A 72,089-nucleotide genomic window follows, 5' to 3' on the forward strand; every position below is an offset into this window, starting at 1 on the left:
AGATGCTTGGAAAGTATCCTCACCATGGAATACCAGTTTGGCATCAAATTCAAACTTTTTATAATGGTATTACTCCATTCTATCGCTCCATTATTGATGCAGTTGCATGTGGCACAATCATGAGAAAAACACCAAAGGAAGCTTATGATCTAGTGGAAGAAATGGTATCGAACAATTACCAGTGGAGTAATGATCGAACTTATCAAAGGGGAGTACACCACATCGATTCCCTTGTAGCCATATCTGCCCAACTTGCCAGTCTGAATAAAAAAATTGATACTTTTAATATTGCAGCAATGAATACATCATCTAGCATCCCATGTGATTTCTATGGTCAAATAGGACATACTAATTCTGACTATCCATTAGGTAATCCTTTTGCTTCACATGAGCATGCTAATTTTATCTCTCATACTGGCAGGCCGAATTTCAACCCCTATCCAAACACATACAACCCAGGGTGGAGGAATCATCGAAACTTTTCATGGAACAACAACCAACAAAAAGCACCCATGGGATTCCAACAACAGCCGCCCCCATAAGAAAAGAAGAATAATTTGGAAGAAATGATTTCTAAGTTCAACAATGCTACTAAAGCAAAACTCCAAGAACATGAAAAGAGATTCTTAAATCAAGAAGCAGCTATAAAGAACTTAAAAGTTCAAGTGGGGCGGATTGTGAGCATGCTGTCAGAAAGAAGAGAGGGACGACTGCCTAGCAATATAGAGAAGAACCCCAAGGGAGCAAGTGAATGCCATTGCCTTAAGAAGTGGAAAGACTATTGGCAAGATCAAGGATGACGATCAAAAAGTTGAGGTAGCCGATTCTCAAATAGAGATCGAAGGGAGTACACCTAAACTGAATTTAGATGCTATTAAACTTCCTCTCCCCTACCCTAAAAGAGTTTTGAAAGCTAACTTGGATGAGGAGGTTTTGAACTGTTTGGAGGCCGATCAAAAAAGGTTCAAGCCAAGACAAGGTAATGCTCATTATATTATGTTGCCGATTTCTAATAAGAGACCGTTACCCTCTATTTTGCAGGCCCCTATTCCGGATTTGAACCCGCCTATGATGGATGGAAGGGGAGCACACCAAAAGCTGAAACCATGAGAGTTAGAGGATCCGATTCATGATTATTACAAATAGGGAAGTTTGTTTTTCCTTTTTCTTTTTGATTTTACATTTCTAGTTTATTTTTCTGCCATTTCTTTGCATTTAACCTCACATTGGGGACAATGTAAGTTTTAAGTGTGGGGGAGGGGATTTAGGATTTAGGTTAGAATTTAGGTTGTATTTTAAAATTTGATTTTGGTCATTTTTTTTCATAAAAAAAAGACTCAACTCTTTTGGAATCAATTGAAACAATAGTCCTAAATTCAAGTTTAAGTAAATAGGGTGAATATTTTTGGTAGGATGGAGCATAAAATGCACCTACCAGTCAAGTAATTCAATAGTAGAATGGAGCATAAAATGCACACACTAGCCAGCAATTCAAATAGTAGGATGGAGCATAAAATGCACTCACTTCCGCCAAAGAAAAAAAAAAAGAGAGAGGAAAAAAAAGAAAAAGAGAAAAAAAAAAGAGAGAGAGAGGAGATAAAAATGTTTTCCTTAGTTTACTACCTGGTTTGTAGTAGCAAGAATTAGATTGACTGATGAATGAGTCATGTATGAATTGGTTATGTTGATTTAATAGTTTGCAATAGTTAATCTAGAATATTTGTGGAGAAAGATAAAGGAGAGTTGAGTTTAAAAAATCAGTAGATAGTCAGTTTGTTCCTGTTTTATCTTGCCCGAGGACGGGCAAAGTTTAAGTGTGGGGGGATTTGATGCGAATAAAAGTTATTGTAATCTTGTCTATGAATATTCAGTCTTTCCACACCTAATTTACTTTTAATTGGACTCATTACTCTGGTATTTTGATTCAGGGCAAGGAATGAAGTCGCAAGAAGGAAAACAAGGCTAGTCGGATGGTTTTTCACAGTTTCGGAACCGTTCAGTAATCTAGGCCTAACTCTCATATCCGAGCTCTGATTGGACTGATTCAAAATGCACTGTAAAGATAAGAGAGAGATATACAAGTTTCATGTTTTGGGTTTTGACAGATTCTGCCTGCACCAAAGTCAAAATCAGGCTCAAAGTCAAAGCGGATCCATAGTAAAGCCCAACCCACAGCTGAAGCCCAGTTCGCAGAAACGCCTTGTAGCAGCCCAAATTATTAAAGAAGCCCAATACGAATTCGAGAACATGTAAAAAATCTGAATCAAAGGTCAAAAACCATATAATATTCAAATTAAATAGCCAATCAAAATCCAAAGTCCATCAAATATTTAAATCAAATAAAACATGTAAAAAATCAAATATTTTCAAAAATCAAAACCCATAAAAATTCAAATCAAAAGTAAAAAACCATCAAATATTCAAATCAAATAGCTAATAAAAAGCCAAAGACCATTAAATATTTAAATCAAATAAAACTCTTAAAAATCAAATATTTTCAAAAATCAAAACCCATAATAATTCAAAAACCATAATATATTCAAATCAAATTTCAAAATCAAGAGCCAAAGTCCATCATATATTTAAATCAAATAAAACCCATAAAAATAAAATATTTTAAAAAATCAAAACCCATAAAAATTCAAATCAAAAGTAAAAAACCATCAAATATTCAAATCAAATAGCTAATAAAAAGCCAAAGACCATTAAATATTTAAATCAAACAAAACTCTTAAAAATCAAATATTTTCAAAAATCAAAACCCATAATAATTCAAAAACCATAATATATTCAAATCAAATTTCAAAATCAAGAGCCAAAGTCCATCATATATTTAAATCAAATAAAACCCATAAAAATAAAATATTTTAAAAAATCAAAACCCATAAAAATTCAAATCAAAAGTCAAAAACCATCAAATAGCTAATCAAAAGTCAAAGCCATCAAATATTTAAATCAAATAAAACCTATAAAATTCAAAAATCATAAAATATTCAAATCAAACAACAAATTTCAAAAATCAAAATCGAGAGTCAAAGTCCACTAAATATTTAAATTAAATGAAACCCACAAAAATGGAATATTTTCAATAAATCAAAACTCGTGAAAATTCAAAAACCTCCTGCTACCCCCCTTTTGCTCGGTCCCTTCACCTACCTCCTGCTACCCCCCTTTTGCACTCCAAAAACTGGAAACATAACCAGATCAACTTGAGACTTCCCAAGCCCGAAAAAACCCTCATTTGACACAATCCCCGGGATAAACAAGAACCTTGATCAAACATCATCCCCAAACCTGAAAAACTATAACTTAGTTACACATAAATTTTCATCACTAAACTCTAAAGATCCACCGTTCATCACGTCAACTTCCTTTCTAATGGCCTAGATCTATGCAACTCCTCCAAAATCAAATTCAACATATCAATCACCACAAGATCACTAAAAAATAATCAACTAGCAAATCCCACCATGAATCTTCAACAACCGACCATAAAAACATCAAGATCCCATTCAGATGGCCCTGAATGATTATCAAGTTCAACCATATATTTCTTATATCAGAATCATCCACTTGACTTCTCACCCTAATCCATGCCGACCTACCAAATTATAGCTCAAAATTCCCTCATTTAACCCTCTATTAAGCCTAAATCCTATTCCAACAAATTTCATTGATTAGAACTTATCATCCATCATCCCAACTTCACATGAAAAATCAGACCTAACCACTGTGTTCAAAGACCTAGAAAACCCTAACATGTGAAATCTCACGATGAAACACCTCCATTTGGTCATTAAAAGAGTAAGATTTCATTTCGAACCCTCTCGTTGATTGGAAAACCATAAGCTAAGACCATGATCTGAACTAAATAAATCAATCTACACCTCTGATCAAAGATCCATCACTTCCATTATATTTAGCATGATCAAAAGTGCCAACCTACCAAGTTTCATTCCAAAATTTCCCTGTTTGACCATTCATCAAATAAAGGTTCTGTTTCAGTAAATCTCATTGATCCGAACTTGTCAGCCATAGATCTCAATCATCCCAACCCCATTTGGCTGATTAGACCTCACCACTATGTTCAAAGATCCAAAAAACCCCAAGATACCAAACTTAATGACCAGACTCATTCATTTGACTGTTAAACAAGAAAGATACCATTTTAATGCACTATGTTAAATTGCCACATCATCTGGCCCAACCTAAAACCTTAAAAGGGTGATGGCTGATGTCAAACCCATTCTTGACTCATTAAAACACCTGGACCAATCAAACAAAGTCTAATAGAACCAAAAATCTCAAAATACCAAACAAACCCCTACTTAAGACCAAGAAAAGACAAAATAGTTTTAAAAAGTTTATCAAATTTATATTTTCTGCCACTATCAGCCCCAAATACGGGGCTGCAACATCTGGCACGCCCCAAGCTCCCATTAGATGAACAAAACCCATGAAAACCACCCCAAATCGAAAAAAGAGCTTCACCAAACAGGAAAGATTGACTAGGCATCCTTTTCTTTGAAGAATCTTTGCCTATTTGTTTATAGAACCTCTGTTAAATCCTAGGCACTGTAGCTGAATGAATTCAGACATGACCCCCCTCCCTTTCTCTATAAATATTGACCTATTTTGAGCTCCAAAGTGGTGCTAAAGAGAGGAAAACACAAGGGGGGACCAAGGGAAAAAAGATAAAGAGAGAGGAAGTAAACCCAAGAGAGGCTCCTAGAGAGAAAGAGAAAGAGAAGAGAGCTTTCTCCCTGACCATATGTTGCCTTTTGTTCACCCAAAATCTAGAGGTGCTTTGAACATCAGATTCTAGATTCATCTCCTCCACCTTCAAGTGGAGATTAGTGCAACTAGAAACACTTCCAAGTTCAAGAACCCATCCAAACTTCATTTTATCGCATCCCTACCTATTGGAAAACTTCCGTCAAGGAACATACAAAAGGTAAGTCTTCTTTAGTTTTTCTAGGTTGCTTGAGGTTCTAAAATATCGAAGAACAATCATTTTCAATTTCTTCTTGACTGAAAGTAGAGGCAGAGAGTCGAGGGTCTTAGGGAAATCAATACCTAAGACCCGATAACATCACCTCAAAATCGGCCTTAGGAGGAGTTGAAAGCATGTTCCTCTAGATTTAAGAAATTCTTTCTACCATATCTATTTTTCTTTGAAAGAAATTGAGCCTGAATAACTCTCATATCGAGCTACTAAAGCAGCTTGGAGAGAGGGGTGCCTAATACCTTTCCTCTCCTAATCCTTAGAACCTGAAATCTCTTGGTTGTGTGCCTTTCCCATGGAAAATGGAATCACTATTAAAAAGTTAAATTGAGTTTTTCAAACTTGAAAATGAGGGCCTATTTCCTCTAAAAAATGGGTGGTGACTCCAACTCCTTTGAGCCGGCCATGAGCTTCCCGGAACTCACATCAGGCAGTTGTCACACTTCTGGACAAGCTCGAGTGCATCCTTGCCTTAGCACTTTTTGGGCAAGCGCCCTACCCTCCCAGGTGTCCCCCACAAAGACCTTCATGGATCTCGTGTAGCACCCAACTTGCTTCTAAAGGTCGTAAACAACGTAGGTAGAGGAGCGTAAAGGACCTCCTATACAATCGCCCATCGATGAGAACATAGCAGGCTGACTGATGCTCTACCCTCCAAGCTACGTTACGCTCTGCTGGTAGGGTACCATGGAGCAGATAATTGATGAGCGGGTCAATCCAGCTCAGTTATGCTTGCAACATGGGATCGACCTCTTCTACCGCCCTGATGATGCTAGGTCGAGGCAGGTCTTCAATGTACATCATCCTCATTGTATTGTCACTAGTGCTGGCCAACTTTGAGAGTGCGTCGGCCTCAACATTCTTTGATCTTAGTACTTGCTGGATGAACCAAGAGTGGAAGCCGGGTGGGAGTTCCCTCACTTTGGCAAAGTAAGCCATCATGGCAGGTTCTCGAGCCACGTACTCACCATTCTTGACCCATTAGAACACTTGGACCAATCAAACAAAGCCTAATAGACCCAAAAATATCAAAATACCAAACAAACCCTTACTTAAGACCAAGAAAAGACAAAATAGCTTTTAAAAGTTCATCAAATTTACATTTTCTGCCACTAATAACCCAAAATACGAGACTGCAATGTCTGACACGCCCCAAGCTCCCATTGGACTATGAAAACCACCCCCAAATCGAAGAAAATGTTTCACCAAACAAGAAAGCTTGACTGAACACCTATTTCTTTGAAGAATCTTTGCTTATTTCAGTGAAAGAACTCTGCCCAGTCACAGACACTGTAGCTGAGCAAATTTCAGACCCATCTCTTTCCATTTTCTCTATAAATAAAGGCTCAGCTTGAGCTTGGAGAGGAGACCTGAGAGGCAACCTGAGGAAGGGACAGAAGAGAGAAAACCAGAGGGAGTTCCCTAGAGAGAGAAAGAGAGAGAGAAGGGAGCTTTCTCCCAACCCATACTACCTCTTGTTCACCTGAAACTCGTAAGTAATCTAAACCCCATATTCCAAATTCACCTCATCCATTTTCAAGCGGAAGTTGCTCGAACCGAAAGCACTCCCTAGCTCAAGAACCCATTCAAACTTCATTCTACCTCATTTTGAGCTGTTGGAAAATTTCCATCAAGGTATATACAGAAGGTAAGTCTTTTTAATTTTTTTGGGTTGCTTGAGGTTCTAAAATGTTAGAGAACCATTGTTTTCAATTTCTTCTTGACTAAGAGTAGAGGAAGAGAGGCGAGGGTCTAAGAGAGTACCTAAAACCTGATAACATCACCTCAAAATTGGTCTTAGGAGGAGTTGAAAGCATATTCCTCTAGATTTAAAAAATTCTTGTTAAATAGTTTTGTATGCCCTTAGATCCAATCAGTTTTAATGTACTTTTGACATTTAGTGTAAATGAATAAAGTGCATGTTTGATTCATGTTGTATGGTATGTTTTTGAGAAAGACCCTTAAACTGGACACTTAATGAGATGTGTTAGTTTAGAATGTTCACAGCCGTTGGATAAGATTGGGGAGATTTATCCTGTCAAGGCTAACAATGGTGTGCTGCCAAATGTTGGGGTGGCCTTTCTTAGCCGCCAGGGTGAGACCCAAGCTACATGCAGTGTAGGATTACTTGAATCTTTGAACTGGACCAGACTTCCAGTATTGCCCAGGACCTTGCAGATTGATGGGCAAAACTGAAAAGTTACACCTGACCCCTAGACTCGATTATGATACTTCACTAGGTGTAGGATTAGACTATCATTGCTATGCCAATCAGTGAGATTCTTAGCGGGGGTCAAAACCTGGGTATGTTGGGACAGTTTGAGAATTCATCTGAGTGGGTGATCATAGTGACAGGATCGGCCCCTTTATCGGACAAAGGTAATGATCAGGGATGCACTTTCTTTGATGGAAACCAAACTGCTGGCAGTTGATTTCAATCGTTGGAATTTTGTTTTGCAAAATTTATAAATAAGATATATAGATATGTATGGTTTCAAAATATTTGCAAATGGTTTTAAATCCCAGGATCCATATTAGCAAAGAGTGCAACACTGTTCCTTGCAGCCGAGGGAGAGGTCATCTCTTGTCGGGCAGTATTTGATCATTATGGGCTGAGAGGTTGAGTGTAAGGCCATTTAGGGTTAAACCTGATGGGCTAATTTTGCATCTGCTCACAGTCCCTGGGTTTTTATAAGATGGCTTGGCCCAGGGACCACTTAGTGTAATTGTTGGGCCCATAGAGTCCATGTGATGGGCTTAGGGGGTTCATTGGCCCTCTAGTGAATTTGGCTGGGCCTTGTAACAAAGGCTGGGCCAAACCCATGTGGCCGATGTATATCAATGCTTGGGTCCCATGCCATACAAAGAAGCCCAATTGGGCAGCAATTTGGAAGCCTATTGAGCACTTAATACATATTGGGCCTAAAGCCCATTTCGAACTGGCTGATTTAATTACCCACTTAAAGGGGTGGATCTGAGATTAGGGCAAGCCAAAGGATTGGGTCTTGATCCTATCCACTCTTGGAAACCAAATTCAAATAAAGATTTGAATCTAGTAACCTCCTAATAAGATCAAGAGTGGGCTGACCTAATCTGTAGATAGGATTAAGATAATTCCCTATCCAAATACAAATTTGGATTGGGATGACTCCTAATAAGATTATGAGGTTTCTTAATCACTAAGAAAGAGGAGAAACCCTTTGTCTTGCATTACTAGAATTCGAACCAAGGGTTTAGAGCATAAAATTTCTCCTGCGTTCTGAGATAGGATCTCAGAGTTCTCCTCCAACTACCGCCACCATTCACTGCCTAGTTCGATCTCTCTGAGAGGGAAAGATCAAGAAGGTATTCTTGATATCAGTCTTTGCTGAAGGGCTGATTGAATACGGTGCTCTTTGCTTCCATCGAATTCTTGTGAGGAATTTGGTTTGTAGGACGAACACTGCTGGTTCTGCTTCAGCATCACTGCATCATCTTTAGTGGGAGCAGATCTTGGGAGTATTCTTTGGGCCTGAACACCGACGTTGGGAGATACTGACTCTCCTTATCAGGTATAACCCTTCCCTTTCTTTTGGTTCAGATCTGGTTTGGTTTTGGTTCGATTAGATCCTTGAATATTGTATTCTAAAATTGGGAAATATGATTCCCAGTTGAAAGGGAGGAGAGAAGTTTTTGAAATTCGCCCACCCTATTCTGCTGCATTCTTGGGTCCATACGATGGATCTCTCCCTTCTTTCAGTGGTATCAAAGCCATAGGTTTGAATCTTGAACCAAGAAAATCATATTTGAACCTACGCAAATGGGCAGAAGCTGTTCTACCTGGATTTGTGCAGATTGTTGTTTTTATTCCAAGAAATTGTTTCTGGATGTGGGCGATTGATCTGAAATGAATTTTGTTAAATCTGAAATTTATTTGGAAAGTTCTTAATTTATTTCTTGATTTAAATGGGTTGTTCATACATGGAGATCGAAGTGCAGATTTGGCGTAGATAGTCTGCGCAATCTTTTTGCAGTTTCTATTCTATTCGGTCTGTAAAATAATTTTTTTTTTATTTTTCTAGACTGAATGTATATGATTCAATCAATAACGTAATTAATTAATAGAAGTTAGGATTCTGTAATTTTTTATTTTCTTGATTTGAGATGGTGGTGACGCTGGAGATTTGCAGATCGTGATATCGCATTTTGTGTTTTGCAGTTTATGAAACTGCAGCCCTTGATTACTAACCTTTGTTTTGTAGGTGGTACGAACAGTCCATATCTTATTTGTGATTGTCTAAAATTAGAAATATTAATTTCAGATCTTTCTTGAATTGTTTCTTGAATTAAAAATTAGTTTTGGACCGTTTCAGACCAGATTGGACCAAAGCTGTTTGGAAAGAATATAGGGTTCGAACGGGGCTATTCTCAGCCCTGATTTTTTCCACTTTCAGGTCTGAAACTAATCTTTAATTGGAAGAACCAATTCGGCTCAACCTATAAAGCCCAGTTTTAAAGAGTTAAAACTGCAAAAGCTCATTTTTGTGTAAAAGCTATATGGGCTGAACTGCTAACTGCTATTTAGCCCATATACCTAGATAATGTTAATTATTAATTATATGGATTATAAATGGACTTATTAATGGGCTTTACAGCAAGTAATTGATTGGATCAATTCTTCCATTACATGCGATGTGTGGGTGTTTGATGTGCTACGATCATGGGCCACAAGCACTTGGCCCATGATGATACGATAGTGGCTCTTGCGCACACCATGGCTGAATGCACATCATTGCCATGGTGTCCCTTACAGTCATTGGATGACTCCTTCCTTTCATGGTGGGCCCCATAATCCTAAAAAGGGTGTGGAAACCCTAGCCAAATTGGACCACCAGAAATCTGACTTTATGAAAGTCAGTGGGAGCCACTTTGGTTTGACCTAAATTAACTAGGGCGTAATCACTTGTTCCCTCCATTAATATGAGTGCATGTGATAGGGAGATCCATATGATGGACTCTCTAAAGGCCTTCTGTCATTAGCACGATGATGGGTCCTTTAGTAATGAGGAAACACACCATAAAATTGGGCTATCCAATTGCTATTGGGTTTGTTAGAGTGTTTCATAAGAAGATAGGGGTGTCATAGACCGATGTGGGAGGGGCTTCACCAGAAAATGGAAACTCTCTCACGGTACCTTAGCGTAACCTGAATATGATGGATGAGCATTCACTGGGCAGAAAGGTTTACCCTAAAATGGCTATGAACCTTGTCTGACAGAGGCCAAAGGGAAACTCATACGATGAGTGGATATGATCCATCATAGAAAGGTGGTGGGGTTATGCAATTGAACAGTTGGCTCCACGCACCCTATGTGATTTCCCCCATTCCCAGAGACATTTCATCATCTCCGTCACTAAGATAGGAGGGAAATCTCAGAGATGAACAAATGGAAATGGAACATAGATTAAAAGCCATATCTATGTAGGTAACATGAATCAAACTAAGGTTGTGGTCTAACGTTTTGCTTTTTTACCATAAAATGGAAAATGATCAATTTGCTAAGTTGCTTAATGACAACAAACTTAAGGGCCCAAACTATGCCGACTGGTACAGAAACCTTATGCTAGTCCTGACTTCAGAAAAGTTAGATAAAGTGGCAAAGAATCCTGCACCGGATCATCTGGGAGACAGGGCTTTAGAAGCCCGCAGGAAAGAATACCAAGAATGGGAGGACAAAAACTCCCTATCCCGCTGCTATATCATAGCCTCTTTAGATAATCCGATCTAGAGGCAGTTTGATAAGATCGAACTCGCCAAAAACATATTGGGTAGTCTAAAAACTATGTACGAAGAGCAGAACCGTTCTACATAACAAAAGGTCCTGAAGCAGTTCATGACCGCACAGATGACCAAAGGGCAGCAAGTTCATGACCATTATCTCTGGATGATGGGTTACATAAATGAGCTAGAGGCCCTTTGGTCCGGGCTAGATCTGGTCACATAGATAGACGCCATTCTTAACTCCTTGTCTTTTTCCTTCAATCGATTCATTATGAACTATAATTTGAACAAGCTGAATGTCAGCATTCAAGAGCTCAGCAATATATTGCAACGAGCTGAGGAACTGATTAGGAAGGATGAGCCGATAGCCATGCTTGTTGAAGCTGGAAAATCTGGAAAGAAGAGGAGGGCAAAGAGGAAACCCCAGAAAAAGGCCACTAAATCAAAGAAACAAAAGAAAGACAAGGCATCTGATGCCTGTCACTTATGCAAGCAAGTCGACCACTAGAAGATGAACTGTCCTGCCTACCTATAATCTAAGAAAGGTATTTTTGAAACTTGTGTCATGGAAACTAATTTGTTAGTTGCTTCTATGTCCTGGTGTGTTGACTCTGGGGCTTCAACTCATACGTGTAATTCATTGCAGGGGTTCAAAGTAAACAGAAGGCTGAGTGAAGGAGAAGTGACATTTTACTTGGAGAATTCTGCAAGTGTTGCAGCTACGGCGATAGGAACCGTAGAATTAGTCTTTAGAGAAGGAATACTTGTACTTAAGGATTGTCTTTATGTACAAAACTTAAGAAGAAATATGATTTTGTTTCTAAACTGTGTGCTGATGGATATACTATGTGTTTTAGTAATATGATTACTATTAAAAGGAACAATAAATTCATCGCAAGCGGGGAACTGGAGAATTGTCTCTATGTTCTACATCCTTCTCTAGAAACTAACTTAACCAAAACTACGTCGGTCGAAATCCCCAAGAAAAGGACTCGTGATATAGTTAGTCCCGCGTGCCTATGGCATTACCGATTTTGCCATATCGGCGTTGACCGAATCACAAGGCTGGTAAAGGATGGTCCTTTGGATTTTCTAACCATAGAAGATATTCCCACTTGTGAGCATTGCCTCTGAGGCAAGATGACAAAATGACCATTTAACGGTAAGCCTGAAAGATGTATAGGCACGCTTGACCTTATACATATTGATGTATGTAGTCCCCTGAGTGTTAGGACTCGTAACCAACACATGTATTTTATCACCTTCACCGATGATTACTCACGATATGGTTACATGTACATAATGAGACAGAAGTTTGAATCCTTTGAAAAGTTCAAGAAGTTCAGACAAGAAGTCGAGAAACCATTAGGAAGAGAAATTAAGGCCTTTCGATCAGATCGATGCAACGAGTATTTCTCTGATGAATCCAGGGACTGTTTGAAGGCCAACGGGATAATATCACAGTTAGCTCATCCTGTAACACCATAGCTTAACGGTGTTTTAGAGAGGAGGAATAGGACATTGTTAGACATGGTCTGGTCACTTCTCACATGCTCGGAATTACCTACATCTTTTTGGGGATATACATTAGAGACTGCACTCTACGTACTGAATCAGGTTCCAACCAAATCGGTTCCAAAAACTCCAGATGAACTTTGGACTGGAAAGAAACCAAGTGTCAGACACTTGAAGATTTGGGGTTGTCCTACACACATTAAAAGAACGAGTGCGGACAAGTTGGAGTCCAAGACTAGCCGTTGCCTATTTGTAGGCTACCCAAAGGATTCAATAGGTTATCTATTCTATGACCCAAGTGAGTAGAAAGTGTTCTGCAGTCGAAATGCTTAGTTCTTAGAGACCGATTATATCCTGGACACCCATCGTCAGGAAATAGTTCTTGATGAGGAGAGCTCAGGAGCAGTGGGAGATGTCCCACAAGTTCCAGGTAGTGACCAACCTAGAAGATCCACTCGGGTATCCAGGCCACCAGTCCGTTATGGTTATAACCAGAATAGTTACCTGGTGGAAGCCTTGACTAGTGAGGAGGATCTCGTGACTTACGTGGAAGCTATGTTGGACATAGATTCCCAGAAATGGGTGGAGACCATGAGAGTCGAGATGGATTCAATGAAGGCCAACGGAATCTAGACTAGTAGATCCGCCCTCCGGGGTAAAAGCAATCGGTTGCAAATGGATCTATAAGAGGAAGAAGGGCCTCGATGGCAAGGTTGAGACCTTCAAAGCTTGTTTGGTGGTGAAAGGGTATACTCAGAAAGAAGGCATCGACTATGAGGAAACATTTTTGCCCGTGGCCATGCTTAAATCCATTAGGATCTTGCTAGTTGTAGTAGCATACCATGACTATGAGATTTGGTAGATGGATCTCAAAACTGCGTTCCTGAATGGAGACATGGTATGTAAACTTAATAGATCCATATATGGACTTAAGCAATCTTCTAGGAGTTGGAACATCCATTTTGACTCTACAGTCAAATCTTTTGACTTTGAGTAGAATCTAGATGAGCCCTATGTTTATAGGAAGTCTAGTGGGGATAAGGCCACCTTGTTGGTGTTGTATGTAGATGATATCCTACTCATTGGGAATGATGTAGGAATGTTGACTTTGGTCAAGGTGTGGCTTTCGCAGCAATTCTTCATGAAAGATCTTGAAGAAGCTTCCTATATACTAGGTCTTCGACTCTACAGAGATAGATCGAAGTGGATAATTGGATTATCCTAGACTGCTTACACTGACAAAATTGTCAAAAGGTACAGCATGGAGAACTCCAAGAAAGGAAATGTTCCTTTCGGGCATGGAGTCACTCTCTCTAAGAAGATGTCTCCCAAGACTTCTGAGGAGATTGAGGGCATGAAAGACGTTCCCTATGCCTCAGCCGTAGGAAGCATCATGTATGCCATGCTGTGCACTTGCCCTGACATTGCTTAGGTGGTGAGTATCGTAAGCAGGTTCCAGGCCAACCCAGGGCAGGAGCATTGGACTACTATGAAGAACATACTCAAATACCTTCGAAGGACAAAAGAGTTTTGTTTGGTATTCGATGGTAATTCACTACAAATTCTGGGGTATATTGATGCCAATTTCTAGTCAGATCTAGATGATAGAAAGTCTACCTCTAGGTATGATTTCACTATAGGATCATGTGCTATTTGATAGAAAAGTAGCAAACAGGGGTCCACGGCAGATTCCACGACCGATGCCGAGTTCATTGCTGCAAGTGAAGCTGCCAAAGAAGTCGTGTGGATGAAAATTTTCATTCACAAATTAGAAGTGGTTCTGTCCAGCACATCACCCATCCCATTGTTGTGTGACAACAATGGAGCGACCACTCAAGCTAAGGAGCCTCGAGCCCACTCGAAGTCAAAGCGCATCGAGAGGAAGTACCATGTACTGCGGGAGATTGTTGGTAGAGGGGACGTCCTGATTCAGAGGGTAGCATCAGCGGATAATGTGGTATACCAATTGACTAAGCCACTCACACAGAAAGTGAGAGCTTTTAGATCAGTGGAAAGCATGGGACTCTGGCTTGTACTAGATTGGACCTAAGTGCAAGTGGGAGCTTTTAGACAGTTTTGTATGCCCTTAGCTCCAATCAGTTTTGATGTACTTTTGACATTTAGTATGAATGAATAAAGTGCATGTTTGATTCATGTTGTGTGGTATGTTTTTGTGAAAGACCCTTAAACTGGACACTTAATGAGACTTGTGTTAGTTTAGAATGTTCACAGCCGTTGGATAAGTTTGGGGAGATTTATCCTACCAAGGCTAACACTGGTGTGCTGCCAAATGTTGGGGTGGCCTGTCTCAGCCGCCAGGGTGAGACCCAAGCTACATGCAGTGTAGGATTACTTGAATCTTTGAACTGGACCAGACTTCCAGTATTGCCCACAACCTTGGAGATTGATGGGAAAAACTGTAAAGTTACACCTGACCCCTAGACTCGATTATGATACTTCACTAGGTGTAGGATAAGACTATCATTGCTATGCCAATCAAAACCTGGGTATGTTGGGACAGTTTGAGAATTCATCTGAGTGGGTGATCATAGTGACAGGATCAACTCCTTTGTCGGACAAAGGTAATGGTTGGGGATGCACTCTCTCTGATGGAAACCAAACTGCCAGTAGTTGATTTCAATCGTTGGAATTTTGTTTTGTAAAATTTATATATACGATATATAGATATGTATGGTTTCAAAATGTTTGCAAATGGTTTTAAATCCCGAGATCCATATGAGCAAAGAGTGCAACACTATTCCTTGCAGCCGAGGAAGAGGTCCTCTCTTGTTGTGCCATGTTTGATCATTATGGGCTGAGAAATTGAGTGTAACTCCATTTAGGGTTACACCTGATGGGCTAATCTTGCATCTGCCCACAGTCCCTGGGTTTTTATAAGATGGCTTGGCCCAGGGACCACTTAGTGTAATTGTTGGGCCCATAGAGTCCATGTGATGGACTCAAGGGGTTCACTAGGCTCTCTAGTGAATTTGGCTAGGCCTTGTAACAAAGGCTGGGCCGAACCCATGTGGCTGATATGTAGATCAATGTTTGGGTCCCACGCCATACAAAGAAGCCCAAATGGGCAGCAATTTGGAAGCCTGTTGAGCACTTAATACATATTGTGCCTAAAGCCCATTTCGAACTGGCTGATTTAATTACCCACTTAAAGGGGTGGATCTGAGATTAGGGCAAGCCAAAGGATTGGGTCTTGACCCTATCCACTCTCAGAGACCAAATTCAAATAAAGATTTGCATCTGTTAACCTCCTAATAAGATCAGGAGTGGGCTGACCTAATCTGCAAATAGGATTAAGATAATTCTCTATCCAAATACAAATTTGGATTGGGATAACTCCTAATAGGATTAGGAGGTTTTTTAATCACTAAGAAAGAGGAGAAACCTTTTGTCTTGCATTACCAGAATTCAAATCAAGGGTTTAGAGCAGAAAAATTCTCTTGCGTTCTGAGACAGGATCTCGGAGTTCTCCTCCAGCCACTGCCGCCATTCACTGCCTAGTTCGATCTCTCTGAGAGGGAAAGATCAAGAAGGTGTTCTTGATATCAATCTTTGCTGAAAGGCTGATTGTATATGGTGCTCTTCGCTTCCATCGAATTCTTGTGAAGAATTTGGTTCGTAGGATGAACACTGCTGGTTCTGCTTCAGCATCACTGCGTCATCTTCAGTGGGAGCAGATCTTGGGAGTATTCTTTGGGTGTGAACACTGACGTTGGGAGATACTGACTCTCCTTATCAGGTATAACCCTTCCCTTTTTTTTGGTTCAGATCTGGTTCAGTTTTGGTTCGATTAGATCCTTGAATATTGTATTCTAAAATTAGGGAATATGATTCCTAGTTGGAAGGGAGGAGAGAAATTTTTGAAATTCGCCCACCCTATTCCGTTGCTTTCTTGGTGTCCATATGATGGATCTCTCCCTCCTTTCAATTCTTGCAACCATTTCTATTTCTCTCCATAAGAAACTAATGCTGAATAACTCCCATGTCAGGTTGCTAAAGTAGCTTGGAGAGAGGGATGCCTAATACCTTTCCTCTTCCAATCCTTAGGACCTAAAATCTCTTGGTTGTGTGCCTTTCCATGGAAAATGGAGTCACTATCAAAGACTTAAATCATGCTTTTCAAACATAAAAAGGAGGGCCCATTTCCTCTAAAAAATGGGTGCGACTCCAACTCTTTTGAGCCAGCCATGAGCTTCCCAGAGCTCACAGCTAGGGACTCCACTAGGGTGATTGGAACCTTTACTAGGTGTTGTTCAGATTTGGTTCTTTTTTTCCCTTTTGTTTTGTGTTTGTAAATTCAAGACTTGCTGGTTTGCAATTCAAAATCACACTTCAAGAAGTTTGAGCATGATAGACCTTTCCAGCGTAATCACCCAAAGCCATTCCCTTTCCATAATCGCATTTGAAGCTTAACCCAAAACCTTACCTCTATCAAGATCACAACCTCTTACAACTCCATAGCAGCCCAGAACTTCAAAATCACAACTTCTTGCAACATCATCGCAACCCAAAACTTCATCACAACCCAGAGCTTCAATGAAATCCAACTTCATCGCAACATGACTTCATTACAACACAGAACCTCATTGCAACCCAGAACCTCATCATAACCCAACTTCATCGCAACCCGGAATTTCATCGCAACCCAGAGCCTCATCACAACTCAACTTCATCGCAACCTAGAACCTCATCACAACCCAACTTCATCGCAACCCTGAGCCTCATCATAACTCAACTTCATCACAACTCAAATTCATTGCAACCCTAAACCTCATCACAACCCAACTTCATCACAACCTAGCACTTCATCATAACCTAGAACCTCATCGCAACCCAACCTTATCGCAAACCAGAACTTCATCACAACCCATAACGTCATTGCAAATTAGAACTCGCTCATCACACTATACTTCAGCCTTATCACACCTAATTACACCCATCTACCCTCCCCACACCCTGTTATCGCATCGCACCCTCTATCATAACGTGCTAAGTGTCTATCGCGACTACCCTTTAGTACAACAAAAAGATCGTACGTTTCCTGTCTACCAGGCCTCGAGCCCCTTGTTTTTTTCATTTTTTGTTTTATTTGGGTTTTTTCCTTTCTTTCTTGGTTTTCTTTTGGGTTTTTTGACCTCCCCTTCTTTTTATTTGGTAACCTCGCAAAATTTGTAGTTTTTGCTTTCTATAACTGAATGTGATTAGCTTAGTTTTGAAGAGCAATAAGTTGCATTTGTTCCTTATTTCTTTCATTCTCTTTGTTTTAGTTAAAAAGCATTGAGAGAACCTAGATTCTACTAAATCCCTAAATGTGGCCACTTGAAAACTTGTAGGATTGCTTGAAAATTTAAACATGTGATTGTTAGACAGTGTATGCCCTTAGCACCAATTAGAATGATGTGCATTATGACATTTAATGTAAATGAATAAATTACATATTTGATTCATGTTATTATGGTGTGTTTCTGTGTAATACCCTAAAATGGACACATATGAGACATGTGTTAGTTTAGAATCTTCACATCTGTTGGATAGATCTGGGGAGATTTATCCTACCAAGGCTAACACTGATGTGCCACCAAGTTGGTTGGGTGGCTTGTCTTAGCTGCTAGGGTGAGACCTAAGATACATGTAATGTGGGTTTCTTGAAACCCTGAACCGGACCATAATTTCAGTATTGCCCTGGACCTTAGAGATAGATGGGCAAAACTGGAATATTACACCTCACCCCTAGACTCGATTATGATACTACACTTGGTGTCGGATTGGGTTGTCTTTGATATGCCAATCAGTGAGATCCTTAGAAGGAGTCAAAACTTGGGTATGTTGGGACAGTCCGAGAATTCATCTGAGTGGGTGATCATAGTGACAGGATCAGTCCCTTTGTCAGACAAAGTGAATGATCGAGGATGCACTCTCTTTGGTTGAAACCAAAACTGTCGGCACTTGATTTCAACCATTGAAATTTGTTTTGCAAAATATATTTATATAGAGATATACATACATACACATATATATCTATATATATATATATATATATATATATATATATATATATATATATATATATATATATATATATATATATATATATATATATATTATGGTTTCAAAATGTTTGCAAAAGGTTTTAATTCCTGGGATCCATGTGAGTAGAGAGTGCAGCATTGTACCTTGCAGCCGAGGGAGAGGTCCTCTCTTGTTGGGTAGTGTTTGATCATTATGGGCTGAGAGGTTAAGTGTAAGACCATTGAGGGTAATACCTGATGGGATAACCTTGCATCTACCCACAATCCTTGGGTTTTTATTAGGTGGCTTGACCCAAGGACCATTTAGTGTAAATGTTGGACCCATTAAGAGCCCATGGTGATGGACTCAAGGGTTCACTGTTTCCTATAGTGAATTCAGCTAGGCCTTGTAACAAAGACTGGGCTGAACCCATGTGGCTGATGTGTAGATCAATGTTTGGGTCCCACACCATACAAGGATAACCAACTGGGCAGTAGTTAGGAGGCTAAGTGAGCAAATGGACTTAATGGGCCTAAAGCCCAATTCGAACTGGCTTAATGAGATTAATTAAAAGATGGTGGTTCTGGGATTTAGATCTGTAGATAGGATAAGGGATTATCCCTATCCACTCAAAGAGTGCAATCCAAATAAAGATTTGGGTCAGGAAACTCTTAATTAGATTAGGAAGACTGATCTTTATTTGCAGATAAGATAAGGGATTATCCTTATCTCTTAAAGAGAGTTCAGATCCAAATAAAATGTTTGGATTAGGAAACTCCTAATGGGGTTAGGAGAACCTCTCTTTAAGGCTATAAATAGAAGAGTAGGGTGAACCTCTAGATCATCCAACAGATTACTGAATTACAGAGAGAGACAACACAGTTTGACTGCATTGTCTCCTTCTCTCCTGCTCTTGCCGCCATACCAGTTCAATCTCCACCTGTGGGAGCGATCAAGAAGGGTTCTTGATATTACCTTTTGGTAGGAAAGGAAATCTGAAGTTATGCTCACTAGCCCTCCATCACATTCTTACTGAAGAATTTGGTTCTTACTGAAGAGTCATCCTGTTGATTTTGCTCCATCTTGCACTGTGTCATCTTCGGTGGAAGTAGTCTTTGGATTTTTCCTTGGGTGCGAACACTTTCATTAGAGGTTATTATTACTTCGTATCAGATATATCCCTCAACTCCCTTTTTAGTTTCAGATCTGGTCCAGTTTAGTTTCAAGATTGATCATTGAAAATGCAGTTTTCTAAAATAGGGAATGCAATTCCCACATGGGAGAGAGAAATTTATGAAATTTCACCCAACCTTCCTGCAAGGTTCGGCCATCCATATGATGGATCTCTAATCCCTTCAGTGACTACATTCTCCCATTTTTTCTTTTACTTTGTTGCTTTCCTATTCAATTTTCTTGCATGCTCACTCATAGTCACATGCACTCCCATGTAAATGAAATTAGAATCCCATTTCACCTATTAGAGAAATGGTAGTAGGTGTGTGCCCCTAGATTTTGGTCCTTAAAGGCTCCACCAAAACCTTCAAACTAGCCACCAACCAAAGAATTCCATTTTTCCATGAGTGGAGGTTTGAAGGCTAGCAACATTGTTAGAACCTTAGAGTCTAGAACTCCCCCAACAACATCATGCATTACACTTAGAGTGCCTATAGCCTTAGATGGAAGTAGGATAGAAGGACCTTAGCAAAATTAGGACTAGGACACCAAGAGTGTTGCATTATGTGGTTGTCATCCTCTGAAATAAGATCAAAATAAACCTTAAATCCCTTAAAGAAAAAGAAAAAAAAGCTTAATCTATAAAAAAAACATCAAAGTACGCTTTAAGCTATCAATGTTATGCCTAAAACCTCAATCAAATATGAAATCTAGATCAAAATCCATTAAGTTCTCCAAATCTAAAGTTCCCATTTGAAATACTTAGAGAAGCCTATCTTTCCACTCAAGGTTGTTGTTCTCAAGGCTAAGTAGATGTATGAATCTATGAGTTCAACTTTTGAGAAGTAGCATCAAAAGGCCATTTTAATCACTTCTATTCTTCATCCTATGTCCATCTCTCGGCTGAGTAGATGCATAATTCTATGGACTTTTGAGAAGTAGCATAAAAGTACCATTTTTAATCCATTTCGCTATGTCCATCTCTTGGCTAAATAGATGCATGACTCCATGAGCTCAACTCTTGAGAAGTAGCATTAAAAGACCATTTTTGACCTCTTTCATCATTTGCCCAGTGTCCACCCCTTAGTTAAGTAAGATGCATTGAATTCAACTCTTGGAAAGTACATCAAAACACCACCTTGACCCACTCCAAGAGTTTCAAGTAGATATATATGGAAAATGTCTAACCTTCCCTTGACCAGTATCAAAGGATGCTCCATTCCCTCAACTAAATATTATGCTAAGTAGATGTTTGGCTCTATGAGCTACTCTTGAGAAATAACATCAAAAGGCCACTTAGACATTCACATCTTCAAAACTCCGAGGTGTCAAGTAGGTACACATGTGGTGTAAGGATTGATATTCCCTTAGCCAGTATCGAAAAGACATTCTCATGATCTTTCAAATATCTTTCTTACTCTTCTCCAAACTAAATAAATATTTGACCCAATGAATTTACTCTTAGGGAACAACAACAAAAAGCTTGATGTTCACAAACATGGTATAGGAACTAATTATTCTTGGCATTTCCTTCAAGTCCTAACCTTATATTAAATCCAAGAGTATTTTTAATTACATCGCTAACTACTTAGGTCTCAAAATTAGTAATAATAAAATGAGGGAAAAGAACAAATGTACCAAATAGCATCAAATCCCAATATCTAACGTATCAAGAAAAGATTAAACTTGAAATAAGTTAATAGGTTAGTGAAACTTAATTAAGATAATTATGTTTAATTATGTTAATTAAATTAGCTCTATTTAGGGAAGTTTAAGTTAGTCTAACCTAACTTTAACTTAAGTTAATGTTAATTTAGGATAGTTTAGGTCAATTATGTAATTTTACATGTAGCATATGTAACCATACATGATTAAAGGCAATAATTATGTTTAATGGGTCAGGTTTATGCAACATTGTTTTAAAAATGAGTTATCTAAAATGTGATCATTGCGATGAGAAGAGAAAATAAGAGGAATATGTTGAGAGGAGGAAAAAGAAAATGGAAAGATGATAAATATGCATGGTAGGAGGTTGGTTGACCAAAAAGTGGTGCAGCATGAAAAGTGGAGAAGTTTCTTAATGTGTTGGAGAGGTTTTAGGGGTGTGGAGAGAGAGAGAGAGATTTTAGGAAGATCTTTAGGTAACTGGGAAGAGAGGATTAATAGAAGTAAACAAATTTGAGACAACACACTTCCATTAGGGGTGGGAAAGGGAGAGGGGACATGCTGAGGTGGCAACTCTAGAGGCTTGGAAAGGGAATAGTGCGCCCCCTCTAGAATTGCAAAGTTGGGGTAATGCAGCATGGAAAGGTCATCTCATGTGCTCATCCTTATTTTAGTATAGGATTACATGTAGCTTATGTAACCAAACATGTTTAAAAGTAATAATTATTTTTAATAGGTCATGTTCGTATAACGGTGTTTTAAAAATAGCTTATCTAATATGTGGCCATTATGATGAGAAGAGAGAGTAAGAGGAATGTTGAGAGGAAGAAGAAAATGGAATGATGATAAATATAGTAAGAGTTTAATCAAAAAAGATAAGGAAGGTGCACCAAGGGTAGTATGAAAACTAGAGGTTCCTTATGTGTTTGAGAGGTTTTAATGGTGTTGAGAGAGAGAGAAAAAGAGAGAGAGAGAGAGAGAGAGAGATTTTAGGAAGATTTTTAGGTAATTAGGATGTAAGTATTAATAGAAATAAACAAATTTGAAACAACACATTTCCATTAGGAGTGAGAAGGGAGAGGGGGCATGCTAATTCACCCCTTCTAAAATTGCAGGGTTGGGGTAATGGAACAAGAACAGGCCATTTGACGTGATCATCCTTATTACATATATATATATATATATATATATATATATATATATATGAAAAATATTTTTTATTTTTATTCAATTAAAAATTATTTTATTTATATTAAAAGACCTCAAAAGCTAAAATATATATATATATATAATATTTTTTTTATTCATTTAAAATTATTTTATTTATATTAAAAGACCTCAAAAACTAAAAAAAATAATGAAAAATCTCACTATTACTTGAAAAAATAGAAGGCTTATAAACCATGTTAGGGTAATTCCACCCCCCCCCCCGCTTTCCCAAAAACTTAGGGGCTAGGGACCTTGTTATTCTTTTCCTCATTCTCTTTTCCTGTTCACCGGCATGCCTACCTCATAACCAGCCCCCCTCTTCTCCCATTCATCACAACATGACTGGCTGGTAACCGACCTCTCTCACCGGAAAACTTCAATTGAAACACATGTGATAGAAGGTTTGTACAGGTTTCCCTTCCTTTCCCTCTCTTTTCCTTTAAAACAAACTTAACCTAAGAACCTGATCAATAGGTAATGATTGAAAATATACATATAAATAAATGAATAATACAAAGATAAATTTATAGTCAGTTCATTCAGCCCACATGAGATGCAATTCAATCCATTGGCCGCAGCCCCTTCAGCAATCTGTCCAACTCCATTGCAAGATCTCTTGGCGACCTTGAGCCACCAGCTGTTCCAACCCCATCTTCAATGCTCTCTTGCCTATTTACATTTCGTCCTACAAATGAGCCATCAGCTCCGGCCACCCTGATGGTGGCATCTTTGCCCGTGAGACTCTAAACCACAGATTTGAAGTTCATGGCATCAATTTGGACATATTGAGTGTTGATGAATTTCACTAAAACTGGTTTTTTTCCTTCTCCAGACATGGAAAATAAGCAAAACTGCAACTGTCTATCACTCTTTTCTTTTACAGCAAGCAACCTTCTCTCGAATGTTTTGATGTGTAGACGATTAATTTATCAAATTCAAGTACTCAACTGGTTCTCTTTGTATGGGAGTTTGAGGAAGGTGTGAGGAAAAGGAGGAGGTGGACTTTGTAGCAGAGTTGAGAGTTGAGAGTTGATACCGTTACGAAAACCTCCGAGAGAGGGAATGAAAGGTTGACGCTTCCAGTTCTATAAAGAAAACAAATTTTTGGTTCCGAGAAAGACCACAGATTGGGTCATAGCACACAAACAAGGAAATTTTGAATCCATGACGCATATGAGGCGAAAAGGCAAAAGGACAGAGGATGCGTTTGACTCAATTGGGCAAATGAGGATTCACCTGGAGGGATTTTTTATTGTAGGGTTAATGAATTGGAATTCCGTTGATTTGGAGCATCCAACGGGTGAGTGACACGTACAAGATATCCAAATCCCAAAGGCAGTCCCCTTTGAATTCTACAAATCGCAGCCATCTATCTGGCATGTATCCTTTGAAGGGAATGGCCATTCCCTGCTCTTCCCTTGAGAATAAAATCTCATTTTGATTGATTTTAATTCCTATTCTCATTTCTGTCTGAACCAAGAAGAATAGGGGAATAGACCATTCCAAATTCGATTTTGATTCTGATTACAAACCAAATGGATCCTTAAAACTTATGTGTTTGATTATGGTTTTATCTAATGCCCTAACATTTATAAAAATGAAATGCTTATCAGAATAGAACATTGTAAACTGAGTTGGAAGATAACTTTATAGAGTGTTACTTGAAAACACCCAACCAAATAACAAAACCAATAAATGTTAAGCTATAAAAGATAGTTTTATGGAGTATTATCTAAAATGCCCAACTAAAAAACAAAAATAATAAGCATTTAAAATAATATTTTTCAATTAAATATTTATTAAAACAATAAACACTCCATCTATAAACGTCCACAAAATCAAACACATAATTAGTGTAATATACCGCATTAGGAACGGAACGGTTGGAATTATACTGGAGGTGGGGAGGTGCAGTAATTTTCCTACGTATTGTTCTCCATCGACTATACAAATTTCAAAGAATTCATACCTTCCAGGAAAGACGCAGATCCTTCCTATCTAGCTGTAGAACCTTCGGTCCATCAATGCAGCTTTCAAATGTTGGCCCACCAATAAAGCAGTCCAGCTCAAGCAATTGCTGGGTCTGGGTCCAAGGTAGTTTCTTTTTTCTTTTTTCTCTTTTTTTTCTTTTTTTTTTTTTTTTTTTTGGTGGGGGGGGGGATCTTCTCTAACTGCTTGTGGTCTCCTTGTTGAATCTGAATCCTCAGGGGGGGCGTTCAGTTGCATTAAAGGTGCAATCACTGAACACTATTTCATAAAAAATCATAAGAAATCAGAGATTGCACGCAAGGCTGAATACTCTATTATTCTACAGAATAGCCATCTATCAACAACAGAAGAAAGAGGCAGTCCAACTGTATGCTATCTTCTCTCTTGAATTAGTACACTGAAAGATGAACTGGAGATTTGCCCTGTTCCTCTATTTATAACCTTAAAGAGAGGTTCTTCTAATTTCATTAGGATTTTCCTAATCCAAATCTTGTATTTGGATCTGAACTCTCTCTTTAAGAGATAAGGATAATCCATTATTTTATCTATAGATAAAGATCAGCCCTCATAATCTAATTAGGGGTTTCCTGATCCAAATCTTTATTTGGATCTGGACTCTCTAAGTGGATAGGGACAATCCCTTATCCTATCTGCTGATCTAAATCGCAGAACCACCCCTCTTTAATTAATCTAATTAAGCCAGTTCGAATTGGGCTTTAGGCCCATTAAATCTATGTGCACACTTATCCTCCAAACTGCTGCCCAGTTGAATATCCTTGTATTGTGTGGGACCCAAACATTGATTTACGCATCAGCCACATGGGTTCAGCCCAGCCTCTGTTACAAGGCATGTCCGAATTCACTGTAGGAGACAATGAACCACTGAACCCATCACCATGGGTTCTTAATGGGCCAAACATTTACACTAAATGGTCTCTGGGTCAAGCCGCCTCATAAATACCCAAGAACTGTGAGCAGGTGCAAGATTAGCCTATCAAGTATTACCCTCAATGGTCTTACACTTAACCTCTCAGCCCATAATGATCAAACACTGTCCGACAAGATAGGACATCTCCCTCGGCTGCAAGGTACAGTGCTACACTCTCTACTCACATGGATCTCAGGAATTTAAACATTTTTGCAAATATTTTGAAACCATAGTATATATGTATATCTCTATATAAATATATTTTGCAAAACAAATTTCAACAGTTGAAATCGACTACCAGCAGTTCTGGTTTCCATCAGAGAGAGTGCATCCCCAATCATTCACTTTGTCCGACAAAGTGGGTTGATCATGTCACTATGATCACCCACTCAAATGAATTCCCGAACTATCCCAACATACCCAAGTTTTGACCCCCTCTAAGGAACTCACTGATTGACATATCAAAGATAGCCCATTCCAACACCTAGTGTAGTATCATAATTGAGTCTAGGTGTCAGGTGTAATATTCCAGTTTTGCCCATCTATCTCTAAGATCCAGGGCAATACTGGAATTCTGGTCTGGTTTAGGGTTTCAAGAAAACCCACACTGCATGTACCTCAGGTCTCACCCTAGCAGCTGAGACAAGCCACCCCAACCAACTTGGTAGCACATCAATGTCAGCCTTGGCAGGATAAGTCTCCCAAGATTTATCCAACGGCTGTAAATATTCTAAACTAACACGAGTCTCATATGTGTCCAATTTAAGGGTATTACACAGAAACACATCATAATAACATGAATCAAATATATACTTTATTCATTTACATTAAATGTCATAATGTACATCATTCTTATTGGAGATAAGGGCATACACTGTCTAAATGGCTATTTATCACATATGAGCATACAGTATTCAGTACACATGAAACTCACATGGACCATACTATGTATGAAATACTAGCATGTTCACTCATGATAGATAATTCAGCCCTATTTGTATGATTTTGTCTTCAGCTCGTCTGATCTTTAGAAAAAACATCATCTCCATAAACCACATGCACAAATTCATCCCATCAAACCCATTTCAATTTTCAAAGGCACATTTATTCTTCATAACATTTCCCTACTCTTTGACTAGGGAAAACCCCAAAAAAGCACAAATTTACCATTTGAAATATTGGTTTGTTGAGGTCAAAATTAAGGCTCAGCTTGGAAAGAATACAAAAACAAATTTGTACAGTGCAAATGCATACAAAATGATACAAAATACAAGATTTTGCACTCTACATATTTATATTTACTAGCGGAACCGTGCGATCCACGAGACTTATTAAGAGAAAGTTAAATAATAGAAAGGGTCATTTACTAAAATACCTCTTATAGTTTCATGGATTTACTAAAATCTACCCTATAGTTAGTATTTCACTAAAACACTACTTATAATTTGCAATGGATTTAATCAATCTTCCATTAGATGATAGTGGAAAATGACAGTGTTGACCCTGATGTTCATTTAAATAAATTTAATCAAAGGAAAATAAAAATAAAAATACCATTTTTGCACTTAATAAGACACAAGAGACCACTCTATTGGCTATATTTGGCCAATTTTGTTTTCTATACAAAAAAAGTGTTAAGACTATTTTTGGAATAAAAAACCATGGGTTTAATGGCAAAACAAACACTCATTAATGAAAGGTTGATTAAGTAAATAAGTTGGAAAATATATGAGATGTTTTAGTAAAATGAAAACTATAAGGTAGGTTTAAGTAAATATGTAAAACTATAAGTTGTGTAGAAATGGCAACGGGCGGGGATCATATTCCCCGTCCCCAACCCTGATTCTGAAATTAACCCCCATCCCTAATCCCCGACGGGGATGGGTTCCCTATGGGAACCCGAATCCCCAAAAATGTTTTAGATAATAGTATCTTTTAAGTAAATTTATTTAAAATAAATAAAAATTTTAAATTATAAATAATGTTTTAAATATGTTTTGATATATATATAATATAAATAATATAATAGTATATTTAATATAAATAACATTTAATATATATATAATCGGGGTCAAGGTGGGATGGGACCTCAATCCCCATCCCTGACCCCAACTAGGGATTCCTATTAATCCCCGCCCCCACCACGCCAAAACAATCCCCATCCCCAGCCCCTTCGGGCCGGGGAAGTTGGGTCCCTGTCGGGGATAAGGAAAATTATTGTCCCTAAAGGTGTATTCTAGTAAACGACCCTAATAGAAACACATAAGAGTACAATTGTTTTATATTTTCAATTTTTAAATAATTAATAATTATTCATATTTTATTTACTACTTTTAATAATTTTTTATAATACAAAAATAACAATAATTAATTTTAGTTAGGTTTATTCATCAAATTGATGAAATTGACCAACCCGATCAACTCGACTTGAGTTGCTCATTTTTCTTGTATTTTAGGTCGACTTTGATTCAAAATTTTCCCAATTCGACCAAGTTTGATCAATTTCACTTTGGCCATTTGTAAACCGACTAAAATTGAATGACCTAACCATGGATATATATTAATATTTTATATTTTAAATATAATTTTTTATATGGAAAAGTGAAAATTTTTCCATATTTCTTAGTCTAAAATGTTTTATATCATAAATCTAATTTTTAAGTTTATTTTTTAATAATCGCACTGTAATTTTTAAAATTTAATTTAATTTTTAAATTTAATTCGTTTTAACCGACTGGCTAAACCAAAAAATCAACCCAAACTGGTACAATTTGAGTGGGTTGGATTTCATAAAAGGTTAATCAGTTTCAGTTGACCAACTCCCCAACCTAACCAAGTCAATTTGGTTCGCCAAATAGCCTATGGCCGAACTGAACCAGTTCATGAATACTCATAATTTCAGCTAAATTAATAGTCTCATCTCTAATGAATAAGAATAGTTTAATCTCCGATAATTATTGAAAATTTATGGTAAAAATACACAACTATTGAAAATATATTGATAATGAAAAAATACAATAAGTACTAAAAATATATTACCTTTGTCAATAAATAGTATAATCTCAAATAATAGTTTAATCTCTAATAAAAATTAATTAATAAGTTATAACAAAAATATTATAAATACAATAAGTACAATAAAGTAAATTTAAAAATTTCAATAATAGTAGTTTAATCTCCAATAAATATTAAAGGTTTTCTGTTAAATAGAAAAGCAAAATAAATTTATACATAACCATTGGAAATACATTTATCAAAAAAAAACAATAAATATTAATTTTAGTATATATAATTATATAATAAATACAGATTAAGAGTTTAAAATGATTATAAATAAATATTATTTTTTTGAAAGTTATTTTCTTGAATTATTACTTGATATAATTGAAATTAGTTATTTACAATATTATGTAAAAATATTAAATTATTATTAATTCCAATATTATGTTATAATTATTTTTCTAACTTTCAGGATTTTTTTAAATTTATTACATAATTTCTTTATTTTAACTATTTAAAAACTACTTATGTTAAATATTTTGTAATTTAAAATATTTATTTATTTAAATACTTAAATAATATGTAAAATGTTTAAATTTTAAAATATAAATTATTTATTGAATTTATCGTCAATATTATGTTATAAATATTTTTCTACTTTGAAGACATTTTTTAAATTTATTACATAATTTTGTTATTTTAACTATTTAAAATCTAGTTATGATAAATATTTAAACAATCTATAAAATACTTAAAATCTTATATTATTTGAGTTTTATTTATTTAAAGCTATTACATATTATTAAATATTTAAAAAACATTTAAATTGATAGTCCAAAAAAACATAATTTAAATTGTTAGTACATAACTTAATGATATATTTTGTAAAAATTTAAAATTATTTTTTTTTTGTTTTTAATAAATATTTTATAATTTTGTTAGAATATTTAATTAATTATTAATTTTTTTTAATCTAAACTTTCTTTAGATAAAAATAGATAAAGCATAGGGGAAATTAGAGATAATTTAGGAGACAAACTCTCTACTAAATTAGAGATAACATTAGAGATAAATAGGACTTAGAAATAATTTTGGAGAAAGTAGGGAATAGTGGGGGATGTAGTTTAATTAGGAGAAATTTTAGGAAAAGTGATTATTTAGGTTATTGGGAAAGTGCATCTCATTGGTTATCTTGAAAATGACGTGGAATAAAAAAATAAAAATTTCAAAAAAAGGAGAAAATTTCTTGACCTCTTTGTTATATATATATATATATATATAAATATAAAAAATAATACAAAATACAAAATTTTACACTGCATTTTTGTACAGTGCAAATACATAAAAAATAATACAAAATACAAAATTTTACACTGCATTTTTGTATTTGTATTCCTTCCAAACAGAGCCTATGAAACAATTTTTCTTTGATATGTCAATCTGTTTTTCTTTGTATCTATTTTTCACGGTAAGATACTCATCAGTTGACAGCTTATGATACTGAAATCGAAATAGTCAAATAGGTATGTCGACACATGCTTACAAAACCAAACCATAGTGAGGAAGGGTCATTTTCGAAATCTAAGTTTTTTTTTAAAAAAAAAAAAGGTAAAATATAAAAACTTTCCCGAATTTTTTAACAATCATAAAAACCTCCCTGTAGTTAAATAAAAAAAAAAAAAAGAAAGAAAGAAAAAAAGAACTGCAGTTTTTCAAAATTTTCCTCTACAAAAACCTTGTTGTTATTGTCCTAAATGGAAAACAGTTAATTAATGCATTAATTTTTCAAAATTTTCCATTTTACCCTTATATCTATCAATTCAGATGAAATTTTACTAAAATATCCCCAAAAGAAATTTTAACTTCAATTAAAAAATTCCTAGAGTCAAGTTGATATGAGTAGTAAAGTAATTTTACTCTACAGAAACTTTAGGTCTAGTTAAGTCTAGAAGGGCAAATCTAACATTTTAAATTATACTGAATTCTCTAACAAGTGGATTGGCAATCACCTACCTTTGAATTCCCTACCACTAAGGCAAAGATGCAAGGGAGGTAACTGCAGGTTTTTCAAACTACAGGTGAGGATTTTGTCAAAGTGAAACCTCGGGAGGTTTTTATGATTGTCAGATTTACCCTTTTAAAATCACCCATATTTAGTTGTGTAATATGAACTATGTGATCTGTGACTAGTTGAGGTGCCCAAAAGAGTAAAGGGCAAACCAACAATGACATACTTGAAATAGTGAAAATGATTTTAACAAAAAATATGGCACTCAACAGAGGAATGGCTGAACAGGTTATATGTAGCCAAATCCATACGGTTTGGAAGGGGCCATTTGATAAGGGCAGAAGTAGCTGATTTGCCTTTTAGTGGATAAAATAATGACTTATTTCTTTGCCTTTTAGTGGATAAAATAATGATTAAGGCTCAGTTTGGCAAGAGTACGAATACAAATATATACAGTGCAAAGACAAAATAATACAAAATGTAAGGTTTTGCACTCTACACATTTGTATTTGTACATTTTCCAAACTGAGCCTGAATAACAAAATATTCGAGAGTATAGCCATCAACGCAACTTTATCTTCCAGCAACTAAGGAGCATTTAGTTCAGCCACCTCAGTTGTTATGAAATGGCTATTAGTTCAGTTGAATTGATTAAAGAGCAACTCCAGAATAGCCCCCCAAGTCCCATACTGCCCTAAACATATCTTGACCCAAAATCATTTGGACCCACAACCTAAACCTGGATTACATGGAACCTACCGATCTCAGCATGAGTTAAGCCCCAATGGAGAATTGCAAATATTCAAAGTTTCAAACTATGAAAACAAGTCCAACCAATCAAACTTATTGTAGCTTGAACACAACCCACTCATAACCTGAGTTGGGTCGATTGTTTTACAGGCTACCCCTACCCACCCTAACCTGGCAGCTGGCACAAAGTACACGTGAAATTATCCAATGCAAGAAAAACTATTCATTAGAAGCATTTAATAAAAGGAAAACGAAGATAAGTGTATACAACAGGATCCAGTTCCATATAAATTCCCTACATTGGGACCATCACATGCTCCATTTCCTGCAAAACCCCACATTCTTAGTCATGAACATAACTAAATTGCTATTACACCACTAAACTTCAATATAACATTGAAATATCAAGCATGCTATAATCTAAAACCCTCATTTCAGAACTAGGGGGCATTACCCAATGTTGGTCCCACCAACCTGGGGTATTGGGAGGGCAGGGCTGGATATGTGCCTAACCTATGGCATTTTTTTGCACAAGGTAGCCATACCCGTTGGCCTGAGATTTTACCATTGCACCATACAATGAGCATCAATCCCTTGTTTCAGAACTCAAACATACAATAGTACCACCCTCTCTGAAGCAAATCAAGCTGCAAAATTACCAATAATGCTCTAAACTAAACCAAAAAGTTTAGGAAAATGCACGAATCAACTAGATTCTAACACCACATTAGAGCCGTCAGGTGAACCCAAAAGAATCAAACCAAATTGACCATAGTATATAGGATCTGGTTCTGCATTTCATGTTCCAATTATACTTGGGTTGGGATCAGTTTTAGTTGTTCCAACTTCCAAGTCGAGTCTAATGCCTATCGTTCTCGTGGTACACTTGCTATAGTATCATATTTTCATCTCTAAATTTATCAATTTAACAAACGTATCAGGTTTAATGTCAACAAAGAGTTTAAAAAGTAGAGCTGCCAACTATAATTGGTTCTTATCAGGTCAGACCCAATATTCCCAATTAATAATTGGGCTGATTTTGGGTCTATTATAACAGATCCTACAGGGTCTGGATCAAGAGTGGTTCTGCATTTGGGACTGAGTCTACCCTGAACCAAATCAGACTAAATACACTGACAGCACTGCACCACATTATTTGAACAGAACTTGTATTATCGCCAAATATATCCAAAGATCTCTGGTACTGTTTCTCCCCAACTATAACCACTAGAATGTCCAAAATATGATGTAAACCAGCATCAAAATCTCTAATTCATACATTCCAAAAACCTAGGATAGCTGATAGCTATGTACTTATATTAGTATTTTCAACCCATCATTGACCTGGGCAATCAAAACATTCAAACCCATTACGGCATCACCAGACACTAATGGTTCCATACCTGTTGACTACGGTTAAAACTTGTCAACCCAGAGAGTCAACCTGTTTAGTGGGTGACAAGTTAGAACACAACCTACCAATTCTCTCAAGTCATGTATTGTTTCGAAACCCTAACTGACTAATTCAACAATGGCACTGCAGACTGTAGTTGTGGTTGGAGACTTGTCGACCTATCAATTCTTCCTCTCAGATACCACAACTGCTACTAACTGCTGCTGCAACTAGTTGCCACTGCAGTTGGATGTCACTACTACTTCTAGAGAAGCCACTGCTGAATATCACCAAAACACCATCGTCAGCCTCTTTTTCCTCCCCCTCATTCTCAGCTACCATATCTATTCTTTTATCTCCACTTATGTATGGGTAGAGTAGAAAGCTAACCTACTATTCTAACCTAATATCCCAGATTTCATTTGTTGATAAAATGGCCTGATCCATTCAACCCAGAAGGTCAAACCAGTGAACCATCATCAGAAAGAAAAATGGATCAGCCACTGGTCTGGATTTTAAACACTACCTTATACTCTACATCTGTTAAACCACTTGGATAAAAAAGTGGAGAAAACTCAGAGGCAAACGCATAAGGGCAGTTTCAATCCATCAAGCATATGTATCCCACTTATAAATTTCTTGCTTTAAGCTAGCAATGTATAAAGATTAGTATCAAGTGTAGGTAACATAAGTTGTTGACCCCATAAGAATTCTAGTTTTGTACAAGCACTGAAGCAAGTTGATGTCAAACTTTATAACCATATTAATTGCATACTACACGAAGACATTTAAGACCCACCTACAAACTGGGAGAACAGTTTTCACGAAAATTTTTGAAGAATCTCACCTCATGAGAGTGGTCATATTCTCCAAATTTTCTTTCATCCTCCTTTTTTCTTCTTTTTGATATATAAGAATGTCAGTTTACTAATTTATAAAGGTATTGTAGCACACAAGAAATTTATGCAATCATTGGGTTCTTCCCCCTATATACAAGGTGAGAATCGTGAAAAGACACATCCAGCATTGTTTTCTAATTTTTGCTTTTTGTAATATATTAATAAAATGTTTTAAATAAAAGTGGAGACTTTAGTTTCTTTTATTGCATTACAGTCATTTGAATGTGAAATAACACGTTTGTTGATGATAATATTGTACAATTTATGTGAAACTGGTAATTTTGAAACTCTGCTTTGCAACTTCACAAACGGTATATTGATAGCTAACGAAACTTGCATAAATATGGATGGTAATACATTATATACAATGAACTTCAGTTCTGATTTAAATGTGATGGTTTTAGGGGATATTTATTATTTTTAATTTATTTTATGTTATTTCTAATCATTTATTAATTAAAAAGCCCAGGCTCAAGAGACTAACACCTCTAGCCTTCTAGTTTAAACCTCATGCCTAAGGACGGTGGAATGCCTTGCATCAAGCCTCCACATTTTAAAACATTGTCTAGGATTTCTTTTAGAACTCTCTTCATCGATCTATGACATGTGAGAAAATATAGATGATGAAGAGAGGGAGAATGCTGAAAGCTTAGAGGGGGTGATTTTGGAGTTAAACATTGAAGATGAAGCTAGGATCATGAGGGACCTAGGAAATGAAAGAAGAGGAACAGTTGAAAAGAATGTTTTGAGATATCACAATCTAGAGATAGTGACATTGCAAGATTCGAAGCTGGGGTAAGATGAGCTGAGAATGAAGATTGAATGTTAGGGGGGTCCAGTAATGGGGAAGAGGCGCAAGTGAATATGGTAATTTTCTGGGAGTCTGGCTTTCATACAGGATGGAGGTGGGGGCATTTCAAATGTGAAGGACTGAATGAAGGAGAGAGGGTGGAATTTTTGCAGAATGGATCCGAGTCTTACCAGTTTTTAGTCAAGTTTCCAAGATTCTTTCAGGATAAGCTTCGAAATGCATGGATTTCGTAAGTGTATTCTGGATAGTTTGATTTTCTTTTGTATTTGAGTTTGCTTCTGTTAGAGCTGCTGGCTTGTGGGTGTTGCCTTAACACCTGGATAGGTTGTAATACTTACTTTTTAATGAAATTTTATTTTATTTTCAAAAAAAAAAAGACAAACAATCTACAATATCAAAAATAAGAAACACTAAAATTTTACTAGCAACCAAAAAAAAGGCGATTACCCAATGTTGGTCACAGCTATCTGGGTTGGGAGGGGTTAGACTGGGTACAGTACAATGTTTGGCATTTTTTTCAAATTTTTTACCAACCAACAGTGAATTTCATAGAATAAAGAACATTAAATCATTAAATGAGAAGAGTGCACAACAAATAGAGCAACTGAAAGAGAGAGAGAGAGAGAGAGAGAGAGAGAGAGGAAAGAACTCAAAAGGGGTTGATCCCCTGTTTTTGTCACAGCTGAAGTGTTGTTCCACAGAATGCAGGAAGTAGAATTCCCTCCTTGGTTGTAACCAGTCTCCCTTTCTCCTACAACTTCTCTAATGCTTCAAAATCCTTGGTCACTCTAACACAATTATTAATATAACGTATATATACTACACAAAGTATTACATGTATCAAAACCTAAAATTATATACACCAACAATAGGTGTACCTACCTAGCTATTATTGACACCTGATCAAAAAAAAAAAAAAAAAGCTCTGGCCACTAGGTGGGATCCATCCATGGTGACCTTATAATGTGATCACCTCAGAGCAGTTTCTCATCTGAGCAACACCACAAGTCCATGACCACTATGCTAAAATTTAAATGGTCCATAATTTTCATTAATAATGGTTTATCATAGAGACCGACAAGACGGAATGATTTTTGTTCTTTTTTCAATTAAAAACAAATAAGTGAAAAATGGAAAATGGAAAATGGGTTCTCTGATAATGAATGATAATGAAACATTCTGTTGAATATGGGGCTTGTGTTTTCCATATATGGATGGGAAACAATGACAAATGATAGGAATCTTGCTGCAGCAGTCTCAAAAGATACAAGGATGGAGAGATAGAGTGAGTGAGTGAGTGAGAGAGAGAACATTTTTTTATGAATAAACAGAAACTTTTGTTAAACTTTAAGATAAGACTTTATAAGCATCCCTTTGAGAGGCACAAGATGCCACCTCTCTATAAAAAGCAAAGAAAATTTACGACTGAGCCCAAAACAAATAATCCCTATTCACCCCTTGCTTAGCCAATGCATCCACCATCCCGTCTGCTGATCTCCTCACCCATTGTATCCTGAGAATCGTGTTTCTAGTGAGCCACTTGAACTTCTCCATTTCATTCCTGTAGCACCAGATTATAGTGGCTGGGTCATTTAGCCACCCCACCACCACTTTTGAACCCCCTTCTATTACCACATTTGCTAGCTGTAGCTCATTTGCAATCTGCACTCCTTGTATTGCTGCAAGCAACTCTGCTTTGAGAGTCACCCAAACCCACAGGGCCTGAGAATAGAGCTACAGTTTGACCTTCTGAATCTCTCAATACCCCTCCAATACCTGAGGAGCCTGGATTACCTTGACTGCTCCCGTCAAAGTTCAGTTTCACAAAAAGAGAACATTGACTTTATAATGATGAGACTGGCACATTTGGTGCAGACAAGGAGAAATTAGAAGGGATGCAAATGGACTCTACTAAAGAGGCTGATCCTCGATTCAAAGGGGCACAAGAAACAGGTGAATCATGTTTAGGCAGAATCTGATTTGTACAAGCTAAAACTGAACTTTGATAGATGTTATCTTGGGAACCCAGGCCATTAAGAAATAGGAGTAAATAAAAGATCAGGCTGGTGCTATTTTGATGAGATTTTCAAGTCCTTTTAGTAAGGTAACTCGTTGAGGACCAAGGAGCTTCCCTTCAAGGCTAAAACTGGCTTTCTCCCTTGATTGGTCCAATACTCAAAAGTTATAGTGGAAGAATATTAGGAGCTCATAGGTATCAATTATTGGGTCCCAAGGCACAACATAGGTGCAACTTTTTTTTCTTTTGATCATTAACAAGAAGCTTTATTGATTTATGATAAGAATTGAGTGAAATATACAGTACAAACAAGTTTCACCCCTTGGTTTAGGCCAGCAAAGCTACCTAACCCACAATTCACTAATTGTACAGCATTCTTTTATATCCTAATAAAATTCACTGTTTGTGGAACAAAAAAAAAATAGTTGCAGAAGACTCAAATGAAGGAGCCAAGTGATGAAAAATTTTAACAAAAAGTTCTATCCAAGCCTGCCCAAATTATACCCTCTTATGTAGTTAGAGGAAAAAATACATAGCAATGTAGCATACAGAATGTGTTTGTATATATTAATGCACAAGAATGGACCAGGTTAATGACATGCATATTAATATACTATTGAGTGTAATAATAAAGTAAATAAAATGTACACATAACATTAATGCATAATGCATATATATACTTGGGGTAAATATATTGTAGAAGCTCAAGCGGACTCAAATAGGATTGGTCCAGGCTGGGTCTGGACTCAGGCTACTGAAGGCCTCAACCCGAGCCAAAACAAGTTCAGATCAAGCCCAAGTTTTCAGGCCTAGGCCCAGGCCAGACCCTGAAATTTCAAACCCAATCTATGGAAAAAGCTTGGATCTGGTAGGCTCATGTTGGTTCATTGTCCACCCAAGTTGCACCACTACATTTCAACAAAATGTTCACCTAGATGACCACACGTCCCCCAGATAGGAGTATGATCATAGTAAAGCATCAGATTTTTCTGCTTTTGTTGTCACAAAGAGCTTATGTTTGCACATAATATAAGTTCAAAGGAGGACCCATACATTATTGGGTATGACAAATTACCCATTAACTGTTGAATCAATAATTTGTGGTGTATCAACAAAAGTACTTCTGGTTGTTGACTGTAGACAATTTGATCATTCTACAAAATATCAACATAATGACAAATGTTTTGGTTAAAAAAAAATGACAGAATTTTTCATTACATTGTTTCTAGAAGAAATATGCTACAGTATATAGTTCGATTCAATTTTACATGTTTATTATTTCTCAATTAAACTGAGCTTTCATAATATTATTTTTCATCCAGTCATCCACACTCCAAAACAACCTGATAGACTAACAGCTGCTTGTCATTTTTTTTTTTTTGATAAATAACAGCTGCTTGTCATTCTAAGCAGAGATCCTTTAGTCATGCACATTGCAACATATCTATAGGCAATAACAGTTATCTATTATCATAAACAAGGCTATGGAAAGATATATTTGTTTATATGTGCAATTTGAAATCATATTAAGTTTATGTTTATCAATAACATCAAGCATGCAAGAAACTGAGCCTTCCAGAATAATGTATGTCCAACAAATGGTGATGGATAAAACTTCACCATTCACCAAAAACCCATTCCAGTTCTGATGATAATTGTTATCGATCAAAGATGATATATTGATAATTATCTTCTCAATGATAACTCCAATCCTAACAAAGGGTCTGCACATTGGTGCCTGCACATGTTAGTGTTTTTGGCCATGTTTTGTAACTATTGATCAATCTTTTTCTCTTGGAACATAGCAATAAACTATGAAAAGTGCATGCATGCACACAAGCATTTGTGGCACAGAAACATGAATTCACATCCTGAAACATGTACAGAGAATCAAACAAAACATTTACTACAGACCTGGGACTGCATACAGTTTGCTCCCAAGTCAAACAATCCCTGACCAACCTGAAAAGTGTATATGAAATAAACTGCATAAGACCTAGACGAAATGAGTTACAGAACTGCTTCTGTCAATCTTATTATCTAAGCAAGGAAGCTGTCCAAATAAAAAGACTCACCATCATTCTTTCCAGATTGATCTGCACCACGTGAACCTTTACTGTCACCCTGCTAAACAACAAAGCCATCTTTCTAAGATGGGAACAAAGCAAATAAAGAATAAGAAAGAAGTTTCATGGATGCACATGAACCTTAGGATGATATGTTCCAATTTAAGTCCCAAAAGGAGCAAAAGGAATGGTAGTGAAAATCATATAAAAAAATGACATGCCTTGGTTAATGGAAATATTCATGTAGAGAAGCTACGATGGATGCATATGAACCTTGAGGTGGTACATCCCAACAAAGTCAAGAGAGCAGAAGGGATGGTACTGAGTACTGACAATTGCATAAAAAATCGTATGCCTTGGTTGAATGGCAATATTCATATGTCTTAGCAAAAAGATCCAAAGAATAAGCACAGGGATGAAATTCAGAAAATGGTTTTCAAGGAGGATTGCTATAATAAAAGCTAACACTATATGTGCTGGGAGCAATGTTGTCAAAATCTTACAATTTATGATACGATTCATGATTTGAATCATAAATCTCAAGGGTTTCAATTTGAATCTTATTTTTGAATTCTTTTCTGCAAAATTCTTACAATTGCATAAAAAATCGTATGCCTTGGTTGAATGGCAATATTCATGTGGCTTAGCAAAAAGATCCAAAGAATAAGCACAAAGATGAAATTCAGAAAATGGTTTTCGAGGATTTCTATAAATAAAAGCTAACACTATATGTGCTGGGAGCAATGTTGTCAAAAACTTACAATTGATGATACGATTCATGATTTGAATCATAAATCCCAAGGGTTTCAATTTGAATCTTATTTTTGAATTCTTTTCTGCAAAAATTGTAATCCAAATCCTACGATTTGGTTCAGTCTTACGGTTTATACAATTTACTACAATTCAAACCACTTTTAGTTCTCTACATTGTTATTTTGTTTTGTTTATATTTAGTTTTCCCAAGGGTGACAACATGTCTTAAAAACCTTAAAAGAAATTGATCTATTTATGTTATTTAATACCATATATCAAGTTTATTTTCCATCATATGTAGGATAAAGAGTCAATGTATGTGGATTATTTGACTTTCAATTCAAACTTGATTATGTCATCTTAGACTTTTATTGTATAAGTGATAAATTCTGTTTCTTTTCTAGGTACATACATACATAGGTTTCATTTTTTTTTTTTTTTGATAAATTACATACATAGGTTCCATTAATCAAGAGAATGAAGAAATACAAGCAGCCAAAGAGGAGTCCTGAGATCTGACCTCCCCTTTAAGTTTATTATAATTTCTGAAGACTAAACAAATTACAATTTACAAAGTAGCCCAATACAAAGAAACCTGAGAAGCCACTTGTTTAGCAAGAGAATCAGCCAAAGCATTTGCCGATCTGCCCACCCAATGAAATCTAACTGTCATATTCCTTGTAACCAAGTTAACTTTTTTAAGAAGGTCTTTATGGCCCCCAATGACCACCCCACAACCACCTTAGAGTCTCCTTCAATTAGCAAACTCTCCACTCCAAGTTGGTTTCCTTTTTACCATATCTATATTTAATTTTTGACAGTTTTTAAAAAATAGAAACAATCTTACAATTTACAATACAGTTCATGAACTAACTTTCTCTACGATTTATGATAGAATTATGATTTTCAGAACATGCTTGAATTCCATGCCACTCACAATCTCACATACAGCCAAGATGTGGTTTCCTTTTAATATCAAGTTAGAGAGAGAGAGAGAGAGAGAGAGAAAAGCAGAGGCAATGTACATGCAAACCAATTGCAATTCCCTCTTTGGGACTTCTTTTTCCTTGTGAAACAAGGATTTGGCCTAAAAGTCTGTAAATATGCCTTCTGTGGCTGTTTTGGGAAACAGACCAACCATGATTTGATAGATTTTAAGTTCTCCACCAAATATGTTGCTTGATTACAGGTTGTGAGGTTCTACACAGTTTGTATCCCATGTTTTCAGATTCCTAGCTTCTTGATGCAATGCTCTCAACCTGCTGGTCATTTACCCAGCTGGTCAGACTGGTGACCCAGTGGCCATGTCACAATTCCATGTCCTTTCAACCTCTAACCTGCCATATTACAAAAACTGTTAACTTGGTCCACAACCTCCCAACCTGGATGGTTGAACTGGTCACCCATTCAACCCATTCATTGGGCATGTTTTGTATTATTCAATTTTTTGGATAAGTCCTTATTATCATGACATCATCAAAAGTTGACCAATTGACCCAGACAATTGAATCAGTGACCCATTCACCTAGAGGGGGAAGGGTTAAGCCTCTGACTGGGCAGCCAGTCTTTAAAACATTGTTTTGATGTAGGGAACCATTTGAAGACCTGCTCAAGGACAGGAGAAGGAAAAATAGAGAACTTTGTTCAGGCAAACAAGTGGAGAAGGGTGCTCAAGTTGGAGAAGAAAAAACCATTTGTGAATCAGGAAATATATTTTGGTTCTTGGGAAGAATGTTTCTCTTGGGAGTAGTGTCACTTTGGGGAGAAAGCATTGTTCTTCAGAATGGAGCTTCTTTTTATTTTGTGTTTTTTTTTTGTATCTGGAAAGATTCTTGAATTTTTGGCACAGAATCTCTTTAATCATCTCTGCCATGGACATAGGCATCTTGCCTAACCACACAAGTTCTTCTATTATATGGATTTGGTTCTTTCTTCTGTCTTTTGGATCGTCATCAATTCCTAAGGTCACACTTCAGCACAACAATACAAATGATAATTTGCTTCACATTCTTCAGTCAGAGTGATTTAAAGATGCTTTAGGGGCCTGACAATGAACCGAAAGATGAAAGAATCTTATATTTAAGGGGCCATTACTTGGTGTAATGGAAAAGTAGGGCTAACATGGATGAGAGCGATGGCTTGTGCAAAAGTGCAAGAAGTTAGTAGATACTCCACCCAAAACCCCAGCTAGCTGGAAGCTTGGAACCATATTGAGTGATATCCCCTTCATGAAAGAACCTCTCTTTATTCCTTTAAGAAAAATGTTGCAGAGGACATAGGGAAATACTCATTGCCCTAAGAACAAAAATGGTCATCACTTCATTAATCTTTCCAAATCAAGGGGCCTGTCTTTGGGAGAAAAATAATGGATCAAATACAACGTATTGCCAATGAATGTGTAAGTTTAGGAGGAAGAAGGAAAAGGAGGATGGTTTGTAAGCTAGACTTGGAAAAGGCTTATGACATGGTAGATTGGGATTTTCTTCTAAAAGTTCTCAATTGCAGGGGCTTTGGAGAAAGATGGAGTAGATGGGTGAAGGGTTGCATATTGTGTCATTATTTCGTATTGGTGAATGGAGTAGCCAGGGATTTCTTTTTTCCTAATAAAAGGGGCATTAGACAAGGAGACCCTTTGTCACCCTTCCTCTCTACTTTAGTAGCTAATGTTTTGAGTGAGTTGATTTCAAGGGCAGATGCTAATAATTTGATTAGAGATTGGAGAGTTGGGAGGGAGAAAGTGGTTATCACATCTATAGTTTGCAAGTGATATCATACTATTTTGTCAAGGGGAAGCAAAAGAGCTCTTGAACTTAAAAAGATTAGTGCACCATTTTGAGAAAATATCCAATCTTAAAGTTAATTGGGGTAAGAGTCGTGTGGCAAGAGTAAATTTAGAGAGGGAAGAGGTAGACAGTCTAGCTAGAGTTTTGGGATGTGAGGTAGGGGATTGGCTACTACAATATCTAGGATTACCACGGAGAGGAAATCCAAATGCAAACAGCTTCTTGTACCCAGTGATTGAAAGATTCACTAAGAGACTTGCAAACTGGAAGAGAAACTAAATTTCTTTAGAGGGGCGTAGGATAACTCTAATCAAGCTCACTTTGGCCAATTTGCCAGTTTACTTCCTGTCTACATTCAAAGCACCAATTAAAGTGGCAAACCGGCTAGAGAAGATTATGAGGGATTTCTTATGGGAACCGGGGGATACCAAAAAGATCACCTAGTGAAGTGGGAGGTGGTTTCTAGGATTAGGGATGAAAGGGGCCTAGAATTAGGTAATATTGAATTAAGGAATACAACTTTGTTGAGGAAACGACTTTGGAGACTATCATTGGAACAGGATAGACTATGGTATAGAGTGATTATTAGCATGCATGAGTGATAATCCTGCATTTTGATGCCTTAAGGGCATCAATTCAGAGGTATTTTTGGCCTTAGAATAGTCAGTGTACCCTTTTCCCAATTAAAATCAATTATGTGACCTCTGAGGGTCTCTATGCAAATTATGTAGAAAACTAGGAAGTTTTCTAGGCTGAAGTGCAATTTTTAGGAAGCTGGAGTGAAGTCCAACTGAGAGAGGGGGTGTTTTTGTAAAGAACTGAGAACAGGAGGGTGCCTCCTATCTGCTAAACCCAGTTGGCACCCATCCTATTGTATTACCATGCTCCCCTCTCCTTAGCAAATCCTAGGGAGACTTTTTAACCTAATCTTTTCACTCTTAGCAAACCCTAGCTGCCCCTAGGTGTTTAATCTCCACCCTCCACCTCTTTTAATATCAACCACTCTCAGTTTAGGGCTCTCCTTTATAGCTTTTAAACCCTAGGGCGCCACCTATACTGCTAATCCTCACCATTCAAGTCCCCACCAATAAATCTCAGCCACTCCCTCCATCTTATATCCCAACCATTCAATCTAGGGCATCACCTATTCTTTTAATCTTAACCTTTCAACCTCAGATGTTCTAATCTACACCCTTCATTTCTGGGCGCCCAAATCCCAGCCCTACATAATATTGGGTGCCCTCTCCTTTTATTTTCAGCCATAGGATCACCTCAAAACCATTTTAACCATCCATTAGAAACCCTAGGGTATCCCTAACTTTGCTAAATCCCAGCTGCCTCCCCCCATCTTTCTCCCTATTTCCAGTTGTGTCCATTCTTCTCTATAAAAAGGGTCTCATGGGCCCTGTAGAAGGGGTTGGTCAATTCACCCAGGTAAGAAGGAAGGCTAATCTTGAGAAGTTCAAGGGTAGAGGAAGAGGACGCCAGGCAAGAAGAGGGGTTCCTACTTGCAATTCGCCAACACCACTACTGCCACCTTTGGATTTGAATCCCAACCATTTTTTTTCTTCAGTTTTAGAATTACTTTCTGTTCTTTAATTTCCAGTTTAATTTTTTTCCTTCCTGCAAATTTATTTTTATTAAATTTAATTTGTGTTTTATTTCTTTTCTGCAGATCTAAAATTCGGCCAAGTAAGACGGAAGGCCTAGCTCGAGAAGTTCGAGGGTCGAAGGAGAGATCCGGAGACAACTACCTCTGATCGGATTCTCAGACATTTTTATTTCATTCCTTCTATTTATTTGTTATTCTTAGTACTATTTATGCATTTGTTATTCTTAGTACTATTCGAATTTGGTTTTAATGAATTCCATTTTTTTCTTTTTAATTAATTAATTTTATATTTCTACAACTCCCCTTTGTGTTCTCTCTCCTGGATCTGAGTACGTAATTATTTTTCCCTCGCTTCCCTGTGGATAAGACCCGTTCTCATCACTTTACTACGTTAGTATTTGTTTAAGAGTCAGAAAATTTTATAAATGTTTAAACAGGTGTTCCGAAGTGCTTAACGACACACTTCCGAACACACTAATGAGCTGGTAGACCATGGTTGGGATGCAGGTCTTGACCCTAGGGCTTCTCATTGCTCTTCTTGGAAAACTATTCATTGTATGTTGCCTACCTTACTTCCTTATTTCAAATATGATGCTTGTGCAGGAAACAAAGTGTTGTCTTGGGAAAACATTTGGGTTAGAGAGAATTCCCTTAGAGATAGGTTCCCTCGATCTCAAAAAACAAAAGAAAAGTGATCTCTTTGTTATTTACGAATAACTCATGGGATCGGGGCTTGAGGAAAGGGTTAAGGGAGTCAGAAACGGGGCCGGTTGACGTGTTACTCTATTAGGGACAATCTGCATGGAGCAATCTTGCTTGGATAGCAGAATTTGGAAGCCTTCACACATTCCGATTATTTCACTTGCTCTTCTTTCTTTAATGTCCTCCTTCAGTCCTCTAACCTTTAAAAATTTGGGCTTTCTACTAGGAGGTGGTACTCCAAAAAATCAATTCTTGGACTTGTTGAAAAGAAAAAGGCCAAATATTTGCCTTTCACCCCATGTTTGTAGTCTCTACTTGGGTTCTAGTAAAACGACCACACATCTATTAATCTCCTATCCTTTTTTTTTCTTCTTTAATGAAGTTTACCATTTCCAATAAAAAAAAAAGAATTAACAACTAACGTAGAAAAATAGGTTTGAACAAGGAAAAAAAAAGTTCAATAAAGAAGAATTTCCAAGAAAGATTCCTTAAAAAATAAGAAATATAAAAAATAATAACATGAGCATGCAAAGAATCAATAATAAAATCAAGATGTAATGAAAATTAATTAAGCAACAAAAAATCAAGGAATAAGATAAGGAAATTAAATCTTAATTCAAGAATTGCAAGAGCAAGATCAGATCTTACTTGATTTAAAAATAAATAATGGGTCATTTAATAAAACACCCCCTATAGTTTCATTAATTTACTAAAACCTACCCTATAGTTTGTGTTTTACTAAATCATCCCTTACAGTTTGCAATAAATTTACTTAATCTACCTTCCATTAGATGAAAATAGAAAATGACAGTTTTAACCTTAATATCCATTCAAATAAATTTAATCAAAAGAAACTAAAAACAAAAATGCCATTTTTGCCCCTAGTAAAACATGGACAACCACTCTATTTTTCTCTATTTGGTCAATTTTGTTTTCTATACAAAAAGTGTTATAGTACTTTTGGAATAAACAACCACGAATCCATACCCTTGAACATTTTTCACTCAATTTAGGGGCACTTTTGGAATAGACAACCATGGGTCCATGCCCTTGAACATTTGCCGGTTACTTTAGGTGATCATGTTACTATTTTCAGATGGAAAAACAAATAGTTCTTGATGAAAGGTCAATTAAGCAAATAGGTTGCAAACAGACTTGTTCACGGGCCGGGCTTCGGGCCCAATTTTACACTGTCTCGGGCTTGGGCTTCGGGCCAGGCCCATTAGAATTTTGACAAAAGCCAAGCCCGAGCCTAGCCCATAAACAAGTCTAGTTGCAAACTATAAGAGGTGTTTTAGTAAAATGCAAACTATAGGGTAGGTTTAAGTAAATCTATGAAACTATGGGGGTGTTCTAGTAAATGACCCATAAATAAAAGGTCATTACCCAATGTTGGTACTAGTTATCTAGGGTCTTGGAAGGGGTAGATTGGATATGAAATGACATTTGGCATTTTTGCACAAAGTAGCCACTCTCAGACTCATATCCATCTTGTCATACTCGTCAGCCCAAGTTTTGCCATCATACCAATCAATAGCCCCTACATTTTACTTGAAGAGATAAAATGAAATAAGAAAACCCTTCATGAATACCAATTTTTTAATCTGAAAAATCAAATCTTTATTGCATAAATTGTTCTCTCTAAATATGGATGGCCTTACAAAGACTTAGTTATAGAAGATACAAAGACTTGTAAAATATTTTTTAATATCTAATACAATATACTTTATCTTTTCATAAAAAAGGACCTCGTTATAGAAGATAGGATTGACCAGCCCTCAAAAGGTATTCTCCTACTTCTATTACAACTCAAGAAAAATAAAGGAAGACTAAATTCTCATCCCCAACGTATATTCTATTGGTAAAACAATTGTAACTCTTTCAAAATGCATTGGATTTACAAGGTGTTAGTCTCAAAACCTATCTAATGACACCAAAATCAAGCAAATACGATAAGTTTTGACCCCTAAAATATAGAGTGAAAGAAGGTGATGAACCGCAACTTCAGTAAAAAAAATTCAACTTAAGTAGACCAAATATATTAAATCTGACCAAGACAACAGAACAGACTAACTGACTAAATTAATCAATTGACACCTATACCGGGCTGAAATAATGAAAAATCAATCCAATGGTCAAAAAGATATAAATTACAAAACTGCCATTGGAATACAAAAAATGGAGAAACCAGATATCTCTCATATGAACAGGAGATTTGATAATCTGATCACATTGTAGCCCATGTCTAGAAAAGCCCTAGGGTTTTCAACTTGAGTAGACCAAATATATTAAATCTGACCAAGACAACAGAACAGACTAACTGGCTAAATTAATCAATTGAAACAGGCGGAAAAAAAAAGCTGAAATAATGAGAAATCAATCCAATGGTCAAAAAGATATAAATTACAAAACTGCCATTGGAATCCCAAAAATGGAGAAACCAGATACCTCTCATATGGACGGGAGATTTGATGATCTGATTGCATTGTAGCCCATGTCTAGGAAATCCCTAGTATGTGAGTTAGGTAGCTGACCCCATTTCCAATATAGACTAGTTTTTCTCCCAAGACCTTCTCATGAGATAGGGATGAAAATAGAAGTTATTTGTGGCCTTGCATTCCTTATTTTCAGATCTTATGGCCATCTTTTAGGCTTCCAAAGTGGATCCATATACAATATACATGCAGCTGCGTCACATGGTAATTGGAGGAACTTTACAGGATGGTTAATGGAAAAACAGAGTAAATTCATAGGAAGAAAATGGAAAATACAAGGTTTCACCTCTAGATCAATGTTTGTCAAAGCTGGACAGATTAGACTATGAAGGTAGATATGAAGAAAAAGGGGTAGGCGGAACCAAGGCATGAGGAGGTTCAAGGTGTGTTCCATCAAAAATTGATTTGGTCAAATCAGTTAAGGATGGAAGTGCTCCTTGTAGATGGCAGCCAAATTTGTAGTGAAGCTCACTAAGGCTGCGTTGGCATTCCTTATGTTAAGGACTTATCTCCGTTTTGCAGTTAAAATGCCCCTATGAACACTGAATTTTTATCTGCAAAAAGCAGACAAGTCCTTAAAATAAGGAATGCCAAATGCAGCATAAACATGGAGCTCAATATACTGGGTAGCTTAAAATGTTTAAGATAGATACTGACTGTACATTTTGACGCTATGAAATGTGATCAAAATCTGAAGGAAGAAAATAACTTTTCATCTTCTCAGTTTCTCAGCCAAGGTCTAGCATTTGTTCTCTTAGGTTCAATACAAAGCCAAATTATAGTCTAATAATAAACTCATGAACTACATTAACCTGGGATAGCAACCTTTAACCCGGTAATGTATGTAAGAATATTTGCTCCATTAATTCAAAATCAATTATCCTTATTCATAAAATAATAAAATAACTATCAGGAAATGGAAATAAATACCTCCATCTGTAAACCGATAAGGATCACGTCAGCCACCGAGGACAACCCAAAAGGAAGAAAAAAGGAACAAACAAAAGTTACTCAGATAAGCCTCCCATTGGAGTTACAAAACTCTATTGGGACAGGCATAAACACAAAACCAAATGAAGGACACTACTTGCAGTAACAGTACCTCTCTGTAGAGCTGCAAGTACATCTTGAGAGGTGCAATGTAATCTTCAAACCCCAACGTCGCCATGGCCCACAGCAAATCGTCTCCATTGATCGTCTTTCTCTTCTCCCTCTGGCATTTATCGCTCGCCCTAAATCCATCAATTAAAACCACAATTAATGGAATCAATTAGGAAAGATAACCAGAGAGCAAAAGCAGTTGATGGACTTAGTAACTACTCGCTGGTGATGAAGCTGATAAATTCAGAGACACATTCCTGCACGCAATCTTTGGCATCCTTTGCGATCTTCCCATTAGGGGGAATGACTTTCTTCATGATCCGGCTAATGTTGGCAATTGGAAGAAACCGATCCTGCTCCCGAGGACCAGTTCCACCCGACTGCGCGCCGCCACCGCCTTGTTCACCGGAGTGCACGCTCTCAGGCGTGCCCGGAGCCCCCGATTCCGCCATGAAAACCTAGAGAAACAGAGCAACTCAAATGTTAACAAGCAGCACGAGCAGTAGCATGAACAAGAAGGAATTGATGTCTTGATGATGATGATGAAGAAACCCTAACCCTAGCCCTACGGTGGTGTTGGTGTTCATGTTCAGTGGCCAGAAGGAAGAAACAATAACAGAGAATAGGAGTTGGGTTGTGAATTTGAAATTGAGAGAGAGAGAGAGAGAGAGAGAGAGAGAGAGAGAGAGAGAAAGAATTTGGAAATTTTTATGGTGGGTTTTTACCAGAGAGAGTTAAAAGAAAATGGCGGGTAAGCCGGTCAGGTAAGGTTGCTGTGACGGAAGACTTGGCTATGTGGCTCGCTGTCCGATGGTTACCGTTGGATTTTTTCCTTTTTTAATCTTTTTTTTTTTTTTCTGCTCACAGCTCACTCAGCCTCTCTCTCTCTGGAACTAGAGAGAGAGTATTTTTCAAGAGGCAGTGAGGCAAGGCCACCTGTTCATTTATTCCACGCCATTGCCCATAGCTGCTTATATTGCTTAACCGTTACCTCGCTCTCTGCTTCGCCTTGTTTCGTTTCGGGCTTCGATCGTGCGATTCGGCGTTCGGATCGTGGTTAGCGGTTCAAAACCGGATTGGATTCTAAGACTATAAAATCAAAAATCCCGAAAGAAGCGGATTATTTGGCTACCGATTATCCGCGGATAATAGTAATCGCAAAGCTGGATTCTAGGTGGATTCTATATTCAGGCTATATCTTCTTATTCTTCTCCAAAAAGGCTTCTGTCCTGTGCTGATGGATCTTTCAAGTCTCAACCCAAGCACAGCCTTAGGGAAGAAGAAGAAGAATATTCAGGCTATATCGTCTTTATTCTTCTTCGAAAAGGGGTCTACTATCTTTTGATGGATCTTTCAAACCAAACACAGCCTTAGGGAAGAAGAAGAAAAAGAATAAGAATCTTCTTCATGCCATCATGGTTTGTGCTTTGGGCCCAAAAGGAGATCACAAGCTTTACTATGAGGCAAGTCTAATAGATTAGTGAGTTATAAAATGTGGGTAATCAGGTTCGGTAAGAGTGCAAAAGGTGAAGGCAAAATTGTTCAAGTGGAAAGAACTATGGTTCGGTTTTGCATTCATAAATTTACATTGTCTTGTTTGGTTGTAATGGGTGTAAACAAGAATGAAGTTCGAATCAACCTATTATTTTACATTAACCGATTTTAAATGTGAAAACAATTGAAAAAAAAAATAAATTTATTTTCACTTTCAATACAAAAATGTATTCTTACCAAATCCCCACAAAACTGAATTATGAGTGCAAATTGGCTTTGGGTTTCTACATTTACACTCTTAATTACCAAATGCAAGTGATATTGGGGCTGAATGTTTCTCCATTTGCTAATAAAGTAATAAGGCAGTCATCAAATGAACAACCTTACAAATAAGTTTTTTTTTTAAGTGGTAATACACATTTTCTTTCCATAATTTAAACCATGTTTAATTTGATAAAAATAAAAAATGGAAAAGTTGAGAGGTAGCTCTTAAGTAATTTCAATAAACATGGCATTAGAGTTTAAGCAAGAAAAACAAAGGCAGAAGAAGAATAAACCTTTCCAGATCTAACTCTGAAACTTTTTGATACACAATCTAGCTTTGATACATGGCTTTCCAATATTGTCATCAAAGGATCAATGTTTTAAAAAACAAACCTGGAGGCTGAACCATTTTTGCCTCGGGGTCATGGGTCACTCGTTCAATCATATGAGTTGAATAGATTAGACCGTGCCACATCAGCAAATATTATATATATATATAGTAATTTTTGGTGATGATGAAGATGACGATAGTAAATAATATGTTCCCAAATTTTTTACAATTACTTTATATTTCTATGTCTATAAAAACTATTCTTATTTGTCACACTTACTTTTGCTTAATATTATTTTTATAAGAAAACAAATTAGTAGGAGATCAAACTTAATATGATTGAATATATGATATTAAAGAAGTGTCAAATGCTTTTTATAAAATATTTTTATATATTTGTGCATTTTCATTTTTTTATTTTTATTATTACTAGTATTTAAGCACATGTGTTGCACGTGAGAAATTTTACTTCATATTAATTACTTGAATTTTAGATATATCATAGGTAAGATAGAAATTGAAAATTAACAAAAGCAATAATATGATTAAAAATAAACTTAAATGCTAGCTTGTAGCAAATAACAATTATTATTATTATTATTATTATTATTATTATTATTATTATTATTAAATTTTGTATTCAATTTCTATCATAAATGAAAAAAAAAACTTTAGGTTGAGTACCAATTTAGTAGCTGAACTTTAAAACATGACAATCTAGTAACCGAACTTTCAAAATGCAACAATCCAGTACCTACTGCGTTAAGTGTCATGAGAAAAGACATAAATTCCCTTTAAGTATCATCTAATTTTCTTTATCAACCTTCTGTTAATAAAGCAACAACAATCCCAACTTCCCACTAACTAAACCAAGATTGGATTTTCTGCACTCGTTAGGTATGTGCCGAGGTGCACTTCTAATGAGATTGGAACAAGTTGATGTTCCATTTTCTTCTTCCCTCTCCTTTGTTGCTCCCCTCCTCCCTCCTCCCTCCTCTGAGTTACAGAGAAATGAAAACAGAGAGTTTTATGCGTGGGCTATGGGCTCATTAGAAATACAAATAGTAAAACAGAGAAATGTTGCCTTGATGTCCTGAGTTTTCTTTGTGGGCTATGGGCTATGGGGGCGGTTCTGAGGGGCAGTTCATTAGAAACACAAATAGTCAAACTTCAAGCCATTAGAACTACAAATAGAAAACTCTGGTTCTGACGAAGAAGAAAACTCAGGACATCAACTGAGGGGTGTTGGACTAACTACATCAAGAAGAAAACTGCAATTTGTATTTCTAATAGCTTGCGTTTGACTAACTACATCAACTGCGTCAACTAAGGAGTGGTTCTGACGAAGCGCCTTGATGTCTTGAGGGGCGGGGCGGATCACTACAAAGAGTTTTTTTCTTCGTCAACTACAAGCCCTTTCTGGTGCCTTGATGTTCTGCTTCCTTGACATCATGCATCAAGATGACGAAGCACAGAAGAAGCATGAAACAGAGGGCTTGCAATTGCAGAAGTAGGGTGGATAGATTTGTATGGGTGTAGCTATGGAGGTACTTTACTTATCATCCTTTCTGAAATGTTTTGGAAATGTTGCATTTAAAACAAACTAAGAAAGTATATGAGACATTCACCAACTAATACAAGTGTAGGACAACTGAACGCAAATTGGTTCTTTGTAAAAGTCCGGTGTGTTAGACAGTGTATGCCCTTAGCTCCAATTAGAATGATGTACATTATGACATTTAATGTAAATGAATAAAGTACATATTTGATACATGTTATTATGTTGTGTTTCTGTGTAATACCCTTAAACTGGACACTTATGAGACTCGTGTTAGTTTAGAATCTTCACAGCCGTTTGATAGATCTAGGGAGATTTATCCTGCTAAGGCTGACACCGATGTGCCACCAAGTTGGTTGGGGTGGCTTGTCTCATCTGCGAGGGTGAGACTTGAGGTACATGCAGTGTGGGTTTTCTTGAAACCCTGAACCGAACCAGAATTCTAGTATTGCCCTGGACCTTGGAGATAGATGGGCAAAATTGGAATGTTACACTTGACCCCTAGACTTGATTATGATACTACACTAGGTGTTGGATTGGACTGTCTTTGATATGCCAATCAGTGAGATCCTTAGAGGGGGTCAAAACCTGGGTATGTTGGGAAAGTCCAAGAATTCACTTGAGTGAGTGATCATAGTGACAGGATCAGCCCCTTCGTCGGACAAAGTGAATGATTAGGGATGCACTCTCTCTAATGGAAACCCAAACTGTCGGCATTCGATTTCAACCATTGAAATTTGTTTTGCAAAATATATTTATATAGAAATATATATATATATATATACCCTCAGCTATATTATGGTTTCAAAGTGTTTGCAAAAGGTTTTAATTCCCATGATCCATGTGAGTAGAGAGTGCAGCACAGTACCTTGTAGCTGAGGGAGATGTCCTCTCTTGTCGGATAGTGTTTGATCATTATGGGCTGAGAGGTTAAGTGTAAAACCATTTAGGGTAATACCTGATGGGCTAATCTTGCATATGGCCACAGTCCTTGGGTTTTTATAAAGTAGCTTAACCCAATGACCATTTAGTGGAAATGTTGGGCCCATTAAGAACCCATGGTGATGGACTCAGGGGTTTACTGTCTCCTACATTGAATTTGGTCAAGCCTTGTAATAGAGGTTGGGCTGAACCCATGTGGCTGATGTGTAGATCAATGTTTGGGTCCTACGCAGTACAAGGATATCCAACTAGGCAGTAGTTTGGAGGATAAGTGAGCACATAGACTTAATGGGCCTAAAGCCCAATTTGAACTAGCTTAATGAGATTAATTAAAGAGGGGTGGTTCTGGGATTTAGATCAGTAGATGGGATAAGGGATTGTCCCTATCCACTCAGAGAGTCCAAATCCAAATAGAGATTTAGATCTGGAAACTCCTAATTATATTAGGAGGGTTGATCTTTATCTGCAGATAAGATAAGGGATTATCCTTATCTCTTAAAGAGAGTCCAAATTCAAATACAAGATTTGGATTAGGAAACTCCTAATGGGATTAGGAGAACCTCTCTTTAAGGCTATAAATAGAGGAGCAGGGCGAACCTCCAGTTCATCCTTCAGTCTACTGATTCAAGAGAGAAGATAGCATACAGTTGGACTGTCTCTATCTTTTGTTCTTGCTCTCTCATGCTATTGCCGCTATAACCAGTTCGATCTCCACTCTGGGAGCGATCAAGAAAGGTTCTTAATATCATCTTTTGGCAGAAAAGGTGATCTGAAGTCGTGCACACTCGCCCTCCATCAAATTCTTGCTGAAGAATCAGGTTCTTACTGAAGAGCCATCTTGTTGATTTAAACCCTTTCTTTTTAAATTGGTATCTTCTCAAACATTTTTCATTCTTACTTATTTTTCTTCAACTATATGGATAACCCCAGCTTTTGACAGTCACCAACTCGAAGATGTTTAGTTAAGCAAAAGTTGGTGTGGAAAGCTCAAAAAGGGAACTGGTGGAAATACTTTGCAACTTTATGAGGTTAAAGGTATTAGACAAGGCAAACAACCAATGATGGCCTCCCTTCATTTCATTATCGATTGAATGACACATATAAAGGGAATACATGTTAAGTTGTACATGTGTTCGCTTGATGATAGATTGGCTTTAGGAGACACTCTCTTCTTTTCTTTCTTTTGAATTTTTGAATTATTTTCTTATCCTTTGAGAAGTGCATTTTGAGGAATTCGATTTGGCTTACAAAAGGAAAGGTCTGATTGATTGGACTAATGGGCTAACTAGCGATACTAGAGGTGGTGAGGTCAAGTGAGGAATTGAACAACTGATGATGGCCTCCAGTCCTTTCTTTTTATTGATTAGCAAGGTACCGGGCTTTAATGATGTCTCATTTTGTGCTAGCTTGGAACAGGTTTTCTCTCTAGGTCTTGGACTTGTGATTCCCATCTTTTGAAGGTGCTCTCAATAGAGGTTCAATGCTCCCAACAACAATTTTGGCATAATAAGGGTACCCTTTCGTTTGGAGCCATTCTATACATAAGTCCATGATTAATAGCCAACATAAGTCAGGTTTGAATTTCTTAGCTTAGAACGGGTTTTCTCTCCAGGTCTTGGACTTGTGATTCCCATCTTATCGAAGGTGCTCTCAATACAGGTTCAATGCTCCCAACGGCAATTTTGGCATAATAAGGGTACCCCTTCTTTTTGGAGCCATTCTATACATAAGTCCATGATTAATAGCCAACATAAGTCCAGCTTGAATTTCTTATCACCAATGAGGCACTAGATCATGAATTTTAATTGCCAACTGTCGTTAGTATCATGCCTGGGTCCTTGATGGTAGGTGGAAATGGCATTTTCATCATAATACTTAAGCTTTGGCTCAGGTGGCGGCCTCCAAATCTGTAGTCGGATTTAGCCCTTATGAAGGAAGATGGGCAACAACTTGGAAGGAGGACATTGTAGTGGAGTGAATATTTTTTCCTTTACAGACGGTTTATCTCATGGCCCTAGTCGAGAAAAAGATGTTGCCAATGTGTGAGATGGTGGCACATGTGGTGGAGGTGTTAAGGATTGTGACATATTGGATGTTGGGGGTATTATTTGTGAAGGTGATGCGGAGGATGGTAGTTCATGAACCTGTGGTGATGCCAGGTGCAAGGGAAATGTGTTCACCCCAGTCTGTCAAATGAACCAATTGACCTTAGCCATTAATAGGCTTACCGTCTATCAGAGCTCTTCAAACTCTTGACGGGTCACGGGCCTATCACTGCTATTAGCAACCATTTTTCTACTAGGGAAACCAAGGAAAGTAAGAATAAGTAATCAACCACAAGGCAACAGTTGGACAAAGTGAAAGGGGATGACCTTGAGGGTCAATTGACCAATGACCGATTTTATTAGAAGAGTGATAGCTTGATGCTTTATTTATAACTTTCCCATTTTTATTTTTATGTTTTATTTTATTTTTTTATCCAAGTTGCACCTAAGCACCACTATTCAAGCTGCCTACATACCCCTTGAAAGGGATCACCGGCCATAGATCATTGCGATCGATTGAAGATAGCTTTTGATTGATTTTTTAGAGGCATTTTGCTTTGCATAAAGATGTCATGGGTTCAAAATGTGAACAAAGCCTCTTTCTTTTATTTCTCTTTATTTATTGTTTTTTTTTTATTTAATCCCCTTTCTCTTGCCCATTTTTTGTTTTTTTTTTTCTTATTTTGGATTTTTGTCACTTTCGTGATTTATTTATTGGGTCTTGCATGCACCCCAGGTGTAATGGTAAGGAGGTGGCTAGAAGATAGGTTTTAGATTGGAGGTGAATGGGACATTAAAGGTTAGCTTTATGTTGTAGGAAGTCTTAGATGGAATGGACCTATTTAGGTAGACTCTAAGGTGTGGGAGGGTGGGTTGAACTTTTGTGGAGTTGATTTGAGCTCTAGATTTAGGATGATGGGTTGAACCTATGCAGGGACAATTCTAATTGGTTTAGGGGTCGATTCTAATTGGTCTAGGCAAGCTTGGTTCAGTTTAGGATGATAAGGCTAAATGGGTTGTTTCTAAGTAGGTTCGTTAGGCTGGTTCAAATGGGTTGAATAGGTGATTAGACTAAAAGAAACCCTAATTTTATCCCCTAATTTTTATCTTTTACATTACTTTAGCACATAAATGGACTCATTACTCTTGTATTTCGATTCAGGGCAATAAAAAATGCAAATGGAAGAAAATAGGGCAAATCGGATGATTTTGCACAGTTTCAGTGACATTCAGTAATCTATGCATAACTCTCAATTCCGGAATCTGAAATGGACAATTCAAGAAGCATTAGAAAGATGAAAGGAAAGCCCACAACTTTTATATTTTGAGTTTTTACAGATTCGGTCCGCATCAAGTAGAAAATTGGGCCCGAAGTTGGAGCAAGTTCGCAACCAGGCCCATTTCACAGTTGAAGCCCAACTCGTAGAAGAACCTGGAAGCAGTCCAAGTTATCAAAGAAGCCCAACTCGGATGCAAGAACCTAGAGTCCTAATTCGAATTTAACCTCCAAGGAGGGAGAGAGTCTTATTAGATCTAAATTTTGAATGTAATCCTATACAAGATAAGAAGGTTGGGATTAGATAAGAGATAGGATATGATTAGTTCAAAGAAGATCAGGACTCCCTGAAGATAAGATGATCTCCTAGAAGGAGTTGGAAAACAGCCCTCTCCTTTGGCTATATAAAGAGGGGGGTGGACCAGCTCTAACATCACTCACTCCAAGATCCAAGAGATCACCAAGCAACACAAGCTACCAAGAGAGTAGTTCGGCCATAGAGAAGAAATGCATGGAGGGTTCGAAGATCATGAGCAGCTAAACTTCTCTTTTCAGGTTCAAGGGGGAAGTTCAATTGAGTCATTGTGAGGTTCTGTATTTAACTTTAAGGTCTTGTTTTCTGATTCAAATTTCATTGATTTTTGTGCATATTTTCATTGGATGTTAATGTTAATTAGTCTGGCGAACTAAATTAATGTTGATTTTCCTACTGCTATCCATGATTTCGGTGATCTGTAATTGTCACGAATAGTGGTACAAGTAGCAATTAGGTTAATATCTTTTTGGGTCAATTGTTCGTGATAGCATTTAACCAATGTATTGACATGGTTTAACCTAAGGGAATCGATGGAACAAGATTCGACAATTGCAGCTATCTCAATTATTGTTGTTTTGGTTTAATTGTTTTCACAAAGCTTAATGCTATCACTAATTAATATGGAACGCTATCGTACCCTGTCAATTAGTGATAAGTGTTGATCGAATGCTGGGTTTGGTCAGCTGATTTAGGAAAACACAAGGTTTATTATGGCTATCCTAATAAATCTAAGGTTAAATGCTTGAATTGCAAGATTACCAGGGTTACCTAGGATCGGTGGCCAATTGGCTAAACCGAACCCCTAAACCAGGATTCGGTAAGACTAATTTCTCTTGTTTGTTTAAGTTTGTTATTTCTTTTTTAGTTTCAGTATTTAATTTTCCCACATAGTAATATTATCCATTCGGGTAAGAGATTACTGTTAGCTCCCTATGAGATTTGACCTAGTACCACTTTTACCGTAAATATCTTATTGTGGGACTAGAACTAATTTTGAGGGCTTCGACAAACCCGTCAAAATTTTGGAATCGTTGCCGGGGAGCAACTTTAATTTCTTAGTTATTACCTTCCTTTTGTTCACTTTCTTGTTTTATGACGCGTGCTTCTCAACGAGGTGAACTCTAGTACAACCCCAAAATTGAGAGGACTACCCGTCGTTTAAGGAAGGAGGCGAAGGAAAGGAAGGATCATTCACCTAAAAGGGTGAATTCAGATTTCGATCTACCAGCTTGTGATCTTCCCATTTTCGAAGAAGGAGAAAGAATGGCTAACAGAGAGAGGACATTGAGGGAGTTGGCTGCACCGATTATGAACCAATAGCCCTTATGTATAACATATCCGACTCTTGAGGTAGCTTTTGAACTGAAATCTCGTTTGATACAACTATTGCCTATATTTCATGGTTTTCCAGGTGAGGACCCTCATAAGCATCTAAAGGAATTTCATGTTGTCTATTCGAGCATGAAGCCCCAAGGTATGACCGAGGACCAGGTAAAACTCATAGCCTTTTCATTTACTTTACGAGATAAAGCAAATGATTGGTTGTATATTCTTCCTCCCGGTTCAATACGCACATGGGATGAGATGAATAGGATATTTTTGGATAAATATTTTCCTACATCCCGGGCTGCAAACATAAGAAAAGAAATATGTGGAGTTCGGCAATTTGGTGGTGAGACACTATATGAATATTGGGAAAGATTTAAACAACTTGTTGCTAGCTGTCCACACCACTAAATACCCGAACAACTGTTAATTCAATACTTCTATGAAGGGCTCCAGCCCATGGATAGAAGTATGGTCGATGCAGCCAGTGGAGGAGTTTTAGTAAACAAGACACCCAAAGCGACCAGGGAATTAATTTCCAACATGGCCAAAAATTCACAGTAGTTTGGTGCAAGGATAGATGGTACCATTAGACGAGTTAATGAGGTAAGCCATGTTAATTTGGAAAATCAAATTTCAGATTTAATTGCTTTGGTTAGGCAACTTGCTGCAGGACAATTACAAACAGCTAGGGTGTGTGGTATCTGTTCGATCCCTGGACATCCTATGGACATGTGTCCATCACTACAGGATGGATCGATGTAGCAAGTAAGTGCCATAGGAGGATTCTCGGGCTAGACCCAATGAAAGTATGATCCCTACTCCAACTACTACAATCCAAGGTGGAGAGATAATCCAAATCTAAGCTACGGGAACCAAGGAGGACAGCAGAAATATCAGTCCCAATTTTTTAGTCGACAACCCCAGTTTTCAACACCCAATATAGCACAAGGCCAACCCCCAAATTCAGGTATGTCATTAGATGATATAGTCAAGGCTCTAGCTACTAATACTCAGCAATTTCAGTAGGAGACAAGGGCCAGCATTCAGAATTTGGGGAACCAAATCAGTCAACTTGCCACTTCCATTAGCAAGTTGGAGGCGCAGAGCTCCGGGAAACTACCCTCACAAATGGTAGTTAACCCAAAAGAGAATGCAAGTGCGGTGGTGTTGAGAAGTGGAAGAGAGTTGCAGCCCCAACCAAGCTCACCACCGAAGGCAGCCAAGGAAGAGGAAAGACAAGGGTCAAACGACAACCCCATTGAGGTAAAATCCGTCCCCCCTCTCCCTAAAGTTACTAATGCTGTTGTACCACCTTTTCCTAGTAGGTTAGAAAAGTCTAAGAAAGAGGAATATGAGCAAGAAGTGCTAGAAACCTTCAGGAAGGTGGAGTTCAACATTCCTTTGTTAGATGCAATAAAACAAATCCCAAAATATGCAAATTTTTTTAAGGAATTATGCACTAACAAGAGAAGGCTGCAAATTGATGAAAATGTAAGAGTTGGAGAGAACGTTTCAACCATGATCAAGAGGACCCTATCAAAAAAACGTGCTAATCCAGGTATGTTTACCTTACGTTGTGTGATTGGCAATAAACGAATCAAGCGTGCCATGCTGGACTTAGGTGCATCTATTAATGTCATGCCATATTCGATTTACTGTGCATTGAGACTAGGTCCTTTGAAGGAGACTAAAGTTGTTATTCAATTAGCTGACCGTTCTAATGCCTACCCAGAAGGGATTGTTGAGGATGTATTGGTGCAGGTTAATGATTTAATCTTTCCAGCTGATTTTTACATCCTGAAGATGGAGGAGGATACAGCCACGAGTTCAGCCCCACTTCTATTAGGCAAGCCATTCATAAAAACGACCAAAACCAAAATAGATGTGGATGAGGGTACCCTCTCCGTCGAACCAATGCAGAGACAATTCTAATTGATTTAGGGGTCGATTCTAATTAGTCTAGGCAAGCTTGGTTCAGTTTAGGATGATAAGCCTAAATGGGTTGTTTCCAAGTAGGTTGGTTAGGCTAGTTCAAATGGGCTGAATAGGTGATTAGACTAAAAGAAACCCTATTTTTATCCCCTAATTTTCATCTTTTTACATTACCTTAGCACATAAATGGACTCATTACTCATGTATTTCGATTCAGGGCAATAAAAAATGCAATTGGAAGAAAATAGAGCAAATCAGGTGATTTTGCATAGTTTCGGTGGCAGTCAGTAATCTAGGCATAACTCTCAATTCCGGACTCTGAAATGGACAATTCAAGAAGCATTAGAAAGATGAAAGGAAAACCCACAACTTTTATATTTGGGTTTTTATAGATTCGGTTTGCATTGAGTATGAAATTGGGCCCGAAGTTGGAGCAAGTTCGCAACCAGGCCCATTTCACAGTTGAAGCCCAACTTGCAGAAGAACCTGGAAGCAGCCCAAGTTATCAGAGAAGCCCAACTCGGATGCAAGAGCCTAGAGTCCTAATTCGAATGTAACCTCCAAGGAGGGAGAGAGTCTTATTAGATCTAAATTTTGAATGTAATCCTATACAAGATAAGAAGGTTGGGATTAGATAAGAGATAGGATATGATTAGTTCAAAGAAGATCAGGACTCCTTGATGATAAGATGATCTCCTAGAAGGAGTTGGAAAACAGCCCTCTCCTTTGGCTATATAAAGAGGGGGCGGACCAGCTCTAACATCACTCACTCCAAGATCCAAGAGATCACCAAGCAACACAAGCTACCAAGAGAGTAGTTTGGCCATAGAGAAGAAACGCATGGAGGGTTCGAAGATCATGAGCGGCTAAACTTCTCTTTTCAGGTTCAAGGGGGGGAGGTTCGATTGAGTCATTGTGAGGTTCTGTATTTAACTTTAATGTCTTGTTTTCTAATTCAAGTATTCATTGATTTTTGTGCATATTTTCATTGGATGTTAATGTTAATTAGTCTGACAAACTGAATTAATGTTGATTTTCCTACTGCTATCCATGATTTTGGTGATCCGTAATTGTCATGAATAGTGGTACAAGTAGCAATTAGGTTAATATCTTTTTGGGTCAATTGTTCATGACAGCCTTTGACCAATGTATTGACATGGTTTAACCTAAGGGAATCGATGGAACAAGATTCGATAATTGCAGCTATCTCAATTATTATTGTTTTGGTTTAACTGTTTTCACAAATCTTAATGCTATCACTAATTGATATGGAACGCTATCGTACCCTGTCAATTAGTGATAAGTGTTGATCGAGTGCTAGGTTTGGTCAACTGATTTAGGAAAATACAAGGTTTATTATGGCTATCCTAATAAATCTAAGGTTAAATGCTTGAATTGCAAGATTACTAGGGTTACCTAGGATCGATGAACAATTGGCTAAACCGAACCCTTGAACCAAAATTCGATAAGACTAATTTCTCTTGTTTGTTTAAGTTTGTTATTTCTTCTTTTAATTTCAGTATTTAATTTTCCCACACAGTAATATTATCCATTCAGGTAAGAGATTATTGTTAGCTCCCTGTGGGATTCGAACTAGTTCCACTTTTACTGCAAATATCTTATTGTGAGACTAGTACTAATTTTGATGGTCTCACCAACCCTCATCATTGACATTTGCTCTATGGTTTGAACTTCTTGGCCCCCATATACACTTCATCCTAACCAAAAGTCCTCCCCGATCGGTAAGAGAGCGTGGCACATGTTGATGGAAAATGTGAAGAGCATGTCCCATCATTGAGGCTACAAAAGGAGATAACAAAAGAGAGAGAGAGAGAGAGAGAGAGAGAGAAGAAAAAAAAAAGAAAAGGAAATGAGAGTGCATCTTCCCATAAGAATAGAAGAAAGAAAAAGAAAAAGCATACCCCGGATTCTCTCAAGGCATTGATTGTCACATTCGACAAAGGACTTGGTCATTCTTACCTCATCTAGGTTCAGTATAATGCCTAAGGACTTATCTACTTTATTGCAAGTTAGTATTGGTGGCATCTTCACCACTTCTCTTGTTTGTTACCCCTTTTGCCTACTACTTCTTTGTTCAACCTTGAGATCAAGCAAAAAAGGGAAAATAAAGAATGAAGCAAAGAGAAGAAGATCAAGTAAAAAAATTTGAAAAGAAGAGGAAAATGACAAGAATCCTTTGTGACATGCATTACATAGTTCTTAAGCATAAAAGCGATAAAGGAAAATTCCAATCATTCATCATTGTCACCAAAAAACTAGGGTTTTCGGTCACCCAAGATTCAGGTGTCAATCACAAAGAAAAAGTTTTCCAAAGTCCCCCAAGACACTAAGCTATCAAAAAAAATATTTTGCTTAAGTAGCACAAAATTCTCATTCAACATAGATTTTACTTAGAATACCCAGATTTGCACTCAACCTAGATTCTGCTCAGATTTGCTCAAATTGCACGGAATTACTCAGATGCTTTTACTCAGACTGCCCAGATTTTGCTCAGATTACACAGAATTTACTCAGATGCTTTTACTCAGAATACCTAGGTTTGCACTCAGCACAAATTTTGCTCAGATTTGCTCAGATTGCACAGAATTTACTCAAATGGTTTTTCTCAGACACCTTTGCTCACATAGCATAGGTTTTTCATTCAACACAGTTTTACTCAGATTACCTAGTTTTTTAGTCAGACGCCTTTGCTTGCAGAGAATAGATTTTTCATTCAGCATAGTTTTGCTCAGATTTGCTCAGATTGCATAGAATTACTCAAACTACCTAGATTTTGCTCAGATTACTTAGAATACCTAGGTTTGCACTCAACATAGATTTTGCTCAGATTGCACAGAATTTACTCAGATGATTTTGCTCAGATTACCCAGATTTTACTCAGGCACTTTTGCTCACGTAGCAATGGTTTTTTCATTACAGACTACTTAGATTTTACTCAGACACCTTTACTCACATAGCATAGGTTTTTCATTCAGCATAGCTTTTACTCGAATTTACTCTGATTACACAGATTTTACAAAGACACCTTTGCTCGCATAGCATATGTTTTTCATTCAGCACAAATTTTACTCAAACACCTTTGCTCAGATAGCAATGGTTTTTCATTCAACACAAATGTTACTTAGACACATTTGCTTAGATAGCAATGTTTTTTTTTTTTTTTTTTTTTTTTAGCATAAATTTGACTCAGACACATTTGCTTACATAACAATGGTTTATTCATTCAACTCAAATTTTACTTAGACACCTTTTCTCAGATAACAATGGTTTTTTATTCAGTTTCACTCAGATTTACTTAGAATGCACATGTTTTACTCAAACACCTTTACTAATCTAGCAATGGGTTTTTCATTCAACACAAATTTTACTCAGACACCTTTACTCAAATAGCAATGATTTTTCCTTTACTTTCCCTTATATCTACCCAGAAAGCACAAAATTTACATTAATCAAATAGAGCAAATTGACCTTGTCAGGCTCTTTATTTATCAAACAGGTCAACTTGACCTTATCAAACACTACATTCATGAGCGAATAAAATTTGTCAAGCTCTTCATTTATCAAATAGGTCAACTCGACCTTATCAAATACTACATTTATCAAACTGAAAGAATCGACCTTGTCAAGCTTTTTATCCACTAAATAAATCAACTTGAATTTGTCAAAAACCACATTCATCAAACAAAGTAACTTGACCCTATCAAGCTATTTGTTTTATTAGACATAGCGACCCAACCTTGTCAAACTTTACATTAAAAAGTGGTTTGACCTTTATTGACCCCTTTCTTGTTTTGCACCAATAATTCAAACATAATAATGCATCATGCGGAAATAAACTTGGGTCCCTCAAGCTTTGTTATGTTTTCAAACTTTTTGTTTGCACTAACGCACTCTTGTCCCATTCCCTGTAGATTCATCATTCCACAAGGGCTAGGCAGGGGTACAACAATAAACCCAACCTTTTGATCAATGCTACCTTAGAGAGCTCTTCCCATAGTCCCTCACAAAAATATTCATGTGCTTCTTTTGACTTTGTTGTTCCCTAGTTTGCTACTTCACAACAAAGAGGGGTAGCTGTAAGCACCCAATTTTTGCTTGGTTCCCTTTCTAACCCACTTCTCATACTCCAAATGCCCAATCAGACCTAACCAATCTCTTTAGAACATGCCAAAACCCTAGGAAACCAAATTTTAACTCAAATACCATCAAATCCACCGTTAAATTCATAAGATTCCCTTTTGGTGGCCCAAATTATGTCACATTACCATACCCATTACCCGATCAGATCCCATCACATGAAACCAAACCTTCAAACAATCAATCGCACCAAATTTCAGTCATAAATTCTTTGATCTCACCATTCATCCATTAGAGATTCCATTCTGACACATTTCACACTACGGTACTTCTCGAACAAAATACCTATGATCCACACATCTTTGACATGACCAAACCATCTCCGCAACCTTGTAATTCAAATCCATGCCACTCTACCAATCATGAACCTAAAATTCTTGCATTTACTCATCCATCAAGCCAAGATTCCATTTTTAACCCTTCACTAGCCAAAAGACCCACGACGTAAATTCCCAAAATTCCAACACCATCAAAACTACCAGACACTCTCGTTAGACCCCAAATACCCTAAGATATCCACCGCCCAAATATCAGATCTAGAAATCCCCATTTTACCCTTTGTACACAAAGATTCTAAATCGACCACTCTCGTTCCTCATCACACTCAAAATCTTAGATTTCGATCGTGACACCTCTCACGAGACATTCAAAGCTTCCCAAAATCTTCAACAACCACTTGGTTGACCACCCACCAAATTTTAGACCTTAAGATGTCCATTTTGCCCTTTATAAAAAAAGATTCCAAATCGATGATCCTCATTAGCCACCACTCTCCTAATCTGAGATCTTCATCGAGATACTCCATCCAAGACCCTGAAACTTCCATCAACTTCCTGATCAACCATCCACCCAACTTCAGACCACAAAATATCCATTTTGCCCTTTTTCCAAAAAGATTCCAAATCGACGATCCTCATTAGACACAATTCTCTTAACCCAAGGTCTCCATCAAGATACCCCATCCAAGACCCCGAAACCTCCATTAACTTCTCGATCAACCATCCACCCAATTTCAGACCTCAAAATACCCATTGTGCCCTTCGTACGCAAAGATTCCAAATTAACAATCCTCATTAGCCACCACTCTCTTAATCCGAGATCTTCATTGAGATACTCCATCCAAGACCTTGAGACCTCCACCAACTTCTTGATCAACCATCCACCCAACATCAGACCTCAAAATACCTATTTTTGCCCTTCATCAAAAAAGATTCCAAATGAACCATCCTCATTGCCCAATACACCCCAAATTCAAGATCCATCATCACACATCATCTGACACCTCCAAACCCCATCAAAACCTCCCGATCGATGATCCATCACATTTTGGAGCCTAAAATGACCATTTTACCCTTGTCTTAAAAAGAATCCAAATGAACCATCCTTATCGCCCGATACGCCCCAAATTCAAGATCCATCATCACAAATCATCTAACACCTTCAAACCCCATCAAAACCTTCATATCAATGATCCATCACATTTCATACCTTGAAATGACCATTTTACCCTTAGCTTAAAAAGATTCTAAATGAACCATCCTCATTGCCCGATACACCCCAAATTCAAGATCCATCATCACAAATCATCTGACACCTCCAAATCCCATCAAAACCTTCCGATCAATGACCCATCATATTTAAGACCCTAAAATGACCATTTTACCCTTAGCTTAAAAAGGTTCCAAATAGACCATCCTCATCGCCCGATATGCCCCTAATTCAAGATCCATCATCACACATCATCTAACAACTCCAAACCCCATCAAAACCTCTCAATCATCGATTTGTTAAACCTCAAGCCTTAAAATTACCATTTTACCCCTCATCTATAAAGATTCCAAATTGAGGGCTCTCATTGGTCATTACTCTACTGTTTCAAGATCGGCATTCCGGTACACCCTACGATACACGTAGACCACGCCATCAGCTTCCTAGACACCCGGATAAACCCACCTCCATCTTTAGACCCAAAATTGCCATTTTACCCTTCTATCAAGAAAAATCCTGATTTGACGGCCCACATTGCTTGACATACTCCAAATCATGATTTCTCACTCTGACACACCCCTCAAGGCCATTAAACCCCATCATTTCCCTTTTCAGACACCTTAAAACCCCCTTGGAAAATTTCATTAAAAATTCCCCATTTTACCCCTCCATCTACAAAGATTCCAATTCGTGCGATCTCGTTGGTTGAGAAAAACCCTAATATCTTGAATTTTAATATCAGCTCTTGAATCCTCCACATTACACCCCTTGGACTTGCCCTCTCATTGCAAAAAACCCCATTTTTTGTTTTTTCACTCAAGTCCCTTCATATTTCTAGAAATCACCCCAAAACCCTCACTAAACCTAGAATCATTCCTAACCTTAGATTTGAGCCCCCCTTGCTTCTCCACCCTAGGATCGACCTAGCCATTATTTAGCACCCCAAAACCCTAGCCATCCTCCTTAAAAATTCGGCTAAGCCATTTTCAATTCAAATTTTGAATTTAAATTTGAAAACTCCCCCTATTCTAAGCATTTAAGGGAAGGAGACAAGGAGGAGAAAATCAAGGAAAGTTTGTCTCCTTGCCTTAAATTCAGTCAAAATGCAAGAGATTAATAAAGAATGAATCTAGGAAGCCACCTTCCATTAGATTAGGATCGAACCATCCTAGCCTTCCATCTCTTTTGAAAACCAAGCCCAAAACCCTAACCTCTCACACTTAAACCCTAACCAAAACTCTCCAAATTCAGTCCAAGTTTAACCAAACCCTAAACTAAACCCAATTCAGTTCTAATGGAACTAAACCACCCCCCAAACCAAACTAGGACCCTTCCCACTTTTTTGAACCAAGAAAAACCAAAGAAAACTGAAAAAATCAAAGAAAAAGAGAGCATAAGACCCAAATCCGAACCTAACATGGGGGACTTTTTTTTTTTTTTGGACTCTCTTTGAGACTCTTCTCCTTTCTCTAACACTCTTACCATTCTCCCTTCTCCCTCTCAAGAACCGAACTACACTCTCCTCCTCCTTCTCTCTCTACCTCCTTCTTCCACCACCGAATTTCCTCTCACTCATCTCTTCTCCTTCACACCTAACAACCAAAACCCTAGCCTCCTCCTTTCTCTCCACCACCAAACTGATCATCACCTTCCATCTTCACCCAAGAAATGAGAGAAGAGGAAGAAAGAGCACCACCATTGAGTCACACAGCCAAGGGAGAAGAAGAATTAGAGGGAACAAGGAAGAAGATAGAGCCCCCTCCCATTCGGCCAAAGGAAGCTAGGAAGAAGAAGAAGGAAGGAAGAGAAAGCCCTACACCATTTCAGCCAAGTCAAGGAAGAAAGGAAAGAACAAAACCCCCATTACATCCAATCAAATTCGGACTGTCATTGTTTTAGCATTTCAGCACCACCAATTTCATCTCAACCCATCCATCACTAATTGTTTATCAAAAGGCCACAAAGAGGTGAGCTTCTCATCTCATTTTTTTTTCTTGAACTTGTTGGTATCCTAGGCATTCTCTAATTTTAGCATGTAACAATTTTCATCTTAGTGGCATTATGTAATTTTTTTGAATAGTTTTCATGGTGATGAGATGTAGGAATCATTAGAACATTTTGTTAATCACTTTGAATGAATATGCCTTGTCTTATAGTGTTTATTTTGGGCTGAATCACTTGTGGCTTTCCCTTTCCCATTTGCTTTGTAGGAGTGAGGGGAACCTTGGATAAAGAAGGAGATTGGCATATAGTTGCCAACTCCTTTGCTCCTTTAAGTTTCCCACACCCAAATTGAGAATGGAAGGGTTAAGTCATTTGAGAGAAGAAATCCTCTATGATAATCCCCATCGTTCATGCATAAAATCACTAGCATTTTGTAGACTTAATTCTTTCTAGTTTTTATTTTTATTTATCTTTTTCCTTTCACTAAATTAGGGAATGGTACTACTTATCAATTGTGGGAGAGGGGTGCCTAATACCTTCCCTCTCCCCCCTAAAAAGTACCTAAATTAGCTTTGTTTTTGGGTGTGAGTCATTTCTTGTTGTTTTCTTGAACATGGGAGACCCATCACTTCTATGTTCTTTGCTTTGATGGCTGGCGGCTCCAATCCATTTTCAGCCATGAAGTGAACTTCAAATTCAATATGGATGTTCACACATATTATGTTGGGTGTGTTGGACAGTTTCTGTATGCCTTTAGCTTCAATTAGTTTTGATGTACTTTTGATATTTAATGTAAATAAATGAAGTACATGTTTGATTCATGTTGTGTGGTATACTTCTGTGTATGACCTTAAAACTAGACACTTAATGAGACTTGTGTTGGTTTTCAATGTTCACAGCCGTTGGATAAGTCTGGGGACATTTATCCTGCCAAGGCTGACACTGGTGTGCTGCCAACTGTTGGGGTGGCTTGTCTCAGCCGCCAGGGTGAGACCCAAGGAACATGTAGTGTAGGATTAATTGAACACTTGAACCGAACCAGATTTCCAGTATTGCACTGGACCTTGGAGATTGATGAGCAAAACTGAAAAGTGACACCTGACCCCTAAACCCGATTATTGTACTGCACTAGGTGTCGGATTGGGCTGTCTTTGATATGCCAATCAGTTGAAATCCTTAGAGGGGTTCATCTGAGTGGGTGATCATAGTGACAGGATCAGCCCCTTTGTTGGACAAAGGTAATGATCGGGGTTGCACTCTCTCTGATGGAAACCAAACTACCGGCAGTTGATTTCAATTGTTGGAATTTTGCTTTGCAAAATTTATATATATGATATATATTTAAGTATGGTTTCAAAATGTTTGCAAATGGTTTAATTCCCGGGATCCATGTAAGTAGAGAGTGCAACATTGTTCCTTGCAACCAAGGGAGAGGTCATCTCTTGTCGGGCAATGCTTGATCATTATGGGCTAAGAGGTTAAGTGAAAGACCATTTTGGATAACACCTGATGGGCTAATCTTGTACATGCCCACAGTCCTGGGGTTTTTATAAGATGGCTTGGCCCAGGGACCACTTAGTGTAAGTGTTGGGCCCATAGGGTCCATGTGATGGGCTCAGGGGGTTCACTAGGCCCTCTAGTGAATTCGGCCAGGCTTTATAACAAAGGCTAAGCTGAACCCATATGGCTAGTGTGTAGATCAATGCTTGGGTCCCATGCCATACAAAGAAGCCCAACTGGGTAGTAGTTTGGAAGGCTTTTGAGCACATAACCTTAATGGGCCTAAAGCACATTTTGAACTGGTATGATTTGATCAGTCATTATTAAGGGGCAGATCTGAGATTGGGATGGGCCCAAAAGCTTATCTAATCTACAGATAGGATTAAGAAGAGTCCTAACCCAAATACAGATTTGGATAAGGGGCAACTCCTGATATGATCAGAAAATCCTTTCTTAATCATTAAGCAACTAGAGGAAACCCTAATTGGATTACAAGAATACGAACCTTAGGGTCACAATACATACAACCTGCAGTTTTATGAGATAGGATCTCAAAAACCCTAGAGAAAAGAAAAGCAGTTCGCCATCTATTTCTCTAGCTCCCTCCTGTTGCAATCACAACCACCTGTCACAGTTCATTTTCTCTATCAGAGAAAGATCAAGAAAAGTTCTTGATATCAGTTTTTCTTGAAAGGCTGATTCGGTTTGGTGCTCATTGTCATCCAAAGGATTCTTGTGAAGGATTCAGTGTGTAGGACGCACCCTGCTGGTTCTATTCCACAGTTTCTGTATCATCTTCAGCAGGAGCACATCTTGGTTCCTTCTTTGGCCATGAACACCAACTTTGGGAGAAATTTTTTCTCTAGTTCAGGTATAATTACTCCCCTCACTTTTGGTTCTGATCTGGTTCGGTTCTGGTTCAAGTAGGATCCTTGAATCTTGATTCTAAAATTAGGGAATGCGATTCCCACTTGAAAGGCAGGTAGAACATTTTTGAAATTAGCCCACCTATTCCGCAACTGTTTTGGCGTCCATACGATGGATTCTACCATCCCTTTCAGTGGTATCAAAGCTAGTTCAAATCTTGAACCAAGAATTCAGATCTAAACCTGTGCAATTCGGTAGAAGTTGTTTTGTCCAGGTATTGCGCAGTTTGCTGTTTTTTTTTAAGAAATTGTTTCTTGTTGAGGGTAATTGATCTAAAATTATTTTTATTTAAATCTAAAATTTATTTAGAATGGTTCTTGATTTATTTCTTGATTTAATGGACTATTCGTACATGGAGATCGAAGTGTAGAGTTGGCGCAAATTGTTTGCGCATTCCTTTTGTAATTTCTATTTAATTCAATCTATAAAATAATTATTTTTTTTTTATTTTTTATTTTTCTAGACTGAATGTATAGGATTCAATCAATGATGTAATTAATTAATAGAAATAGGTTCCTATTTTATTTTATTTTCTTGATTGAAGAAGACGGCGGTGCTAGAGATTTGCAAATGGAGGGATCGCATTCTGCGTTTTGCAGTTTATGAAACTGCAACTCTTGTGACTAACCTCTGTTTTGCAGGAGGTGCAAACAATCCATATCTGATTTATGATTGTCTAAAAATCAGAAATATTAATTTCAGATCTTACCTTAATTAATTCTGAATTGAAAATCAGTTTCAAACCATCTCAGACCTGATTGGACCAAATTTGTTTGGACCGGATCTAGGGATCGAAAGGGGACTGTTTTCAGTCCGGTTTTCTCACACTATCAGGCCCAAACCTGATGGTCAATTGCAAGGATTAATTCGGCCCAACCTGTAAAGCCCAATTATAAAGAGTTAAAACTGCAAAAAGCCCATTTTGTGAGAAAAGCTATATGGGCCGAACTACTAACTGCTATTCAGCCCATATACCTAGATGATATTAATTGTAAATATTGTGTTTTTGTTGGGCTGATTAATGGATTTTATAGCTAGTGATTGATTGGATCAATTCTTCCATATTGTGTGATGTGTGCATGTTTGATGTGTTGCGACCATGGGCCATAAGCACTTGGCCCATGATGACTCGTAAGTGGCTCTTGCGCACACCATGGCTGAATGCACATCATTGCCATGGTGTCCCATAAGGTCATTGAATGACCCCTCTTTGCTTGGTGGGCCCCATAACCCTAAAAAAGGGAAGCATGCAAAAACTCTAGTTGATTCAGGCCCACCAAAAATCTGACTTTATGAAAGTTAGTGGGATTCACTTTGGCTTGACCTAAATTAGAACTAGGACGTAATTTTGTTCCCTCTGATAATATGAGTGCATGTGATAGGGAGATCCATATGATGGACTCTCTGAAGGCCTTCTATCATTAGCACGATGATGGGTCCTTCAGTAATGATGAAACGCACCATAAAATTGGGCTATCCATTTGCCGTTGGGGCTGTCAGAGTGTTTCATAAGATGATAGGGGCACCATAGACCGATGTGGGAAGGGCTTCACCAGAAAATGGGAACTCTCTCATGATACCTAGGCATAACCTGAATATAATGGGTGAGCACTCACTGGACAGAAAGGTTTACCTGAAAACAACTCTAAACCTTGTTTGATAGAGGCCAAAGGGAAACTCATACGATGAGTGGATGTGATCCATCGTAGAAAGGTGGTGGGGTTATGCAATTGAAACAGTTGGCTCCATGCACCTATGTGATTTCCCGCATTTCCAAAGACATCTTGCCATCTCCATCACTAAGATAGGAGGGAAATCTTAGAGATGAACAAATGGAAATAGAACATAGATTAAAATCCATATCTATGTAGGTAACATAAATCAAACTAAAGGTTGTAGACTAACGTTTTGTTGTTTTACCAAAAAATGGCAAACGAACAATTTGCTAAGTTGCTTGATGGCAACAAGCTTAAAGGACCCAATTATGTTGATTGGTATAGAAACCTTATGAGGGTCCTAGCTTCAGAAAAACTAGATAAGGTGGCCCAAAGGAGAGAATACCAAGAATGGGAAGAAAAAAACTCCTTGGCCTACTGCTATATCATAGCCTCTTTGGACAATCCGATACAGAGGCAGTTCGATCAGATCGAACTCGACAAAGACATATTGGATAGTCTGAAGACTATATACAAAGAGCATAATCGTTCTACTCGACAAAAGGTCCTGAAACAGTTCATGACCACGCAGATGATTAAGAGGCAGCAAGTGCATGACCATTGTCTTTGAATGATGGGCTACATAAATGAGTTGGAGGCCCTTGGTTCCAGGCTAGATCTAGTCACACAGATCGATGTTATTCTCAACTCTCTGCCTTCGTCCTTCAACCCATTCATTATTAATTATAATATGAACAAGTTGAATGTCAATGTCCAAGAGCTCAGCAATATATTGCAAAGAGCTGAGGAATTAATAAGGAAGGATGAGCCGATAACCATGCTTATTGAAGCTAGCAAATATGGCAAGAAGAAAAAGGCAAAGAGAAAGCCTCAGAAGAAAACCACCAAATCTAAGAAGCAAAAGAAAGACGAGGCATCCAATGCCTCTCACTTCTGTAAGCAGGCCGACCACTGGAAGAGGAATTGTCCCACCTACCTGGAATCTAAGAAAGGTACTTTTGAAACTTGTGTCATGCAAATGAATTTATTAGTAACTTCTGTGTTCTGGTGTGTTGACTCCGGGGCTTCAACTCATGCGTGTAATTCACTGCAGGGTTTCAAAGTAAGCAGAAAGCTGAGTGAAGGAGATGTGACACTTTACTTGGGGACTTCCGCAAGTGTTGTAGCTACGGCGATAGGAACTATAGAATTGAATTTTAGAGAAGGGATTCTTATAGTGAAAGATTGTTTTTATGTACAAAATCTAA

General features: G+C 37.5%; 1 protein-coding gene across 4 annotated transcripts; it reads right to left on the bottom strand.

Annotated features, from left to right (window-relative positions):
• Positions 1-31,088: 31,088 nt before the first annotated feature.
• LOC148866700 (nuclear transcription factor Y subunit B-1-like) lies at positions 31,089-48,614 on the bottom strand. 4 transcript variants are annotated; one of them, XM_088978026.1, is made up of 6 exons: positions 48,232-48,365; positions 47,882-48,120; positions 47,664-47,793; positions 47,492-47,497; positions 38,226-38,277; positions 31,089-31,355 (listed from the first exon to the last, which is right to left on the bottom strand). In XM_088978026.1, the coding sequence occupies exons 1-6, from the start codon at positions 48,247-48,249 to the stop codon at positions 31,267-31,269; spliced, it is 534 nt and encodes a 177-aa protein (XP_088834152.1). In that variant the 5' UTR covers positions 48,250-48,365; the 3' UTR covers positions 31,089-31,266. The 4 variants fall into 4 exon arrangements, 3 of the variants coding, with proteins under 3 accessions (XP_088834152.1, XP_088834150.1, XP_088834151.1); XR_016109902.1 differs by lacking the exons at positions 47,492-47,497; positions 47,664-47,793; positions 47,882-48,120; positions 48,232-48,365 and adding an exon at positions 38,065-38,112 and having other exon boundaries at positions 38,226-38,349; XM_088978024.1 differs by lacking the exons at positions 31,089-31,355; positions 38,226-38,277; positions 47,492-47,497; positions 48,232-48,365 and adding an exon at positions 48,388-48,614 and having other exon boundaries at positions 47,580-47,793.
• Positions 48,615-72,089: the final 23,475 nt, after the last annotated feature.

Source organism: Nelumbo lutea, chromosome 3 (genome assembly GCF_056320005.1).
Source record: "Nelumbo lutea isolate HS-2025 chromosome 3, American lotus-T2T, whole genome shotgun sequence".
In the NCBI taxonomy this organism is placed as follows: domain Eukaryota; kingdom Viridiplantae; phylum Streptophyta; class Magnoliopsida; order Proteales; family Nelumbonaceae; genus Nelumbo; species Nelumbo lutea.

Coding starts and splice junctions, on each gene's coding strand:
- LOC148866700 (XM_088978026.1), bottom strand. Junction 47,794..47,881: donor ATCAGCTTCATCACCAGCGA/GTAGTTACTAAG, acceptor TGATGGATTTAG/GGCGAGCGATAAATGCCAGA. Junction 31,356..38,225: donor TCAATCTGGAAAGAATGATG/GTGAGTCTTTTT, acceptor GGGGTTTTGCAG/GAAATGGAGCATGTGATGGT.